A 62,768-nucleotide genomic window follows, 5' to 3' on the forward strand; every position below is an offset into this window, starting at 1 on the left:
CGGTTTTTTTTTTTTTTTTTTTTTTTTGCCGAATTCACAAAATTTGCCAAAACCTCTTCACAAGTCTACGTTAATTGTTTTGGTTCTCATGTGAGAATAGCGTCGGGTTTGCACATAAAAAGGTTTTATTATCTAATTTAGGTATTGGCGATCCAGTTTGCCAAAATGTAAAACAAATTCCAATACCATCAAACACTTAGTCAACGGAATACGGGATGCAAAATAATTGACGAAAGTAATTCCCAGAGCTGGCAACATAGCTTCTGCTTGAGTTCATGATTAATTTGTAAACAACATTTAACTTGATGTCATCCCCTGAATGGAAACTGTACCTAAACGAGTGACTGCCTAACAATTTGTATTACTTTTTTCAATATTCTTCACTCTAAACTCGACTGTCCTGACCTTGTTTCGTCTGTAAATATTAATATCCCTACATATTCTACTCGTTCTCACCTTCCCTTCAGACCACCCTTTGTATCCACGAAATATTTACAGAATTCTCCCATGATCAGATTCCAGCGGACTGCAAATAGTCTTGTCAATATCGATTTTTTTGTACCTAAAGCAAATTCCAATACCATCAAACACTTAGTCAACGGAATACGGGATGCAAAATAATTGACGAAAGAAATTCCCAGAGCTGGCAACATAGCTTCTGCTTGAGTTCATGATTAATTTGTAAACAGCATTTAACTTGATGTCATCCCCTGAATGGAAACTATACCTAAACGAGTGACTGCCTAACAATTTAACCCCCCCAAAAGTCAAAAATTTTGTTATTTATGAGACGACCCTGTTATATACATTATATTGTATATACTCATAATGTACATAACTAGTTAAATAAAAAAGTAAAAAAATCTACATGGAAAAAAAAAGAAAGAGATTTATTAAATAAAAATAAGCACGGTATTTATGAGTCCCTCGAGGATACATCAGGGAACAGACTGTTAGTATTTTCTCTTTCAAGTCGATTCAGTTCCAGAGTTCAAACGGAATACTGAATATACATTCGTTATAATGAACAGAAACGACGGTTTCCATGTGTCCACATGTTTTGATATTTGGATTGGCGAAAAAAAACATCGCTGAGTCACTTACCACATAGAAGATTGAACTACTTAGAGCTAAGGAAATACCCGGATGGATGGAAAGTTATATGATGAACTTACCTGAAAGCAAAAAGAAAAGAAAATATTAATAAGGAAACAAGAAATGAGGTACACAAATGATCAAAAGTAATCAAAACTAATAACATGTAGATATGGATTGTGTAGATGAGCATTAATTAACATACAAGAAATCTATGGAAAGGAACGGTTAGTCGGATTTTTGGAATTTAGTTAACACGTTGCAAAAAAATCTGGTGTGAACATCACACGACTTTCCTCATCCTATTGAATGATGCTTATTTGAGTGTTCTTTTACCCCAACTTTTACAATATCTCGAACCGTTTTGTCGCTATAGCTGAAAACCGCTAAAATGCCGCCAACCGTTGCACCGGTCTTAACCAAAAATTTCGTGTCGCATCCTTGTCACATTTGACAGCTACATACCAAATTTCAAGTCTCTAGCTCTTACCGTTCTCGAGATATTTTGTGTGTCGCATTCTTGTCACATTTGAAAGATACATACCAAATTTCAAGTCTCTAGCTCTTACCGTTCTCGAGATATTTTGTTTACAGACAGGAGACACAGACAGACAGACAGACAGACACACACGGACCAATGGCTGAACCTTTGTATTTAGGCTCTAGCTAGGGAGTCTAGGGACCTCAAAACGTGTTTTGGTACTAAAAACTGACCATCGAAAGTTTGACCCGATTACATTACTTTCCTTCCTATAGGTCTATAGCTATAGGATAAGGAAAGTAAAAAGTGGAATTTGCTCATTATATTTTGGACTCGGGCTTTTGAAAGTTATACAGTTTACTAGTAAATCCACTGATCCTCTTGTCAGTAAGTCTGTAATATTTGATCTCACAAAGGCACGTATCACCATATATGGGCAGTAGGCACCTATCAACACATAGGAACCATATAAGCACACATTATAAACCTAACGAGTCTGTTAACCCACAGCCTGCAATGTGCAGTGAAAACACATTAGTGCGAATTCTATGCAGTCAACTTTAATGAAAACCAAATAGACGAGGAGGAGGAGGAGATGAAAAATTGTCGAAACCTCTCTCGAGTTGCGGTAAACGAGGAGGAGGAGGGGGGGGGGAGAGACGATTATCTTCTCCAAAAATTTCACAATTTCGCGTGAAAATTGCATTCAACCCCGGGTCGCCGTAAATCAAGCATGTAATTAAATTTTCCGACAAGTCTCGTAATGAACTATGAAGCGAGGAAATAATTATAGGCGACATATTCCCAAGGCGGCCATACATATGAACTTTGCAGCGAGTAGCGCGGCGCTATTGAAAAGCGACAAAACGCAAGTGTGTAATTCCCTGATGGGACCTTTTGATGAAATTCCGCGTAACTGGTGTGAATGAGAAATCGCTTTCACAATGAACAACCTCAGATGTAATTCAGTGGTGGGTATCATTGTTTATTTAATGTATTGTTATTAGAATATTAAATTAATCAGGGAATTTAGGTCTGAGTTATGGATTAATATTGAATAAATAATAAATGTAATATTCCGTTCCATGTTTCTGAGTGGCTGTTCAAACACTTTTCTCTCTAATCTCTTATAATCCCACCAGAATGCAGATGCCCTATCCTCCCTACCAGTACACTACATGCTTCCCCTAACAAATACATGCTTTCTCAATTATACAGCAAGGTGCACCCCCCACACCACTTGCTAGAGAATGCGTACGTCTTGCATTTGATGCTTCAATGAATCAGTAAATTCCCGACCACTCGTAAAAAAAACTCGGAGGTAATCCCGTCACATAAAGAATAATTTTACTCCAACCTATACACCCAGCGCTCACCATTAACAAGCATCAAAGAAAGTTTGCAAGTCTGAAGTCCTGCATGATGTGACATACTTTCCACACGTCTTAGTACACTTTGTCAAATTCCGCGATAATTTTAATTTAATTTCAATCCTCTGCGTAAAGTTACACTTGATAAATAGCGAACTATATAATATACAGAGAGAGAGAGAGGGGGGGAGATTGAAGAGGGGAGAGCGATAGAACGACAAAAACTTGAACATATTCCGCAACAGGCAGTGTTTTCACAAATGCAATAAAAGTTCGCACAAGATATATCTCTCTATCTCTGTCTATAGGGTGTCCTAATGTGAACCTAACAAACGTTAAGGGGCGATTTAGTGAAATCCAATGAGAAAATATAAAAGAGTGTTCGCAAATCAGAATAACCTTCGTAGCTCAATTTCTCAAATCAAGAGCATTTGGTACACCCCTGTTCATCGAGAAAAAGTGTTACTTGAACCAATGTAAATCACCAGTTCAACACTTCAAGTTAAGTTCGTTGTACGTTGATTTCTAGCCACCCTGTACAATGCTAGGTGAAGAGGAGTCTGAATTTATCTAAATAGGATCAAAGACATTAACATGTAGAGTGTAAGTTGTGAAGAGACGGCATTTGCAGGAGGGGGGGGGGTAGGCCTTTGATAAATATTATTGTAACAAAAGCAAAGGGTGGTAGCTATATGCAGAGAGGGTTCTTGTAATGATAACGATGGCGTTGTAGGTGTAGAGAAAACTAGATTACACAAAAATACAAAAGAAAAACATTAAACTGAGCAACTGCAGGGAAGAATGTGGTGTAATGTGATTTTCTCGAATATAACAGTTGCTATAGGAACAAATGAGATGGTAGTTAGCGTGTGAGAACCCGACAGGAATTTAGGGGAAAGCAGAGAGAACTCTGGAGATTCCCGAGGGACAAATGAAAACTAAGGTAGGGACAGACTGCAGGGGGGAGAGGCTTTGGTCCTGACATGGGGAAAATTTCATTTTAATCTTCTCTCCTCTATATGTGAGGAAAACTACATGGACAAAAGTTTTCTTCGAGTTATCCAAGTCTGTATGACTTGGCGTGGGTTCCACCCAACCCGCCAGTCATTAATGCAATAGTCTCCAATTTTTGAAAGAAGTCAGTTTTATGTGCCTACCGACTTACACATAGACTGTATCGTGGTATGATTATGTTTTTCTTAGGTCGAGTTCTACCACCGTGGATTGTCTCAGGATTGAGTTCAATCCGAGGTTCACCTGTGTATTGGGAAATATAGGGAAATACTCGTTTCATATCAATCCCAAATTGGTAAACCCCAGCATTAAACAAAAGGTATAGTATATTTTGGCGTTTTTAAACACGTTTTTCATAAATTGGACATTAAAAGAAGCATTTTGAAGATTTGGAAAAGGCGAAAACCCTCCAACATTACCCAATCTATGTGTCTGCCTTATTTTGTCCCTCACTAAGAGTAATGTGTAATGTGTATAGGGGTATTGTTCAGCATTTTTTTCTATATTTGATGTCAATGGAGAAATATACTCGAACTGAATTTGTTGTTTGTTCAACGAAATGAGATTGTGCCCGGAATGAAATTTATCCTTCTTCGTTGGTATGATTATGTTTTTCTTAGGTCGAGTTCTACCACCGTGGATTGTCTCAGGATTGAGTTCAATCCAAGGTTCACCTGTGTATTGGGAAATACTATAGGGAAATACTCGTTTCATATCAGTCCCAAATTGGTAAACCCCAGCATTAAACAAAAGGTATAGTATATTTTGGCGTTTTTCAACACGTTTTTCAAAGATTGGACATTAAAAGACGCATTTTGAAGATTTGGAAAAGGCGAAAACCCTCCAACATTACCCAAGCTATGTGTCTGCCTTATTTTGTCCCTCACTAGAGTAAAGTGTAATGTGTATAGGGGTATTGTTCAGCATTTTTTTCTATATTTGCTGATGTCAATGGAGAAATATACTCGAACTGAATTTGTTGTTTGTTCAACGAAATGAGATTGTGCCCGGAATGAAATTTATCCTTCTTCTCTTTCTCTTCTTCTCTTCCTCCTTCTCAGTTTATCCGCACTACAAGTCTATTAAACATAAGAGCAGTCTGATGAGAGAGAGAGAGAGAGAGAGAGAGAGACTCTCCCTCCAACCCAACAACAACAAACGAACCTTTTCCCTCAGAAAGGCGAAGTTTGCCAGGTGTCAATGGAAAAAAACGAAACCATCCCACATAGGAAATATAGAAATTGATTGCATTGTTTATTTATTTTATTCACTTTCCAACTTTCCATGCTTCCTGACGAATTGAATTTGAGTTTGCCCTCCAGCAGAGAATTGACACCCCTTTGGAAAAAAATTGATACAAAATATGAAAAGTTCATCATAATAATGCACACCTCTTGATACTCGTACTACATACATTAATTCATAAATAAAATATATTATGTAGTTATCTATGTGTGAATTTCCAAAGTATGGCTAGAGGGACTCCGGCCGGCAGAATCCTAAGCTGTTTTATTTCCAATTTCCCATTCTGAACTTTTCAGCTTTCCACGCTATACCCCATGTTGAATGTATTGTGCTCCATTCCAACTATAAAACCACAATATATCCGAGTGCATGTGGTACATAGGATGGGAGGTTTTATAAAGCGGATTATTAATTTAGATACTAACAGAACGGTAAGCAGTAAGTTGTTATATCTAAAAGGTATGAAAAACTGAAAAGGGGAGAGGTCAGAAAATGAACATTTTCTATGAACCAACTTGAACTTGGCGTACAAGGACTGCCATTCATTCAAAGAATCGCCAACCTTGTTTTTCCTATGGTTTCATGTTCCATTCCAATGTCTGTATTTTTATTTCTTCGTCTATAATACACTTTTCATAATCTCGGATTAAAACTGGGTTAACGATACTAACGAAGAAACATGTGTGTGTATATGTGTGGAGTACCAATTTGCCATTGTCATAAAATCTGGTTGCTCTTTAGGGTCCCGTTTCCACATAAAATTCAGCACTACTATTCATTATTACAAGTTAGTGGCTCTTTCTCTGCAGATTTCAGTGCAGGATGGTGTGAATGAGAAATCGCTTTCACAATGAACAACCTCAGATGTAATTCAGTGGCGGGTATCATTGTTTATTTAATGTATTGTTATTAGAATATTAAATTAATTAGGGAATTTAGGTCTGAGTTATGGATTAATATTGAATAAATAATAAATGTAATATTCTGTTCCATGTTTCTGAGTGGCTGTTCAAACACTTTTCCCTCTAATCCCACCAGAATGCAGATGCCCTATCCTCCCTACCAGTACACTATATGCTTTCCCTGACAAATACATGCTTTCTCAATTATACAGCAAGGTGCACCCCCCACACCACTTGCTAGAGAATGCGTACGTCTTGCATTTGATGCTTCAACAACAAGAGCAATGTTGTGATTTTAAAATAAGAAATATTCTATATGCCGGCACCTAATCCGAAAATTTATGATCAAAATATTGTCTGCCTCCGAGATAGATTCTGTTGAAATGTTAATGCTCCTAAGTACACACCTTGTGCTACACATTTCAAATCCAGAAGGTTTAATGTTCATTTTATTGCATTCAAAGCTCCTGACACGGGGGTTATTTACGAGGAAAAGAGATAATTTAAATAAATTCATACCTGGACACTGGACATGCTACAGCTATTAGATATTATGTATAAAATCTCACACAATGAGCATTGTTTATATCACAATGAAACATCCAAAATATCTTTTTGGGCAACAAAAACCAATGCTAGTGTGAGGTTGCTTGCTGCCTACATCAGAGGAGAGAACAATAAAGATTATGCTGATATGCAAAAGACGACCATCGCCATGGTCTCAGAAATGAAATGAAATAATTTACGACAATCTCCATGCATTTGGACTTGATACTTTGCTTTTCAGGCCAAAACTGAACGCATTAACGGAATGGTCCACATATTTTTGTTTCCAAATTCAACTTTCCCTAAACACAGTTCAAGCTTGAGGTTCATATATTCGACTCCCACCCTCTTGTCACATGTTAACTAATGACTACAATATGATAGTCAGGTCTAATAAAATTGGAATAGTTGACGACTTTGACAAAAACAAATACCCCTTCTACCGATGCCATCACAATACCCTTGATAGAAAGAACAGATATTTTGTATTTTTTTATTTTCAATTTGCGTGTCTGACAAATATCATGGGAATGGAAGCATGGATTATGTCTAGCAAGGGGAGGGATATCATCAGGCCTGGGAGTGAGCTTTGGGATTTTCGACATCCAAACTTTTCCTGGAAACACAGCCCTTTGTTTTCATTCAAATGAATAAACAGTTCTAGACATCATGTTGGCACTAAATACATTTATGTAGATATTATTACAAAGAACTCTGCCACGTGAATTAGATCTGAAGATCCTCGATCTTAAATAATTATGAAAAAAACCTTGATTTGGCTAGATTCTGTCCTAACCTTCTCTGAGCCTTTGCTGGCTGGATGCAGCTTGTGAGCCCAGAGATCCTGGCTAAAGTCTATGACCTGACGAAATTGGATAAATCAAGAAGGGATACGGTTTCAAGACCTGATTCGGTTTGATATTTCCAATCCAGATTGAGAGACTTGTATGCAGATTTTTTGTGGCGGAGGATATTTTTTACTTTTTTTCAGTTGGGATCAAAATTTGCACTCTCGATAGTCTTAGATTATGCAGAAGACATAAATATTGAGAATAGTTGCATGCCTGGACTTATTTCAAACAGTTCTTCAGGAATTCATACTAAATCTTGAATTTATTTCCAAGTAAGAGAGAGTTGTGTTGGGAATCGGTTTCTGATCTCAAGTGCCAAGTGAGCGCCACGTTACCCTATTGATTGTTTTCTAAAACACATTATCATTATTATGCATGGATTAGAAATTATATTGACCGTGTGTTCATTTGCATAAGATTTGCATTATGAGCAGACATTGTCCAGGCATGCAACTATTCTCAATATTTATGTCTTCTGCATAATCTAAGACTATCGAGAGTGCAAATTTTGATCCCAACTGAAAAAAGTAAAAAATATCCTCCGCCACAAAAAATCTGCATACAAGTCTCTCAATCTGGATTGGAAATATCAAACCGAATCAGAAAAAAATACTCATGATAAAGGAATACTTAGTGATAAATTATTTTCTCAAAGAACATGAAATAAATGGAGCAAGGTTTTTTTCATAATTATTTAAGATCGAGGATCTTCAGATCTAATTCACGTGGCAGAGTTCTTTGTAATAATATCTACATAAATGTACGAGTATTGGTTTGCCGGGCAGTGGCAATACCATACCCAATCCATTTTCGATTATTTAATAATGCTGACAAGGCAATGTACGCGAAAGCGACTAAACAATGTATAAGACGACAGACGTGCATGCATGCTTAGTTAGATCTTACATAAATTTCAACGTTTGAACCGCTGCTTTATGCGTTTGAGAAAGTATTACAACGAGAGATTTAAAACAATAAATCTTGATAATATGAGAAATCATGATTGTCTTCGCAAGCACTATAGCTTCTTAATCTGAGCGCCACAATTTATGACAACACAGAGAGAAGTAACAATAGGAGACTAAGTGACCTGCTACATACCTACCTACATACTTGACCATTATCATGATATCCAAACTAAATAGCCATATAGCTACTATGTGTAGAATCATCAAGTCCTGCATCCATGCCATTGTGTCTGGGGTTCTCTTGATTTTACCAATTTTCATGCAATTATCCACAGAGAGAAGCGAGTAACAATAGGAGACCAAGTGACCTGCTACATACTACTGGGAGTATACCTACCTACATACTTGACCATTATCATGATATCCAAACTAAATAGCCATAGCTACTATGTGTAGAATCATCAAGTCCTGCATCCATGCCATTGTGTCTGGGGTTCTCTTGATTTTACCAATTTTCACGCAATTATGTACTTATTTTCCTTTTTGATAGTTCATAGTTTTGTTTATAACATGACTTGGTCTTATAACCCTTAGTCTATTTTGAAATGGACTTCTTGGATGATTTTCATGGTCTTAGTTTACATTATTTGTTAATTTCTAATGCTGAGGTCATCTACTTATTGAGTTACCATGAATGAAAATATTAGCAGTTATTTTAGAGTGTCTTTAGCAGAATGATAATGTTTTATAAATAAGATATGGTGGTGATTACGAGTATTACAATATCATTTTCACATTCAAAATATCTCGACAGAGAAAAATGTGGGGGTTTTCACTAAATTTACATGCTTATCTAACAAAAAGGCGAGGCCAGACCTCAGTTAAAAGCAACAAGTGGTAATAGGACGAAGCTGGAGTATCAGAACAGCAACAGTTGGAAGTATTATAGCCAGAATGTTATCAAATGTCCTCAAGTGAGTGCTAAATAATCTTCATTATCCGCGGCGACAAGTCTATTTGGTTTAATTTCTTCATCCTATTCCTTGGCATTCCCCATACCAGTACCAGGTTCAATATGAGTTGTTGGTTCATGAACTTCTTCTGGCACTCAAGTCCACAGCGTGGGAGCCCTAGTGGTTCATATAGACTACAGTGTCTAGGAAACACGTAAACCACTCTTAAGAAGATTTAAATGTACGCAAATAAATCACTCCGCATTCTTTTTTTCTGCTGGGACTTAAAATTAGCGTTTTATGTTTGACCGATTATTAAATTGATGACGAGTGAACAAATACGTTGAGCGAACAACATTGCGGCGGTGGGTAATATTATACCACCATGATAGGGGCACTTGGCAACAGTGTGCACATATTGCTGAGAATGGTCTACTGAGATTAGGCTAGATTGGCATTCAATCAAAGTCAGCCTGTTCAATGTGACAAAATTGCCTCATTGAAAATCTAGTACTATTGCTCGGTGACATCTTGTTTTCTCTTGTGACTCAGTTACTCCTTGCTGATTTCTACATAGTTTAATTTCCCTATCTTGTCGTTTTCAACCCGACCGGTTCTGAGAGACAATCATGGTGGTTTTGCAGTTACAATCAAGGATTGGGAAAGTTGGAGAATTTCAGATTACAAATCCCCACTCTGTTGTCCCGGCGCGGCGCGATGAAACTTTTCCCGAGATTTATTTTAAGTTTCGAACTTTCATTTCGCCTGAAGTGTCTCCAGAGATCCAGAGAGACTTTTGTGAAAACGTTAAAATCTGGAACTTCTCTGAAAGATTTCCTAAGCTCCTCGAGGAATAGAATGGAAGTGATCATCTGTTTAAGATTGCTGGCGCTTAGGATAGCTACATGCTTCATATTTTTCTGCTTCTTAATTGTGGGTTCTGCGGGCATAGTCCAAGACTAGAACGTCCATTGGTCATTGGAGAATTGTATGCCAAACAACTGCCAGAGGCTTTTATTAAAACTAGTAGGTACCAGAGGAGCAAGCGCATACAAAATAAATACTTACTCTAAGAAATAAAGAGAGAAGAAACAAAATAGAATAATGTAGATTGGTATAGAGTTTCATTGGTTTGACATCAGAATTGATTTATAGGGTTGTGTCACGTGGAACATTTAACTTGTATACAGGGATATCGGGGGGCACTTGATGAAGATTTCGCCATCAGGTGAAAAAGCAACTCGTAAATATGAAATTTCCAGAGAAATGAGAAATAAAATTTCCCCCAAATCATTTTAGTCTATTTACTGACCCTAGTAGCAATTCTGTTAACCTTGTAATATGCTTTCCATATCTAAAAGACTAGAAACCATTATACAGAGGTCTCCATTTCACTTGTGCTCCTCAACAAAAGTATCATCCTGTATAAAGTTTGCGTGTTTGCCATTTTATTATTGGTCTTTGCACGCAAACTATCTCAAGAGTCCTCTCTAGATTGTAATTCATGAAGCTTTGTGTCTACAAGTGTTCGTCAAGTCAATCAATTAGGCGCAACTCACAAGCGTATCCTAGCGTCTGTCGGAATTTCAGTAGCGGAAGTTCTGCTAATAGTTCTTTGCTTCTTGCTAATCTATGACGGACTTCATTTCAGTGCTCTTCGAGTTTCAATTTTTCTTCATTGCTTTTTCGCACGACTTTGAGCGCTTTGTATGCGTTTCCTATTGGTTTTGCTCCGAGATGCAATAGATGAGGCAAGGTAAACTGATATGCCCGCTCGTCTCAGTATCTACTGTTTCCAGAGGTTTATGCTTATTATTTGTGCGTAGGATAATCTACATAAATATGTTATTAGTCATGTCTACCAAGTACTAGACGGTAGCTACAGTAGTGTCTACCGTATTATCCTAACTTATGACTTCTCATTACGCTGCCCGTGTCCCATGTATTCTCGGTAAATCCTAGGGAGGTGCCCGCTCGTCTCAGTACTGTTTCCAAAGGTTTATGTTATGCTTATTATTTGTGCGTAGGATAATCTACATAAATATGTTATTAGTCATGTCTACCAAGTACTAGACAGTAGCTACAGTAGTGTCTACCGTATTATCCTAACTTATGACTTCTCATTACGCTGCCCGTGTCCCATGTATTCTCGGTAAATCCTAGGAATATATTGACAAATGAACAAGAACCATTCTGCTTGAGTAGTTTTGTTTCTACACACACTCTATGTAAATTTACAGTTTTTTCACCTTAAATATCACACGTGTCGTCTGTCCACTTTGTAAGAAACTTGGTTTTCAAAATTTGGCGAGCTTTTGATTAAATAGAACCTGTCGTGGAATACATGACTTTCCACCATTCGTATTAAGATGCACTGTATTTAGGATCAGACCAAGTCTTATGTCATATTACAGGAACTAAGCAGTGAGCACCCCCTCTTATACCTTCGTTACCAGAAGTGCCTCATTGTTCCTCTAATGTCTGTAATAAAGTTAATTGAAAACAATAACTTGTGTTTGTCATATTTGACATTGTTCTTTCTCTGAGTGTACAACTCCAATCATGTTGAGAACGGCTGAGCTAGTAATTTCCAGTATCCCATGTCAGTAGAATTATTATTGATGGATTCTAGCGATGCATTTGGTATATTGCTATCCTAAATTCCTATTAGTCCGCCTTGTCTCTCTATTATCTGACACTTGACTAGAACTCAGAAGTACCAGTGAACAATTTTGGAACTCTAAAAACAACAAAGATTATAAATGGATGTTTATTCTGTTCAACCTATTAAGTGTTTCTAACTTGTGAGTGGAATTTTAATGTGGTATTAGAGTGCTCGTATGCCTTGGTACATCAATGTACGTACAGGATCAATCCTGGTTATTGGTCTTTGTTCTAAAAATCTGCATGTAGAATATTTGTTTAGCTTTATTTATTAGGTACTTGTTTCACCTGTAGGTACTGGGATTGATCCATCTCAAAAGGCAAAATATATTCAACAGCAATAAATGAATTTCAATGATAGCATGCCTAGTTGGTATGTTTCTCTTAATACATAGTTCCATCACCATTTCACTATTCGTACCATTCTTCACAAGCTGTGTAGGATGGATGAGGGTTTCTATTTACTCAGATCTTGACAACGACTGTGGTTTCTATTTGCTCTATCTGTAAAATCAATATCTCAGGACATTCTAACTGTGTTGTTCTAACGTGGTCACTTGAATAATTATGTGAAGTAGCTCTTGGTATTGTTACGGAACCTGTCATGTAGGATTTCATTATCACCTTCTTTCTTAACTGAAAATCGTAGTAGAATGTAGATATTAATGATGGAAAGCAATGAATACCACAATTCAATATTATTATGATGTGAATGCACCATCCCATTGGCAGTTTTGATAATTTTGTTATTTTCGGTCATCATTTGTTCATTTTGGCACCATTGAATGAGTTTAGGTATTCTTTTGTTCTATGTGCAGTAATTATTTTACTGAGAACATGGAGATTTGAATATCAGTATTATGCTCATACTATTTCATTTATGGCGTTGATTTGTTGATCTACTGTTATCTACTTATTAGGTATTATGTTATGGATATCTTCCTATAGGTACTTAGCTATATCCACTTGTGTGAATGACAGGATGTTTTCCTGTGGGTTTAACTCCAAACAGTAGCCATTAGAATATTACCTTCACAACGTTTAACATTCCAAATATTTACTTAAAATACATACAAACCTTATTTGAACCTGTCATGTAGGATTTCATTATCACCTTCTTTCTTGACTAAAAATCGTACTAGAATGTAGATAATGATGGAAAGCAATGAATACCACAATTCAATATTATTATGATGTGAATGCACCATTCCATTGGCATTTTTGATAATTTTGTTATTTTCGGTCATCATTTGTTCATTTTGGCACCATTGAATGAGCTTAGATATTCTTTTGGTCTATGGACTATTTTACTGAGGAGAACATGGAGATTTGAATATCAGTATTATGCTCATTTACTATTTCATTTATGGAGTTGATTTGTTGATCTACTGTTATCTACTTATTAGGTATTATGCTATGGATATCTTCCTATAGGTACTTAGCTATATGACAGGATGTTTTCCTGTGAGTTTAACTCCAAACAGTAGCCATTAGAATATTACCTTCACAACGTTTAACATTCCAAATATTTACTTAAAATACATACAAACCTAATACCTTATTATTGCCTGCCTGTAACTTACGTGATTCTTCGTAAATTCCTACATGCTTATGTTGCAACGTAGTAAAATATTATAATGATACTTTTACTGATTCTTTAACACCAGCAGTTGTTAAACCGTACGCACTTGCTGCATTTCAAGTTAGTGCACATTTTTGTTACTTCCTTGTATTGTTTCCATTTGTGGTACAATATTCAATAAATGTTTGTTTGTCTCATTTTGTTTCTTTGTGAATTTTCGACTTTCGTCTCCAGTTGCAAGGGTAAAAAAAAGAAAGAAAATACATTTCCTATTTAATTTGAAAAAGTGGATGTAAGCATTAGTAATGTTGCCAGTTTCGGTATATTCTTCGTCAAATTTGTGTAAATTTTTTGCAAATGCACTTCAGCAACTGATAACTGTCATCTCTTATGTGTTATCGCAAAATCCTTCCCCATTTTCCTCGGGGAAATCCTTTGAATGTGCCCGAGACATCATTAGTAATATTTTTTCTCATTTTCTTCCCCTCCTCTTCTCTTAGTCACACATTTTCTTATCTTTATTGCCTCCATAATAACACGATAGAGTTACTTTTATTTTGCAATATTGTGCTGTGCCGGGGCTTTATTATGTTACAATCAGCCAAGCTGAACCCCAGATGGAGACCCTGCGGCGACTATCGAGGCCTCAATGCTCGCACCATCCCAGACCGATACCCAGTGCGCCACATTCAGGTCAGCCAAGCTGAACCCCAGCCGAAAAGTTTTCTCAAACCGGGAGACGCTTTTGTAGTCCTGTTCCATCCCTTGGTGTCATTTATGACTAGACAAACCGAATCATCATGTTTGCTTTTAGTGTTTTCTTCAAAATTTTAGTATAATTAGTTAGTCCTTTTTTACTTTCTTCCTCGATGTACATATTTCATTCTTCTTCTAATAGAACAGTTGCGCTTACTTCGGTGATAATTCAAAGTCATAGAGCAGGAAAAATGAGGACCAACGGAATTTTTCTTTTTCTCCTACGACTTCTAGATCCCGAGCTCCTACGACTTCTAGATCCCGAGATAAATCGATTTAAAAAATACCGGTAAATCGTGAACTTTGACGTCACGGCATACTCTAGATCCCGAGATAAATCGATTTAAAAAATACCGGTAAATCGTGAAGTTTGACGTCACGGCATACGCTCCCGTAGCCTAGATCCCGAGATAAATCGATTTAAAAAATACCGGTAAATCGTGAACTTTGACGTCACGGCATACGCTCCCGTAGGCGCGATGACGTCACATAAAATTCAAAAAATGCCGGTAAATCGTGAACTTTGACGTCACGGCATACGCTCCCGTAGGCGATGACGTCACATCAAATGTCCCGAGCTCCCTTGCAGGCAAACATTAATGTGCTTGTGCGCATACGTTTCTGCGCATTTCTTTCTGCTCCTCCGCAAGCGCGCGTCACATCAAATGTCCCGAGCAAAACTACCTCGCAGGCAACACATTAATGTGCTTCTGCTCATACGTTTCTGCGCATTTCTTTCTGCTCCTCCGCAAGCGCGCTTGCATACTGGCGCTCACATCATTCATTCATTTATTTATGTTTGGGAACTGAACAAAGTATACACCTACTCGTATGTCTGTTTGCTTACTTTATTAAGCAACAACCTCTCCCCCAACACTCCCAACCTAATATTCCCAACTTTATTGAATCATTCCAGGGCCTAATTTTAAAGATTGTTTTTTTTCCCAATTTTTCTTTTTATTTGAACAATCATTTATTTTTACCTCACTTCACAGAAAAACAAAAAGGGGGAATCGCAAACTATCAGTCTATTTGATTAGGTAATCTGTCTATTTCTTTATCTAATTTGACTAATTTTATCTTCTATTTGTGTTTCAGGTGAGTGAATGGGTTTGGTTGACAGGATCTGATAGAGAAGGGCCTCGCATTCTGGTAATATCTAAAGCTTCTATTAAAGTATGTCCGTTCCGCGTTATTCCGTTTCCAAACTTCTTCATTAATGACATCGATGTTTACTACAATATCGAGAAAACAACTTGGTACCTGTTTTATTTGTAGCAGGGTACTTTTCTAGGTATAAGAACCATGTATGTATCTAGTATTCCTGTACAATCATCATGCAGTGTTAGCATGACAAGTATATACTAACACAATGAACTCAACACATCCTAGTGACTAGTGGGTGTATTATGTATTTGTAAACACAAACCAACGAAAAAAACCTTAACTAGTTTATTTGATTAGGTAATCTGTCTATTTCTTTATCTAACTTGACTAATTTTGTCTTCTATCTTTGTTTCAGGTGAGTGAAGGGGTTTGGTTGACAGGATCTGATAGAGAAGGGCCTCGCATTCTGGTAATATCTAAAGATCCTAATATGAAAGTATGTCCGTTCCGCGTTATTCTATTTTCAAACTTCTTCATTAATGACATCGATGTTTACTACAATATCGAGAAAACAACTTGGTACCTGTTTTATTTGTAACAGGGTACTTTTCTAGGTGTAAAAACCATGTATGTATCTAATAGTATTCCTGTACAATCATCATGCAGTGTTAGCATGACAAGTATACTAACACAATGAACTCAACACATCCTAGTGACTAGTGGGTGTATTATGTATTTGTAAACAGAAACCAACGAAAAAAACCTTAACAAAACTTTTAGTAAGCTCTCATAGGAAACTAGAACACCATCGCCTCACTAGACAATCTAAGACACGCTGTCAGAACAGAAACAAGTGAGAAGTTCTGCTATTGTCCAGCAAACACTTGAAACAATGCTCCATGTTGCAGGTTTTGACAGTGACAGTGAAGGTGTAATGAGCTTCAATGAAAGCCCCAATGTCATTCTACATCAAGTCATCTTCATCAAGTCTCTTGATGATGGCTCTGTTCCTATGTGTACATCAAGACAACTAGCTTGGTCTTGGTTCTCAGGATCTGCGCTAGGAGTTTCGGTCTAGGAGTATCTCGAAACTCTTGACGTTAATTTAAACAGGATCGGCATTTTCTACTATTCGCCTCTTTGTGGCATCGCCTCGTCAGTGTATTTTCTAATTCCTGTTTGTTCCCATTCACTTGGATCTTTAGGGGTTTCGGTCGAGGAGTATCTCGAAACTTTTGAAGTTAATTCAAACAGGATCGGCATTTTCTATATTCGCCTCTTTGTGGCATCGCCTCGTCAGTGTATTTTCTAATTCCTGTTTGTTCCCATTCACTTGGATCTTTCTACTACCATGTTATTTCATCTCATTGAATACTGTGCTAAATCTCTATCACCGAGCCTGTTGGTTCTTGCTTCAACGTCTAATTAGTCCTTGTTGCTCAAGACATTAATACACACTTGAGTTCTTGTGTCTATCATCTTCTTGAATACTGTGCTAAATCTCTATCAACGAGCCTGTTGGTTCTTGCTTCAACGTCTAATTAGTCCTTGTTGCTCAAGACATTAATACACACTTGAGTTCTTGTGTCTATCATCTTTCCTTACTCCTCAGCCCTCAGCACCTGGATCCTAGTACCAATGTTTTACTTTGCTTTTCAGACGAATGTTTACAAACAGGAGGAGATTGAGGTGATCTAATTACACATTCGTATAATTCTCAGAGACTTTTGACTAGTTTGTTGAAGTGCAGTTGTAGTAACTTTTGTTTATTTCTTTCGTCGTATTAGAAATCTATTATTGCCTGCCTGTAACTTACGTGATTCTTCGTAAATTCCTACATGCTTATGTTGCAACGTAGTAAAATATTATAATGATAATCATTATCGTCCACAGTCCTATGTTTAGTAAGCACTCCATGTGTTTATCCTTATCCTGTTTAGGTTATTTTAATCCTTCAACTGGGATCTTTACCTGATTCTTACTTGTGTTTAAAACCATCTTGTAACAAGATAATTACTGTAGGTACATTTCTCTTATCCGTACATCCGTACATACATACATACGTACAGACCATGGGCTAAAAATCACTTTTTTGACATCAGGGGATCCCAAAACGACTGTAGGTACATTTCTCTTAAAAACGCCTGATTTGCCGAAGTTCTTCATCTCGGAAGAAGTTGTAACTCATTCTGCTGATACACACATACATTATATTATTTCTGAATGAATACACTGCACTGTGGTATTAGAAGAAAGGAATCGGCAGTATGGTGAAGTTATAGTACATATTTACATATATGTACATTGTCAAGAGCTCTGAGCTCAATACTGGCAGCATATTGTGCTAAATCTTGTCAGGTAGGTAATTATAATATGTACCTACCCGGGGAATTCATATTAATTTGCTTATTATGCATTACCTGACGGTCAGGAACGTATTTCTCTTAAAAACGCCTGATTTGCCGAAGTTCTTCATCTCGGAAGAAGTTGTAACTCATTCTGCTATACACACATACATTATGTTATTTCTGAATGAATACACTGCACTGTGGTATTAGAAGAAAGGAATCGGCAGTATGGTGAAGTTATAGTACATATTTACATAGAAATACATTGTCAAGAGCTCTGAGCTCAATACTGGCAGCATATTGTGCTACATCTTGTCAGGTAGGTAATTATAATATGTACCTACCCGGGGAATTCATATTAATTTGCTTATTATGCATTACCTGACGGTCAGGAACGAAGCTAAGGAAATCCTTACTGACTTCCCCGTCATCATTTGCAACATGAGATAATAAGGCGCGGCGGTTTTTCCCATTTCTGTGAAACTGAAAACTATCGAAACACTACAACATCATTACGTATTCACTATAAGTATTTGAGATTTTGAGCATATTTTTCGCAGAATAGGTGTGTATCTGTTTTATACGAATGTGTTCCCTACTACCTTAATCAATTCCTGGCACCTAGTAAAAACCAGAAGCACATTCCAGTTGAACATTGCGATTAGAAAATGTTCTATGTTTATATTTCTAATTTCATAGATGACATGATGCATTATTTTGTTGCATATTGCAAGCATTATGTCGAGTTTTACTGAATGAAACGAAGCTATCGAAACACAACAACATCATTTAATCATTAGGTATTCACTATAAGTATTTGAGATTTTGAGCATATTTTTCGCAGAATAGGTGTGTATCTGTTTAATGCGAATGTGTTCCCTACTACCTACATCAATTCCTGGCACCTAGTAAAAACCAGAAGCACATTCCAGTTGAACATTGCGATTAGAAAATGTTCTAGGTATGTTTATATTTCTAATTTCATAGATGACATGATGCATTATTTTGTTGCATATTGCAAGCATTATGTCGAGTTTTACTGAATGAAACAACTTGAAGCATTTGCTAGGGGGAAGGAGGGGTTAAGTTATTCAGTCAGTATGTTTCTACTTAACTTAAATGCTTGAGAAGTGCAGACTCCTAGGAAAATAATGTTCAGCCATTGTTGAATTTAACTGCGCTCTAATCCCAGGCAGGATCAATAAATTTGAAATTTAAACAAAAAATGTTCCACTTTGGTATTTTTCAGTCTCTCAAGCTCAAGTTAGTGATTAATGATTTAAGTCACAAATTTGTAAGAAAAAGTTACATCATTTCTTCAATTTTTTTCTTCTTTTTTGAAAAAGTTCCATTTTGGTAACTTTCAGTCTCTCGAGCTCAAGTTAGTGATTAATGATTTAAGTCACAAATTTGTAAGAAAAAGTTACATCATTTCTTCAATTTTTTTCTTCTTCTTTTTTGAAAAACCATAGTTCATTTTTTTAATCCAATTAGCTTGTCAGTTTTTTGCATAATTCTCATCGTCTTATCTCTCAAAGATGTTTCGGTTTTCATCTAATTATGTTCAAGTAAGAATATTCATTGAAGAGAACTTTTTTTCTCGACTTGATAATTTGATTTTCCAAGTAAAATTTCGTGTTTCTAATTTTCGAGTGAACGCTTTACTGAGATCCTAATGAAATTCTCAATTTTTACACTAATGACGTCATGGTTTTCATTAGTTTATTTCTATAGTTCAAAATCTATTAGGATTTTCTGAAAGCAGAGTGTTAAACAAATTCACATAAGAGAAGTAGATGATCATTTTAAACAATGCAGATATATCGCACAACTTTCACATCACAATGATTCTAGAATCTTGATTCAAAAGATTACAAGTGTAGAGACTTGTTGATCAATTCATTTCATCTCTGGGTTCTACTTTTTCTTTCAACAACAAAGACATTTCATGTTGAGGATCGTCTTCATTAGAAACTTTTGCTCGTTTCAAACTCGGATGTCAATTTAAACAGAATGAGAAAAGGTTCATTTGTTTGCATGGGATTATTCCAAAGTTGAAGGTCCGAACCTAACTTCACAGGAACCTTGTTAACTAGGAACAAAACATTTACAATTACACTTATTTGTAGCCTGAAATTTGAAGCTCTTATGACACAACTTTCACATCACAATGATTCTAGAATCTTGATTCAAAAGATTACAAGTGTAGAGACTTGTTGATCAATTCATTTCATCTCTGGGTTCTACTTTTTCTTTCAACAACAAAGACATTTCATGTTGAGGATCGTCTTCATTAGAAACTTTTGCTCGTTTCAAACTCGGATGTCAATTTAAACAGAATGAGAAAAGGTTCATTTGTTTGCATGGGATTATTCCAAAGTTGAAGGTCGGAACCTAACTTCACAGGAACCTTGTTAACTAGGAACAAAACATTTACAATTACACTTATTTGTAGCCTGAAATTTGAAGCTCTTATGAATTTCCAAATAATTGCGTGAACAAAGATCTGAGTGAGAAGGGATTATCAGTAGTTGATGTTCATATTCGAGGCAACTGGAAATTGTTGTCTAAAAATGCCGACTCCCCTTGAGTGGGAAAAGGTAAAGAAGAAGAAGAAGATGAATTTCCAAATAAACTGGGAACCTATTAATGAACTGTGTATTTTCCTGTAAAGTACTTTGAACCAATTGGCCCTTTTTAGCAAAACCGAGTATGGGTGGAATATCTAATATATACTGCACTCCACATTAATTTCTTTGATTAAATGCTCTCAACGTAATTTGTATAATAGGTGTGCCTCTGCCCCCTCACCTAATGCCTTTGAAATTTCAAATGTTTATGGGGACATTTCAATTCCTAGAAATATGTTTTAATACTGGAGTAATATAGTGATCAAAAAGTTTTGGAATTTTAATGGAAATCATAATGGCACCTTCATATTTGAATACAACTCTTCTGATCAAACAAAACTACATGTAGAACTTCCACATATATTTCATATTACTGTGGTTTACTTGATGTCCTCAGCATACCAATGTAATGGTCTGGCAGTACCTATAGTATACCACTTATGAGTACAATGAATACATACTGCATAGTGAAAACTTATCAATAACATTGGCTAAGAACATGACAACTTGTAGATTGATAAGAATGCAAGAGAACATTTCTTTGTAAACAAAAAGGTGTTTTTATTTATTTATTTTCAGGGTTGTAACTAAGATTATTTCTAGTCGAAGGTGTAGGAATGACAAATTGTCACCACATGACAAATGCATAAATTCAAAGACAAAAAATACACATTTTCACCTTTTCTAGAAGTAGATCTGAAATTACTAACTCACATAATATACCAAGTTATTTTTTTTCTCTTTGGAGGAGTACCTACCATTTGCCAAGTGTGTGTTTTTTTTTTTTTTTTTTTTTTTTTTTAAGGGGAAGAAACAAACTACCAATAACTACCATAAAATCACGAAGTGAATATAAATCAACCACTTTTTTTTTACATTTAGGTAGGTATGTCGTGTTATAAATTTCACAAATTTGATCATCATTGATTTAAATATTGTGGTGGACACTGGACAATAGGTATGTAGGCTACCGCAGAATGGTAGATTGGTAGGGTAGGACAATACATTTTTCATCCTAATTCTATTAATAGTTTTGTATTTTAATATAAAAAAAGATTTCATTATAAGTAGGTACAACTACAGTGAAATATCTTGAGATGTTGTTTTTAATATAAAGTAAATAATGAGTGTAATATGAACGCGCTAGAAAGCGTAATGTTTCCTCATTTATAAATTCAAAGAGAAAATCCTTGTCTCTTCTTCTTCATTGCGCATTTCTTTTTGCTCTTAAGCTTTCCTTCTTGTGTTTATTATTCAACATTTTCACTTTCTTTCCTGTTGTTCGATTTGCTTTTTATTCAATTTTATTATTGACAATCTTGAAATTCAATCTAGAGTTATTCATTCATTAAATCATTAGGCATTAGGTACATCTCTCAGACTGTTCTAGTCCCATCTATTCTATCTGTGTTACTCAAGCAACACAAGCAACTTTTGGAGAAAATAACGAAATAAATTACTTAACTGGTGATATAAAAGCGTTATTTCAGGCAGGGCATGCGAAAGTCCTGCCATTAGCCAGGTATCTGCTGGCCAGGTATACTGAAGATCACTGCAGTTCACATAACAAGAGCATTCTCAGTAAAGCCATTGTCACTCATATGAGAACTATGTCTAATAGTCATAATATAATACTAGAAGTGGATATCGCGGTCACAATGGTATATGACAATGGACAAAAACTTTTGCCGCACCTTGGATATTGTGTACGATAGCCCCCATTTGACTATATTTTGTGCACATTTACCAACCCCTATTCTCAACCGGTTCAGGCATATCCAGATTGGGAAGGACAGAATTGATCCCTTCCTTGTTTGAACATCGTTTTCCAATCTGAATCGTTCTGCTCACATTTCTCAACATATGTTATAATGTTATATGGTCGGAAGTCGGAACACTATCAGAAAGATTTGAGTATCATTATTATTATCAAGTAGTTTGATCACCACCTCCCAATTTTTCTTTTTATTTGAACAATCATTTATTTTTACCTCACTTCACAGAAAAACAAAAAGGGGGAATCGCAAACTATATTACATAGTTACGAATAGCTAACAATGAGTAATCTTTTACGGTCATGAGTTCTGGCATCTCCACTAATTCATCCTGAATTCCGGGGAATAACGGTGACATGCAAGTTTAAAGGGACAAATTGAAGAACACAGATCTAAGGAAAAGCTCACTCAAGTGACCAATTGCAATCTTGAATTCCCTTTTGAAGTATTGGCATGAATATTTTCTCACTACTGTGTGTTTTGGGATCAAAAGTAATCTTTAGGATTCTAGTTCCTAGGGATACTTGAGTCTAATCTCGGATTTTCTTCACTTCTACATAAAGGTCACTGGGATGTCTTTACCTCGACCTTCTTCCTGAGCAACAAATTTGTATCTCTTGTCCACCTTAACAAAACTTTTAGTAAGCTCTCATAGGAAACTAGAACACCATCGCCTCACTAGACAATCTAAGACACGCTGTCAGAACAGAAACAAGTGAGAAGTTCTGCTATTGTCCAGCAAACACTTGAAACAATGCTCCATGTTCCAGGTTTTGACAGTGAAGGTGTAATGAGCTTCAATGAAAGCCCCAATGTCATTCTACATCAAGTCATCTTCATCAAGTCTCTTGATGATGGCTCTGTTCCTATGTGTACATCAAGAGAACTAGCTTGGTCTTGGTTCTCAGGATCTGCGCCAGGGGTTTCGGTCTAGGAGTATCTCGAAACTCTTGTGAAGTTAATTCAAACAGAATCGGCATTTTCTACTATTCGCCTCTTTGTGGCATCGCCTCGTCAGTGTATTTTCTAATTCCTGTTTGTTCCCATTCACTTGGATCTTTCTACTCCCATGTTATTTCATCTCATTGAATACTGTGCTAAATCTCTATCACCGAGCATGTTGGTTCTTGCTTGCTTCAACGTCTAATTAGTCCTTGTTGCTCAAGACATTAATACACACTTGAGTTCTTGTGTCTATCATCTTTCCTTACTCCTCAGCACCTGGATCCTAGTACCAATGTTTTACTTTGCTTTTCAGACGAATGTTTACAAACAGGAGAAGATTGAGGTGATCTAATTAGATATTCGTATAATTCTCAGAGACTTTTGACTAGTTTGTTGAAGTGCAGTTGTAGTAACTTTTGTTTATTTCTTTCGTCGTATTAGAAATCTTTCCAAATAAACTGGGAACCTATTAATGAAATAATGAAGCTGTGTATTTTCCTGTAAAGTACTTTGAACCAATTGGCCCTTTTTAGCAAAACCGAGTATGGGTGGAATATCTAATACTGCACTCCACATTAATTTCTTTGATTAAATACTCTCAACGTAATTTGTATAATAGGTTTGCCTCTGCCCCCTCACCTAATGCCTTTGAAATTTCAAATGTTTATGAGGACATTTCAATTCCTAGAAATATGTTTTAATATTGGAGTAATATAGTGATCAAAAAGTTTTGGAATTTCATGGAAATCATAATGGCACCTTCATATTTGAATACAACTCTTCTGATCAAACAAAACTACATGTAGAACTTCCACATATATTTCATATTTCTTCATCATGCAAACAGTTTATTTTTTCTGTTAATGCATTTCAAAATGTATATCATTGAGTATATTTAAGTATCCTATTTATTATTTCTTCTACTATTTATTAATGAGGAATACTCTCCTTACAATCTCTTTCCTCTTTTCTTCAAACTGCAGGAAAATAATGGTTAATTTATTAAATAATAGGATAATATGGTTGTTGATATTTGAGGAGGGTATAATTTGAAGACCTCTATTAGTGTGTTTGAATGTTTTAATGAATAGATCTGTTGCTAGAAGGCATAGGATAAGTTGAATCGAAATTTCATGCAAACAGTTTATTTTTTCCGTTGATGCATTTCAAAATGAATATCATTGAGTATATTTAAGTACCCTATTTATTATTTCTTCTACTATTTATTAATGAGGAATACTCTCGTTACAATTTCTTTCCTCTTTTCTTCAAACTGCAGGAAAATAATGGTTAATTTATTAAATAATGGGATAATATGTTGTTGATATTTAAGGAGGGTATAATTTGAAGACCTCTATTAGTGTGTTTGAATGTTTTAATGAATAGATCTGTTGCTAGAAGGCATAGGATAAGTTGAATGTTTTGAGTACCTGTCAGACTAAGTGGTCTTCGTTTTGTGTTTGATAATCTGCCCTTACACGCAAGATGCAACTTGACTTGTGATGGGTTTAGTGTCACAACATATGGAATGCATCATGATTCCTGTTAACCCTCTCTTGTAGTATAGTCTAGTAAACTATACTTCTTGTAGGAGATAAGAAAAACAACACTAATGCCAGAACAGAAAGGGTTAACAGCAGATTATATTTGATAATGTCCAGGTCAATATCAGAGTACATGATAAGTTAATTGTTATAATTAAGTAGCTTGAAGCTAAAAGTGTCACAACATATGGAATTCATCATGATTCCTGTTAACCCTCTCTTGTAGTATAGTCTAGTAAACTATACTTCTTGTAGGAGGTAAGAGAAACAACACTAATGCCAGAACAGAAAGAGTTAACAGCAGATTATATTTGATAATGTCCAGGTCAATATCAGAGTACATGATAAGTTAATTGTTATAATTAAGTAGCTTGAAGCTAAAGAATCCAATAAGAAAACCTGGAATTACACGAACATGCCCCAATATACATAGAAAACTCCTTACATCACGGAAGTCTTTAAATATGAAACAACATGCTATAGAATTATGAAAATATCAGCCGAAGAATCCAATAAGAAAACCTGGAATTATACGAACATGCCCCAATATACATAGAAAACTCCTTACATCACGGAAGTCTTTAAATATGAAACAACATGCTATAGAATTATGAAAATATTTTGTTTTTTAACAAAAGTAAATTCCAAGTTGGATCTCTCAAATTAGTCTTGTCTTATCTGGTGTAGTTTTCTACTTATCTGCTGCTCCAGGGCTTGTCCTCAATTTTCAATTAATAGTCTTCTTGAGGTTTTTTACTGTGGTTCGAGGGCATGTGCCATCAGCAGTAGCCATATCCTGAAGGAAGACGAAGGAAAAGATGTCATGCCCTATGTCCCCTATGACCATGATATACTTCTATTCAGAATGGTGTGACCTCACTTAACATGATGGTCAGAGATCTTAAGTTGAAACTGTGGTTTACTTGATGTCCTCAGCATACCAATGTAATGGTCTGGCAGTACCTAGTATACCACTTATGAGTACAATGAATACATACTGCATAGTGAAATGTGAAAACTTATCAATAACATTGGCTAAGAACATGACAACTTGTAGATTGATAAGAATGCAAGAGAACATTTCTTTGTAAACAAAAACTGTGCAAACTCTTCAACTAAAAACTTTAGTTTTTTACGTGCAGTTTTAAAGGGTTTTGTCTTATCTGGTGTAGTTTTCTACTTATCTGCTGCTCCAGGGCTTGTCCTCAATTTTCAATTAATAGTCTCCTTGAGGTTTTTACTGTGGTTTACTTGATGTCCTCAGCATACCAATGTAATGGTCTGGCAGTACCTTACCACTTATGAGTACAATGAATACATACTGCATAGTGAAGTGTGAAAACTTATCAATAACATTGGCTAAGAACATGACAACTTGTAGATTGATAAGAATGCAAGAGAACATTTCTTTGTAAACAAAAAATTAGTGTTCATAAATTTTAATTTATTTGGAAATTGTTTTCTGGTTAAAGTTCAAGGTGTAGGTGTTTAGATATTTGCTGGTATAGGCTGTTTGCTGCTAAGTGTTATGTATGTTAGTGTTCATAAATTTTAATTCATTTGGAAATTGTTTTCTGGTTAAAGTTCAAGGTGTAGGTGTTTAGATATTTGCTGGTATAGGCTGTTTGCTGCTAAGTGTTATGTATGTTTGCCCTAGCAGGTACTCTTCGCAATAGGAAGAGTCTTGCCCACTGTTGGTTCCCATGTTGATGATGATTATACAAATGAGAGGAAAAAATTAAACATAATGGGGGCCAATAAATTTTAATAGACTCATTGATCAAATACCTGAAACTCCTTTTCGACCACGGATCCCCAAGTAGAAAATAAGCAATTTCCTTTTTTCCACTTTCCTATTTTAACTTTAATAAAATAAAATGTCCTGTCTATTTTTGTTGGCACGGATCCCCAAGTAGAAACAAGTTTGGTGAAAATCAATTAATTCCGAGGCAACATTATTATGATTGTTCCTGGTGAAAATGACTGCCTCAACGATCTACCAGTGAAATTTATCACAATATGCAATAAAAAAGAAATGAAAAATGGACAGCCTGTGAGGTAAGTAGAAACAAGTTTGGTGAAAATCAATTAATTCCGAGGCAACATTATTATGATTGTTCTTGGTGAAAATGACTGCCTCAACGATCTACCAGTGAAATTTATCACAATATGCAATAAAAAAGAAATGAAAAATGGACAGCCTGTGAGGCAGGCTAAGCTTGAGATCGCTGCTATTATTATTTTGATCAAACCTCTTGCTTCCTCTAAATTTTGACCCCAGCAATGCAATATGAAATTCTACATCTCGTAGAATTAAAGTAGGAGAAAAGGAAAAATATGTTTTTATAAACAAAAAGTTCTATGTTTTTAATATTTTCTGTCAATATTTCCAATTTCTAATCCATCATCAGTTGCATCAAGTGTTATGTACAAATCTACTTGTTGTATGTTCTCACGCTCTAGTATGCTATGTACTTGATTTTATATGTATCAATACTCTTACCAGTATTGATATCAATGTTCAATTGTTCATATTGTGATCAATTTATTCATTCGATGATAGACTGGTTCTGTTTGTTCTATTATTACCCAAGATAGCTGTGATAAATTTGAAAATGTTCAATTTTATTGTTCATATTGTGATCAATTTATTCATTCGATGATAGACTGGTTCTGTTTGTTCTATTATTACCCAAGATAGCTGTGATAAATTTGATGTTTTTATTTATTTATTTTCAGGGGTGTAACTAAGATTATTTCTAGTCAAAGGTGTAGGAATGACAAATTGTCACCACATGACAAATGCATAAATTCAAAGCCAAAAAAAATACACATTTTCACCTTTTCTAGAAGTAGATCTGAAATTACTAACTTACATAATATACCAAGTTATTTTTTTCTCTTTGGAGGAGTACTTACCATTTGCCAAGTGTGTGTGTGTTTTTTTTTTTTTTTTTTTTTTTTGATTGATACATATGTGTCCACAACTGTAATGGGAAATATTCACGTATCACACCAAATTTCAGTAGTTGAAAATATTGCTCTGTCAAAAAATTATCTTTAATCAAACATATTTCAGGATTCCAATGGTAGTTATAGGATTGCAATAACTACCATAAAATCACGAAGTGAATATAAATCAACCACTTTTTACTTTCTATTACTACAGTATAGCGAGCTATACTAGTAATGAAAGTATTGCAATCGGTCCAAATTTTCAAAATCGGGAAATGGGTGGAAATATCCCTATTAATAGTTTTCGATGTCAAAACGTATTTTTCAATTTGTGTCCAGAATTTTATTTTTACTTTTTTCCTCCCATTTCTATTTCTATTAAATAAAATATTGCTCTGACATTTTTTAAATGCAATGACAATGTGTCATAAAGGCCCGGAGTTCATTTATTTTAAATTTTTAGTACCTACCTATAGTGTCGTCTATAAAGTATGATGGATACATGTAATGGTACTCACCACTCACATACTCAAACTCAACTGTAAATATGCAAAACATTTGATATGTGTGATTTTTTTTTCGCTCTCCCCATTTTATTGCCAGACCCATTTTTATTTACTTCAAATCCTATAAAAATATTAAAATCCTATCGTCACATTTAACGTACCGAAAACACAAAGGTTATTATTTTTAATATCTATTAATGCATTTTGACGTCCTCCTCTACCTCTCTCTCTCCCTCCCCTTCCACCCCCTGGACCAAAAAGATATGAACACTACGTGCAAAGCATCAGTAATATTCCCCCTACCTTATCCTTCCTAAATTTTCCTCTACATGCGTGAAATCCCCCCAAATCCTACCCTTCCTCCCCACACACTCCCTCTTCCCTCCTATTGTTCAGTTAATGGAACGTCCGATTATTCTCTAGTACGATAGGTATATGTCTCTCATATACTGGTTATGGGTATGCCCCCTCTTCCCTTGTTATAGTTATGAAAGCTTCCCCCCTTTCATTTTGTTATTTTTCTGGAACTTCTCTGAAAGATTTCCTAAGCTCCTCGAGGAATAGAATGGAAGTGATCATCTGTTTAAGATTGCTGGCGCTTAGGATAGCTACATGCTTCATATTTTTCTGCTTCTTAATTGTGGGTTCTGCGGGCATAGTCCTAGACTAGAACGTCCATTGGTCATTGGAGAATTGTATGCCAAACAACTGCCTGAGGCTTTTATTAAAACTAGTACCAGAGGAGGAAGCGCATACAAAATAAATACTTACTCTAAGAAATAAAGAGAGAAGAAACAAAATAGAATAATGTAGATTGGTATAGAGTTTCATTGGGGTCTAATGACATCGGATGCTGATATATTCAACTGACTCAGGACTAACTAACAGCTTCAGTGTCTTGTGTGGTAAACTACCAACTGCATCCATGACTGATAGTGGTCCTAAAGCTATTGTGAGATCTCTGAGGAAGTCTTTTCATTCCAACATTGCAAATCTCTTCTGATGTCAATAACATTTTTGGGTTTTAATTATTTTTTCGTACACAAGTTCGCAATATTTCTGAAATACGTATATGTTTTCACATGAACATTTATATTTGACATTGTTCTCTCTCTGAGTGTACAACTCCAATCATGTTGAGAACGGTTGAGCTAGTAATTTCCAGTATCCCATGTCAGTAAAATTATTATTGATGGATTCTAGCGATGCATTTGGTATATTGCTATCCTAAATTCCTATTAGTCCGCCTTGTCTCTCTATTATCTGACACTTGACTAGAACTCAGAAGTACCAGTGAACAATTTTGGAACTCTAAAAACAACAAAGATTATAAATGGATGTTTATTCTGTTCAACCTATTGAGTGTTTCTAACTTGTGAGTGGAATTTTAATGTGGTATTAGAGTGCTCGTATGCCTTGGACATCAATGTACGTACAGGATCAATCCTGGTTATTGGTCTTTGTTCTAAAAATCTGCATGTACAATATTTATTTATCTTTATTTATTAGGTACTTGTTTCACCTGTAGTTACTGGGATTGATCCATCTCAAAAGACAAAATATATTCAACAACAATAAATGAATTTCAATGACAGCATGCCTAGTTGGTATGTTTCTCTTAATACATAGTTCCATCACCATTTACATTAGGCATTAGGTACATCTCTCAGACTGTTCTAGTTCCATCTATTCTATCTGTGTTACTCAAGCAACACAAGCAACTTTTGGAGAAAATAACGAAATAAATTACTTTACTGGTGATATAAAAGCGTTATTTCAGGCAGGGCATGCGAAAGTCCTGCCGTTGGCCAGGTATACTGAAGATCACTGCAGTTCACATAACAAGAGCATTCTCAGTAAAGCCATTGTCACCCATATGAGAATTATGTCTAATAGTAATAATATAATACTAGAAGTGGATATCGCGGTCACAATGGTATATGACAATGGACAAAAACTTTTGCCGCACCTTGGATATTGTGTACGCTACTCCAGTTCAGTCTTATCTCTGCAACATTTCAAATCATTCTTATTATAGCACTTACAGGGTGTTTCATACTTTCATCAGTAAATGGTTTCTTCTAATAAAATTGAGCCCAAGGACAAGGTAAACCTAGACGCCTAGACCTTTAACAAATGGACTGAAGGCATGTGAAGTTTTTCAATCTTCCACAATCTACTCGACCTAAAATTTCGAAACTGAGGGGTCAGGAGTCAGGATACTAACCAAATCGATCATAATTATGTGCAGAAATTCGGGAGATTGTGGGGCAAAAATCTAAAATGAAAGCTAAAACAGCTTTGGTTCTTTCTAAAATGATAGCTAAAACAGCTTTGGTTCCTTCTAAAATGAAAGGAACCAAATGAACCGTTTTAGGCAGAGAAGACTGGAATTTCTTGGTAATGACATTAAACACACCCTATAGTTCGAAATCTATTAGGATTTTCTGAAAGCAGAGTGTTAAACAAATTCACATGAGAGAAGTAGATGATCATTTTAAACAATGCAGATATATCGCACAACCAGTGGCGTAGCGTCCATATAAGGCGTGTATGGCGGCCATACACTCGAAATTTCACTCAAATACCCTTAAATATTGACTTTAAATGTAAGAGACTGCTGGACAATCGTTTTTTAAACTTCTCTATTGCAGACAATGTCCTCATGATCTTTTGTGAACAACTTGATGTTTTTTTTTCAGGTAGGTATGTCGTGTTATAAATTTCACAAATTTGATCATCATTGATTTAAAAGATTTAAATATTGTGGTGGACACTGGACAATAGACCGCAGAATGGTAGATTGGTAGGGTAGGACAATACATTTTTCATCCTAATTGTATTAATAGTTTTCGATGTCAAAACGTATTTTTCAATTTGTGTCCAGAATTTTATTATTACTTTTTTCCTCCCATTTCTAATTCTATTAAATAAAATAGTAAAATATTGCTCTGACATTTTTTAAATGCAATGACAATGTGTCATAAAGGCCCGGAGTTCATTTATTTTAAATTTTTAGTACCTACCATTCCACTGCGTCGGGATAAGATACAGTAAGAACACTATGCAGGGCACCTTACAACGCTACATGTATGAAAGGGTATTACTTGCCCTATATTGTCGTCTATAAAGTATGATGGTTACATGTAGGTACTCACCACTCACATACTCAAACTCAACTGTAAATATGCAAAACATTTGATATGTGTGATTTTTTTTCGCTCTCCCCATTTTATTGCCAGACCCATTTTTATTTACTTCAAATCCTATAAAAATACTAAAATCCTATCGTCACATTTAACGTACCGAAAACACAAAGGTTATTATTTTTAATATCTATTAATGCATTTTGACGTCCTCCTCTACCTCTCTCTCTCCCTCCCCTTCCACCCCCTGGACCAAAAAGATATGAACACTACGTGCAAAGCATCAGTAATATTCCCCCTACCTTATCCTTCCTAAATTTTCCTCTACATGCGTGAAATCCCCCCAAATCCTACCCTTCCTCCCCACACACTCCCTCTTCCCTCCTATTGTTCAGTTAATGGAACGTCCGATTATTCTCTAGTACGATAGGTATATGTCTCTCATATACTGGTTATGGGTATGCCCCCTCTTCCCTTGTTATAGTTATGAAAGCTTCCCCCCTTTCATTTTGTTATTTTGTACGAGCTTTTTGTTTCGCAAATTTGTGCAGGTATTAGTTGTCGGTTTTATTCAGGTATTCACATGTATTAATTGGTTACATAATAAAAACTACAGGGAAATCAACATTTATTTTAGTCTCATCTAGGATTGGGGATATTTCCTTTCAAGGTTTGGGCAGATGAGGAAATATGCCATGGTTTGGATGGTGCCATAGGTAATAGTTGTCGGTTTTATTCAGGTATTCACATGTATTAATTGGTTACATAATAAAAACTACAGGGAAATCAACATTTTTTATTTTAGTCTCATCTAGGATTGGGGATATTTCCTTTCAAGGTTTGGGCAGATGAGGAAATATGCCATGGTTTGGATGGTGCCATATTCGCATTTGTCATCCTTTGATAGCTCCCATATGACTATATTTTGTGCACAGCGCATTTACCAACCCCTATTCTCAACCGGTTCAGGCATATCCAGATTGGGAAGGACAGAATTGATCCCTTCCTTGTTTGAACATCGTTTTCCAATCTGAGTCGTTCTGCTCACATTTTTCTACATTTCACATGTTATAATGTTATATGGTCGGAAGTCGGAACACTATCAGAAAGATTTGAGTATCATTATTATTATCAAGTAGTTTGATCACCACCTCCCGTATTGTATTGCCTAGTCTAGATTCCACATTCAATATGTGTGCAACTGTCCAGCTTGTGAAAGTTCACCTATTAGATTTCCAGCTGCATTTATTTTTTTTTATTAATAAGTGCAGTGCAAGCATTTTTTTCTTCTTCTGGAGTTATCATTGTTTAGAAATTGTTGGCCTCTATCTTGGTGTCACTGTTAGCTGCACTATCTCTCGTACCACACATTGCTTCATCCAATATCTTCTCTGTTTGTGTAGGATGATCTGATTCTGTTTCTAGTGGTGATTTCTACAATTCTAGCTGGGAAATTTCCAATTTTATGTTCCCTGATGTCCATCAGTTTTATATCGTCCACAAAAACTTATTAACTCAAATACCAAAAGGCATTCAAATTGATTTTTTCGTCCAGGATAATCTTTTACTAGCATCATTTAGGTGTAAAATATTTCTTTACAAATCCATGTCGACTTGGAGACTTTGCAAGGGTTTGAATTTTTGCTTACGTCTAATGTTAGAATTTCTGTTGATGTATGTGTAGTTGTGAACCTCTTACTACTTTTTCCATAGTTTTCCTTGTTGTTTCTTCAGTTCTGTTCAGTCCAAGTAACGAATTCTACATTTCACTTGAGTTAACCGGAAAAGAATTTCACATTTGTGTAAACGTTTTGCACATCTGGTCCTTACTAACAAGATCACTGGTAGGTAAGTAAGGTTTTCGCTTAGATCCATGCAATGTATTAGAAAGATAAGTTCGAGCAGATAACGAGTGCTAACAGAACCACTAAGGAGTCTTTTGTTTATCTCATCTGTCCTAATGGTGTGTGTAATAAATGGTGAGGAATCTTCTCCATAACTCATGCTCATATTAAATAGAATAGCCATTCCTTGGCCTCAGCCTCAGCCGGTGCAGCACTTTCAAAGGACTACCTATTGGTTTTAAAGAGAAACTTTAGTATCTAATGATGTACCTTCCAGAGGTTTGGTCTTGAGTCGGGATCAAAGGGCTGGAGAATATCTTCGGCAGCATTTGAGCATAACTGTAGTAAGAGGGCATGTGCAAAGAGAAACTTTAGTATCTAATGATGTACCTTTCCAGAGGTTTGGTCTTGAGTCGGGATCAAAGGGCTGGAGAATATCTTCGGCAGCATTTGAGCATAACTGTAGTAAGAGGGCATGTGCCATCAGCAGTAGCCACATCCTGAAGGAGGACGAAGGAAAAGATGTTATGCCCTATGTCCCCTATGACCATGATATACTTCTATTCAGAATGGTGTGACCTCACTTAACATGATGGTCAGAGATCTTAAGTTGAAGTTCCATTTGTTCATGACATGAACATTGTAATGCTGAGAGTTATAAGCACAGAAGTAGTTTTGTTTTTCACCGTGCGAGTATCATCTAACACCCCAGCAACCAGCATACAGAGTCCAGTTACACTCCTTATCTCTATCCAGTATTGTATGAAAACAACACGTAGTGAACTCGAGTTGTGGATTTTTCGAAAATCTTGAAAGCTCTCTCAGTGGATGTGGTGATATTTTGGAAAGACATGTAATACTCTGGTGTAATGTAATGCTTTCCTCTGACTGTCATGGCACGTCCTTTAAAATGAAAACGAAATGAACAGACAGTCGAAATATATATTCATTACAATATCTTGACTTACAAATTCTCCGGGCAACTTAAGAATCGTCAGATAGCATTGTAGCATATTTCTTCTCCTGATTCAGAAGACTTGCAGCAATTTACGATAAAAACCTCATCCAAGATCCGAAGGAGCTTGGGATATCCAGTTACACTGATATACAGAGGCAGTACCTTACCTCTGTACATATCTATCGTTTGTATTATTTTTTTATTTTCAATGGCATTTTTTACATCTGTTTCGTTTGATCCCAAAGTCTTGACATTCGCGTTTGTTTACACCAAGTGTTTTTTTAGCAGGGGAGTATCAGTTTCAGCCATATATGTATCTCTTGTCCTTGTCTCTCTCTATCTCGGTAACATGGTCTGTCCCTCTCCATCTCATTCTCTCTCCCCTGTGCAGGAAATAACAAAAGAAAATGTAGAAAGGTGTCACTTACACAACTTCTTGCCACAGCTCTTATTAGACGAAATGGAAAATAAGAGAAATGCCTTACATCTCCCCCAACTCTCATTGAGAGGCAGAATACAAAGTAAAGATATCCAACAATATAAATATAAAATCATTATTGACTGTAGATTTAATCCTGTAAAAGCTATCGCAGGACCTAGCAAATTTTGTCCCGTTTGAATAAGGAGGAACTTGAACAGTATGATTACAAAGATCAATCTGGAATCGAATCTGAAATCTGAATGAGATTCCTTGCCTCGTTTATTATAATTCTTTTAGCAGGAAGTAAACGCAGGTCCAACATTTGCAAGCTCGCGGACCCATAAGGTGAGCTGTAAAGAAATGGAACCATACAGCATGGAGTTTCTCATGAGTACTGTATAGCAGTACATCATCTGAATATTATAAACGTCCGCTGTGTATAATATACGTCCGTTATCCACTAATTATACACATTAAGTTATTTGCAAGCTCGCGGACCCATAAGGTGAGCTGTAAAGAAATGGAACCAGACAGCATGGAGTTTCTCATGAGTAGGTACTGTATAGCAGTACATCATCTGAATATTATAAACGTCCGCTGTGTATAATATACGTCCGTTATCCACTAATTATACACATTAAGTATAACGTATAATGCCCTCCTGTATGGGACCGAGTGCAAATCCCCAAATCAAAATCCCATCTCATCACCTGAGTAATCTAATTTATGTTGCACACATAATTGAAACCATCAAGTACACACACTTGTGTAGAGCGGTAATTACACAATATTCCAAGCTGGAGTTTTATTCTCCCGGTGAATTACATGAATGGTTAAACATTACATATGATATACGGCCCAGGTATAGGTATCAGGGATTGTGTATTCGCTCACACTTATTCACTTGATAAAAAACTATTAGAATCATAAAATACAATTAATTAACAATATATGTGGGGTTTAGTTCCGTGTACTGACTCTTCAGTTACATGCTACTAGTATCTAGGTATGTATAAATAACGTACCTACGTTCATTAATGTTACCTCAGGTTTGTTTTGTTTTAATTGAATATCAGAAGATTCGGAAGTGGTAAACAAAGAACCGTCTACTGTTTGGGTTATATTGTCTCCAAGTTATCATCATTTTAAGTTTCTAAAGAACCGTCTACTGTTTGGGTTATGTTGTCTCCAAGTTATCATCATTTTAAGTTTCATGAAGTAATTAGACCTTCATGTTTATTACACGTCATTTGGCCTTTGCTGTTGGTACAGTATAGGTATCAGGGATTGTGTATTCGCTCACACTTATTCACTACTTGATAAAAAACTATTAGAATCATAAAATACAATTAATTAACAATATACTGTGGGGTTTAGTTCCGTGTACTGACTCTTCAGTTACATGCTACTAGTAGATATCTAGGTATGTATAAATAACGTACCTACGTTCATTAATGTTACCTCAGGTTTGTTTTGTTTTAATTGAATATCAGAAGATTCGGAAGTGGTAAACAAAGAACCGTCTACTGTTTGGGTTATATTGTCTCCAAGTTATCATCATTTTAAGTTTCATGAAGTAATTAGACCTTCATGTTTATTACACGTCATTTGGCCTTTGCTGTTGGTACAGGATTTGGGAATATGCAAGACGGAATAAAGGGGGATTGAAGAGGATTCCGATGTAATGACCTGCCGGTTCCTTTGAGTTGGAGTGTAATTTTATATCATTGCATCGAACCAAACCCATACACCAAACCAATAGACAAAACCGTAGTAGTCGCACAGCGTCGATATGAGGATGCTACCGGCCAACCATTAATGGTGGATAATGCAGACTTGGTGTTTTTTCACCACTGATCACGAACAAAGGATAATCCACTGAACATTTGACCAAGTTCTTAGTATCATGCTTGACAGTTCTCGAAGCAATTTGATTTCACCAAACAAAATATTTGAAGATATTGTTCCTATATAGTTTATAACCAGGATCTAACTTGACCCCCAAATTTCAATACCAGAACTCCACTAATTTCATTCCTAGATGAAAGTTCCTAAAGTCGCCTCTGATCACGTATTCAAATTAAGCATGAGTGAGTAAACTCTGTTACCTATCATTCGCCTATCTGTAACTGTTTATAACCAGGATCTAACTTGACCCCCAAATTTCAATACCAGAACTCCACTAATTTCATTCCTAGAAGAAAGTTCCTAAAGTCGCCTCTGATCACGTATTCAAATTAAGCATGAGTGAGTAAACTCTGTTACCTATCATTCGCCTATCTGTAACTACGGTGGTGGCGGTGTGGTGCAAACTTTCAAATGTCACTCCTCGAAAGTTTTTTTCTGTTCTGGTTGCAAAGTTTAGTTCCTAATGTTCATTGTAAATTACAAAGTTGAGAAGAGGCGGGTCTCGCGTTACAAATCTTAACAGTAGTGAGCTGCCATGGTTTTTTAATTGTAATTTGTTTAAGTGCATACTCACTGCAGTTGATAATTTTATTTATTCTATGTGCATTGTGACGTAGCTGCATACATTGTGATCATGTTAGTGAATGTTCATAAAATGTTAGACAATTACTGCAATGTTATAAAATAGCATAGTGAATGTTATGCAATCATGTTCTGAACAAGTTCTCCTCAATTTCCTTATTATTAGGCATTTCTACCTGTGGTGTATTTCACAGCTTCTTTTTTTCATATACCTACCAATACTCTGTTTTCTCTCGCTTTTCTTTCTTCTATTTCCCCCTCCTATATTTTACCTATATTTTGTTGTGGTCGCTTTGTATTTTTTTCTTCTTTCTTTCATTTTCCCCTTTTGTGAACAACTTGATGTTTTTTTCAATGTGGTAAGAGACTGCTGGACAATCGTTTTTTAAACTTCTCTGTTGCAGACAATGTCCTCATGATCTTTTGTGAACAACTTGATGTTTTTTTCAATGTAGTAAGAGACTGCTGGACAATCGTTTTTTAAACTGTACATTGTGATCATGTTAGTGAATATTCATAAAATGTTAGACAATTACTGCAATGTTATAAAATAGCATAGTGAATGTTATGCAATCATGTTCTGAACAAGTTCTCCTCAATTTCCTTAATATTAGGCATTTCTACCTGTGGTGTATTTCACAGCTTCTTTTTTTCATATACCTACCAATACTCTGTTTTCTCCCGCTTTTCTTTCTTCTATGTCCCCCTCCTATATTTTACCTATATTTTGTTGTGGTCGCTTTGTATTTTTTTTTTTTTTTCTTTCATTTTCCCCTTTTGTGAACAACTTGATGTTTTTTTCAATGTAGTAAGAAACTGCTGGACAATCGTTTTTTGAACTTCTCTATTGCAGACAATGTCCTCATGATCTCCCAACTAATATCTCCTGTTACGTTTGTTTTGTTTCACAGTGGGTTGAGGAGAGTTTCACCAACTTCGAGAAGGGTATCAACTGGCGTTCCTACGTGGTGTGTGATGTCGCCTATCATAATGTGAACAACTGGCTATGGACACCGTTCATAGAACGAGGCAATGCTAACCGTATCTACATCGAGATCAAGTTTACCATACGGGATTGTGCCCTGTTCCCTGGCAATGCTCTGTCCTGTAAGGAGACGTTCTCATTGCTGTACTATGAGTTTGATGCCGCCACCCGTGAACCTCCGCCCTGGGAACCTGAGAGCTACAAGCTCATTGGTAAGTACATTACTTCTTATTATGCTGTAGAAAATTAGGGCACTTGGTTTTTCTCAACCAAGATGAGAGTGACCAGGATCGCCTCAGAAAATAACATCCTCTGATACAAATTTATTGAATAATTGAACAGGATCTCTAATGTTCTTTCTCTTGTATTCGTTGCTTTTAGTTGCATTCAGTTCTTATTTAATCATTTATTTGATGTAAATTAACCCCTCTTCATCATCATTTTTTCTTTCTTGTTCTAAAAGCTTTTTGATATGAAGAGCTTTCCTTTTTATCACTGAAATATGATTTTAATTTGAAGTGAAGCCTCGACTCTTGCTGGGTCATCCTAACCCTATCTTGTTACGGAGCAACAACTCTTCTCTGTTTATTAAGCTTGACTTCTCTCCCATTCAGATTTAATGACGTAGAAAATTTAAAATTTTAAAATCCAAGGGAACAAAAGATTTTTTTTAATGGTAACATGATGTAAATTAACCCCTCTTCATCATCATTTTTTCTTTCTTTTTCTAAAAACTTTTTGATATGAAGAGCTTTCCTTTTTATCACTGAAATATGATTTTAATTTGAAGTGAAGCCTCGACTCTTGCTGGGTCATCCTAACCCTATCTTGTTACGGAGCAACAACTCTTCTCTGTTTATTAAGCTTGACTTCTCTCCCATTCAGATTTAATGACGTAGAAAATTTAAAATTTTAAAATCCAAGGGAACAAAAGATTTTTTTTAATGGTAACATTTTACGCTAATAATCTATCTGTTTTAACTTTTTCGAACAAAAAATTCAAAGTCATTAAAGAAGGAAAAAAAAAGTTGAAACTTGTCTAAGCAGAGGCTTCGAGGGAAGGGGACGCCTAGAGATTCTTTTGAAAATCGCCCCCCCCCTTTTTGAAAAGAGTCAACTTTCTGGGGATGAAAGGGGGCAAGTTGAAAATTTTCGTCTACATAATTGAAGGAGTCAGAAGTCTTGTATTTTGTTTGAAAAGAGTCAACTTTCTGGGGATGAAAGGGGGCAAGTTGAAAATTTTCGTCTACATAATTGAAGGAGTCAGAAGTCTTGTATTTCAAGCCGAAGTAAATAAGTAGTTGTCGGTGGCTCTTGACACAATAACACGTCAACATACCCAACTGTAGAACTTGTCACGGATTTTAAGTGTTATTTCTTTAATTATCTATCATACATTGGTGCAAATTTTTGATTTTTTTTTTCTGTGTAGGGGACGATTTGAATGATCAAACTTACCATTTTTTATTCAAACTTGAAGTGTTTTGTTCAGACATATTATGAAGTTATCATCCCTTCCTAATCTTCTTACACTAGGTGATCTCTCACGAGCCGTTTCTCTGATCTCCTAGTAACGACTTTAAGTTTTCACGAAAAGGAACGCAACTTTTTAATGAACACTTTTTTATATCTCAATTGTACGAAATGAACAGACAGTCGAAATATATATTCATTACAATATCTTGACTTACAAATTCTCCGGGCAACTTAAGAATCGTCAGATAGCATTGTAGCATATTTCTTCTCCTTATTCAGAAGACTTGCAGCAATTTACGATAAAAACCTCATCCAAGATCCGAAGGAGCTTGGGATATCCAGTTACACTGATATACAGAGGCAGTACCTTACCTCTGTACATATCTATCGTTTGTATTATTTTTTTATTTTCAATGGCATTTTTTACATCTGTTTCGTTTGATCCCAAAGTCTTGACGTTCGCGTTTGTTTACACCAAGTGTTTTTTAAACGAAGGAGCTTGGGATATCCAGTTACACTGATATACAGAGGCAGTACCTTCACTCTGTACATACCTATCGTTTGTATTATTTTTTTTATTTTCAATGGCATTTTTTACATCTGTTTCGTTTGATCCCAAAGTCTTGACGTTCGCGTTTGTTTACACCAAGTGTTTTTTAGCAGGGGAGTATCAGTTTCAGCCATATATGTATATATTATCTTGTCCTTGTCTCTCTCCATCTCGTTAACATGGTCTGTCTCCCTCCATCTCATTCTCTCTCCCCTGTGCAGGAAATAACAAAAGAAAATGTAGAAAGGTGTCACTTACACAACTTCTTGCCACAGCTCTTATTAGACGAAATGGAAAATAAGAGAAATGCATTACATCTCCCCCAACTCTCATTGAGAGGCAGAATACAAAGTAAAAAAGATATCCAACAATACAAATATAAAATCATTATTGACTGTAGATTTAATCCTGTAAAAGCTATCGCAGGACCTAGCAAATTTTGTCCCGTTTGAATAAGGAGGACTCATCACAGACCTACATACAAGCGACTATTAGGGCAATTATTTATGCTGAATCTAAAAACGAGAAAAAACTGTGACAATTCATAGGGTGTCAAGGGATAATGGAACCTTTTGTCGGATTGTTTTACAAACCGCGCTCTGGTCATGGTAAATGACTTTCAGATCTATTTGTCAGCACACTAGCGTCTTCACAAGATCTTGTCAATTAAGAAGAAGGATGGCACTAGTAATGCACCGTGCAACAAATTAGTTTTTATCTAATAGGAAGAGTTCAAGATTTTTTTTGTCTTTCCTGGTTTTTTACTTCGCAACTTTTTTACTATGGGGTGATGGTGTTAAGAATTCATTTTGTATCTCGAGATCTAACTATCTATCAGTTGGAAAACTTCACATTTTTTTGCATTCAAAACAATTAAACTACTAATTTATTCCTTGATCTTCTTTCTATTCCAGGTCGAATCGCAGCCGGTGAAGGCAGATTCAATACACATATCACACATTGGTGCAAATTTTTGATTTTTTTTCTGTGTAGGGGACGATTTGAATGATCAAACTTAACATTTTTTATTCAAACTTGAAGTGTTTTGTTCAGACATATGAAGTTATCATCCCTTCTTAATCTTCTTACACTAGGTGATCTTTCACGAGCCGTTTCTCTGATCTCCTAGTAACGACTTTAAGTTTTCACGAAAAGGAACGCAACTTTTTAATGAACACTTTTTTATATCTCCTTTCTTCTCAAAGTTAATATTGGAAATGGAAACTTTGGCTCTTCTGATGTTCTGTGTATCCTTCTCAAATATTTAGCTGCGTTGTGCGATATCTTTCCATGTGGATATATTCCTTTGCTTCCCCGCTGGACTTCAGTAGAAGATTAGGAAATACTATCAAGAGGTTTTAACAAAGGGTGATCGGTGTGATGCGGTAGAAGATTCTATGTTGCCATTTTGAATTTTTTTCCAGCTAGCTTTTCCATTTTTTTTTTTTTTTCCATTTACAAAATTTTGAAAAATATTTCGCTGGTAAAAAATAAAATATACATACAAGATGTTATGGGTTGAATAGACTTTAATAGCACACAACTCCATAAGGTGAACTGGTCAAGACTTCCATCCAGCGATAACCCCTAGAATAGAACAGATAATCGACGCCAATGGCCAAGTAGATAATAGAACAGATAATCGACGACAATGGCCAAGTAGATAATAGAACAGATAATTGACGACAATGGCCAAGTAGATAATAGAAATGAAAACCGAGAGGAAATTTCATGCTACGAGAGGAAAGTTAAGTGAAAGAGGAAAAGGAGAGAAAATTAAGCTCCGGAATTCAGAATTTAGATAACAAAAGATAACGCTATAAAGTCCTTGGAATAAACAAGGGCTGGAGCGGGGGGGGTCCAAGGTAAAGTCGAGAGGGGGGAGAGAAAAGAAAGATACTTTCCCAGGTTTTTCTCTTTTTTTTCAATCAGGAGAGAGAGAGAGAGAGAGAGAGAGAGAGAGCAAACATAAAATGTCTTATCTGATAAGAGGAGTAGGGTTTGGGATTGTGCTGCTGGATTGGGTCCAAGGTAAAGTCGAGAGGGGGAAGAGAAAAGAAAGATACTTTCCCAGGTTTTTCTCTTTTTTTTCAATCAGGAGAGAGAGAGAGAGAGCAAACATAAAATGTCTTATCTGATAAGAGGAGTAGGGTTTGGGACTGTTCTGCTGGATTATTGATTTTAACCTCATAGAGTCCTGTGTGTCCTAACATTCAGATACTTGGTGTGAGGGCTAAGGATTATTAGATTTCATTCAATACAAACACCGAAGTCAACATTAATACTGAAGTCAAATCAATACCAGTCACTAAGAAAGGCGTGTACTTTGCGTTCAGGGATCAGGGCGCCTGTATATCTCTACTCGCCATCAAGGTAAGTAACAAACATTTGCTGAAACCACTTGAAACCATTGGTGAGGAATTGGGTAAAGTTAGTGGAAACAATGATGCCAAGTTTTATTTGAATTGGAATTTCTTTGGTAGTCTATTGTGGTAACCCTGCCTCCATCTTCCACAATTCTACGTAAACAAACACCCCCTGCGGTCCTATACTAGTGTCTTAGGCATTCCGAGGTGATGCTCCTCAGCCTCACAATGATTAGGAAACCAGAGACTTGTCCAAATGGTGACCAAATTGAGTGAGTTAATAAAAAAATAATATAATAAAAAAGTGGAAAAAAAAGAAGAATCAAATAGATAACTCTTCAGAAAGGAAGAGAAAAAGGCATAAAAATATAAAAGCAGATGAAACTGTAAACAAAGGAAACCAGAGGGAGAGCACTATGTTGAAATATCTACTGGTAGTGGTGTCTGGAAGTGTTTGGCCAAATGCTTGAGAAGAGATATAAGGAGAGATAATAATAAAAAGGCTATTCCCCCCTCCATTAGAAAGCTGTGTAAATCACGTCTTGCTCTAGCAGATAATGGAACCACGCCCCCCTTGAACAACAACTTTTTTTTATCTATTTATTATGTAATTACGTTTTTTCTTTCTCCATCTCGAAAAGGGATTGTTGAGAAAACTGAAAAGTTTCTGTACTTGAAAAGTTTTCTTAATGCCCATATGAAATGTTCTGAACTTTGACTTTATTTTTTATTGATATGATGTGAATGTACATCAACAATCTGCACCTAAAAGATTTTTTGGTGGATTCAAAGGGATATAACTTTTGTAACTTCTCAAAGCTGTGAGTATGTTCATAATGGAGCTTCTTTCTCCATCTCGAAAAGGAATTGTTGAGAAAACTGAAAAGTTTCTGTACTTGAAAAGTTTTCTCAATGCCCATATAAAATGTTCTGACTTTCAATTTATTTTTTATTGATAATGTGAATGTACATCAACAATATTTTAGCTAAATCTGCACCTAAAAGATTTTTTGGTGGATTCAAAGGGATATAACTTTTGTAACTTCTCAAAGCTGTGAGTATGTTCATAATGGAGCTCTCACAACTGTATAGTAGACTGAGTCTGTAGATACGTAGATAGACATCTAGTCCAATCCAAACACCTAACATAAAACTGTCAACCACCTATATGATTGATTACACTAGCATCCCCTCTCAACACAAAACACACCAACTGCATTCTCTGAACCCTAGCATAGGAGATACAAATGATGTATCACAGCATATCTTGTTGTTCCATCATACAGATCGAAAGTGAATATCTCATCACCCCCTTGTAACAAGTCAACACAGAGGTTTATATCAAGTTATTAAACAATGGAATGATTTGATATCTGATAGGATGCCCAATGCTCTATGTCCACTAGCAGCTTTATTAAACAATCATTAGTTCTTATTTATAGGTTTGTGATTTCATTATTGTTTTATTTCATAGAGGGGATATGAATGATATTGCTCAAATGATAACAAATCGGTTTTTTATTGGGAATGTCATATGTAGTTCATGTTACACTGTTACATGCAGTAAAGAACTTGTTCAAGATGCTTTGATATACAAAATCTTCCATTTCTGCTGAAAGCAGATGAAGAGAGGGAAGAAGAGAATTGCATTTGATACTTTTCTTTTTCTTGTTGATAATTGTGTTGACATTGAAAGCTTTTAGTTAGCTCCTGAATAATGAATTATACATGTGTGTACTACATACATTAAGTTACCACCAATTTATTCAAACCTATATATACCCCAAGAGAAATAGTGCATGTTTATAGGAAAAGAAAAATGGCTTCGCACAGTAGATGAACATTATCTTGAGAATCATGATAATGATTATCATGAGGAATAGATAAAATGTACAATCACTATGAGTGAGCACTTAAACTTTCCAAATGATCGTCAAAAGTGACTTTACATTTCTCTTCTCGCTCATTTGAATAAAAATCAAATTTCATTTTATTTCTTATTTACAGGAGATTTTTTGTTGAAAATTTTTATATTTATTTCCATATTTAGGTTTAATGGATACTGGAGTATCGCAACAGTAACAGCAGTTCACTTCTGCGTGCCCATAATGAGACCATTTTATAGTGGAGCTGTAACTTGCTGTAGTCATATTGGTTATTACCTTGCCCTCAACTTCACGTGTTTTCAGTTTATATGCTAATGTGTCTAATAATAATAGTTGGGGCATAATCAGTTAGTTTTATTAACTAGAAGGGGTTTGATTTGGTTTTCAAATTGACAACTTGTTGAATGTGTTCTGTGTTCAGAAATGCAATCAAGTTCAGTCAAGGTATACCATTGACATATTAGCAGTTTATACACCAAAAGATATAGTGGTTCAGTGAATAAACTCAGTCAGAAGATAATGGGAGCTCAAAATCTGGTCATATTGGTTATTACCTTGCCTTCAACTTCACGTGTTTTCAGTTTATATGCTAATGTGTCTAATAATAATAGTTGGGGCATAATCAGTTAGTTTTATTAACTAGAAGGGGTTTGATTTGGTTTTCAAATTGACAACTTGTTGAATGTGTTCTGTGTTCAGAAATGCAATCAAGTTCAGTCAAGGTATACCAAACACCCATTGACATATTAGCAGTTTATACACCAAAAGATATAGTGGTTCAGTGAATAAACTCAGTCAGAAGATAATGGGAGCTCAAAATCTGATCTTTGATTGAAGATGTAATATTGTTATCTTAGAATTCTCAGACATTTCAGTCAATTACTTTCCCAGAATTCTCAGACAAGACCTTTTCAGATCATATACATATCTCCTGCTCTTTGCTCTACACTATTTATACCTTTCTAACATACGTCACTGAAATTCTGAGTCATCCATTGAGTTGACTGAAAACAAATGGTCAGAACGTGAGTATGTGTGTGTGTGTGTGTGTGTGTGTGTGTGTGTGTGTGTGTGTGTACTCTGAAATGAGACTTGCTCCCCATGGCCCGAGTCTGATAATAATGCTAGTCAGCAAGACTGTGGGGGAGAGAAGAAAGAGACGTTAGTGAAATTGAAATAGACAAACATAAATAACACACGAAGAAGTTTGGACCCTAGAACTGAATAAATTCAATGAAAAGACTAGCAGAAGATACGAAGGATGCAGCCTAGATTTCAGTTATTCCAACTGATAAACCTATGATGATGGATTGTATCGTTTTCTGGAATCTATCTGCATGAGAAGCAAAATGATATAAATTTCAAAACAAAATTAAATAATAAAAATTGCAGGGAATGGAGAAAATGAAACACATCTAGAGTAAGTTAATAAACAATGCAGTAGAGAGATAGGAGCAATCAGCTCCAGCAGTCTGTAGGTAACGCCAAAATGCTCCATAACTCTCTTTGCCAAACTAATTTCCAAGGAACTTTTATTTGACGCTCCTCAATATAATTTGTGCCCCATTTTATTGAAGTCTCATGATAGTCATCTCATGTTACAGTGTTGTCAAGTTGCCCCTGTTTATTCCAACGTTGCCAGAAGCCTGGGAGACGACACGAAATTTATAGTGAACAATTCATTACATTGGTAAGTTTTTCTTCCTTCAATTCACAATTTTCATGTTCCAACGCAATCGCTCTACGGTTTTATGTTGTTCAAATAATTTCATACATGCTTTTTTCTCTTCATTTAAGTATTTGTTTTTTTATTCCTCTACATTGGCAATAAAGATGGTTGTTTTTATTATGAGCTATGTTAGAAATAACTATCTGTACATTATATTTAGCTGCAAATAAACTTGCTTATTTAAAAAAACTATTTTTGCTTTTGTAACTAATAAAATAAAGAATATTGCAAGGAGAGGTTGAGGGTGTACACTGTACTGTTATAGTACAGGTAACTTGTATCAGGATACAAATGTGAGTGTGTGTGTGTGTGTGTGTGTACTCTGAAATGAGACTTGCTCCCCATGGCCCGAGTCTGATAATAATGCTAGTCAGCAAGACTGTGGTAATGTGAGGTGACGTTTATGTAATGAGGAATTCACACCTCCTGAACCTCCTCCCACATTTATCAGAGACATTAGGGGTTTCCTTTATGAGGGATAAGATAGGTGTATGTTCTGTGTGTGAGGTTGCAGTTTTGTTTGAAGTTTCAATATTCACAGAGCCTGGGCCGAAGTAATGAGGAGAGGGAAGATGTTGTACTGTACAAAGCTCACACCTTATGCCCGACAAGGGTAGGAAAGCATTATTATTAGAGGCATTGAGATTAATGCATATGCTAGGGGCTACGTTCACCCCGAAGTTTTCCAGATGTCCCGTACAAGAGGAGAACTTTTTTTTTCGAGTGAACCCCGACATTTCTAATGCCACAGACTACACGGTGTATTCCTAGAAACCAATACAGTAAACCATACTGGACTTGTGCTCAACATGAACAACGTAAGTTATCTCTTGTAACCAATACCTCACAGCAACAATAGCGTTCAGAATTTTATCGCACCAGGAAAATCACTACTGAGCTATAAATTTGAGCGCCACAAAATCGTGCTAAACGGGCAAAGGGGCAGTCCAATGAAATAGGATGCAATGGTGATCACCTGGATCCATCTCTAATAGATTGACTCCGGCATCTGTGCATTATCTTGAATTTTATAAATCGATACCCAGCAAGGGCTAATCACTTTCCCAAGGAAAAAAAGTTTGTAAAGTTTTTACGTTAATGAAATCAGTAATCCCATCACATCAGATCAGGTGGTGTTGGTCTTCATACAGAAAAAGAAAAACTTTCTTCTTAAATTTACTTTCTTAAAAAGTAAGCTGTGCTGATGAAAATCCAATAATATGAAATGAAAACTTAACAGAAAGAATGGGAAGGAGGGAAAATAATATGAACACTTAAAGAAAGCCTCCCATTTCCTATAGGTACCGATGTAGTGGTATATTTGTGTATTATTTCGCGAAGAAAAACAAGAGAAAGAAGTGAACTAAGTTGAAGTAAAAATGAAAAACAGTCTAGAAATAAAGTTGAAATAAATGATTCATTCTACAATAATTGAGAAAAGAGAAGAATGGCTGCTGATAGGTAAATAAATACATTTTCTGGAAAACTAATATGAACACTTAAAGAAAGCCTCACATTTCCTATAGGTACAGATGTAGTGGTATATTTGTGTATTATTTCGCAAAGGAAAACAAGAGAAAGAAGTGAAATAAGTATAAGTTGAAGTAAAAATGAAAAACAGTCTAAAAAATAAATGATTCATTCTATAATTGAGAAAAGAGAAAAATGGCTGCTGATAGGTAAATAAAGACATTTTCTGGACAAAGAATATAAGAGAATGAATCAAAGACAAAAGAGTTAAAATTGAAACTCATCAACTCATGATGAAATTTGAACATAATAGAACAGATTGGAATAGAATAGAACTTACTCGTATGACAAACAGGAAAGTAAAGTACCTACCTTTGGATTACTACGAACGGACAGAAGGATATTATTCGTTGTTAAATTTTACTGATATTCGACGCTTTAGAAACGAGATTTTACAATTTTCTGGACAAAGAATATAAGAGAATGAATCAAAGATAAAAGAGTTAAAATTGAAACTCATCAACTCATGATAAAATTTGAGCATAATAGAACAGTTTGGAATAGAATAGAACTTACTCGTATGACAAACAGGAAAGTAAAGTACCTTTGGATTACTACGAACGGACAGAAGGATATTATTCGTTGTTAAATTTTACTGATATTCGACGCTTTAGAAACGAGATTTTACAAACTCATCAACTCATGATAAAATTTGAACATAATAGAACAGATTGGAATAGAATAGAACTTACTCGTATGACAAACAGGAAAGTAAAGTACCTTTGAATTACTACGAACGGACAGAAGGATATTATTCATTGTTAAATTTTACTGATATTCGACGCTTTAGAAACGAGATTTTACAAAGATTGGATACCTTACTGGATTATATATTGAATTCTCAGCTACAGTAATAAAACTAGCAAGTTTCATTTCCACAGAACTTCTGCGGGTGGGAGGAACGGATGATATTGGAAGTACAAATCTGAAGCGAGAAGATGATTACAAATCACATCAGATCAGGTGGTGTTTGTGTTCATACAGAAAAAGAAAAGCTTTCTTCTTAAATTTACTTTCTTAAAAAGTAAGCTGTGCTGATGAAAATCCAATAATATGAAATGAAAACTTAACAGAAAGAATGGGAAGGAGGAAAACTAATATGAACACTTAAAGAAAGCCTCACATTTCCTATAGGTACAGATGTAGTGGTATATTTGTGTATTATTTCGCAAAGGAAAACAAGAGAAAGAAGTGAAATAAGTATAAGTTGAAGTAAAAATGAAAAACAGTCTAAAAAATAAATGATTCATTCTATAATTGAGAAAAGAGAAAAATGGCTGCTGATAGGTAAATAAAGACATTTTCTGGACAAAGAATATAAGAGAATGAATCAAAGACAAAAGAGTTAAAATTGAAACTCATCAACTCATGATGAAATTTGAACATAATAGAACAGATTGGAATAGAATAGAACTTACTCGTATGACAAACAGGAAAGTAAAGTACCTACCTTTGGATTACTACGAACGGACAGAAGGATATTATTCGTTGTTAAATTTTACTGATATTCGACGCTTTAGAAACGAGATTTTACAAAGATTGGATACCTTACTGGATTATATACTGAATTCTCAACTACAGTAATAAAACTAGCAAGTTTCATTTCCACAGAACTTCTGCGGGTCGGAGGAACGGATGATATTGGAAGTACAAATCTGAAGCGAGAAGATGATTACAAATCATTGTAATGATTACAAATAAGAAATACAGAGAGCTAACTGTTCTCGTTACATAGAATGCCGGAGTCAATCTATTAGAGATGGATCCAGGTGATCACCATTGCATCCTATTTCATTGGACTGCCCCTTTGCCCGTTTAGCACGATCTTGTGGCGCTCAAATTTATAGCTCAGTAGTGATTTTTCTGGTGCGATAAAATTCTGAACACTATTGTTGCTGTGAGGTATTGGTTACAAGAGATAAGTTACGTTGTTTATGTTGAGCACAAGTCCAGTATGGTTTACTGTATTGGTTTCTAGGAATACACGGAAATACAGAGAGCTAACTGTTCTCGTTACATAGAATGTCGGATTCAGTCTATTAGAGATGGATCCAGGTGATCACCATTGCATCCCATTTCATTGGACTGCCCCTTTGCCCGTTTAGCACGATTTTGTGGCGCTCAAATTTATAGCTCAGTAGTGATTTTTCTGGTGCGATAAAATTCTGAACGCTATTGTTGCTATGAGGTATTGGTTACAAGAGATAAGTTACGTTGTTTATGTTGAGCACAAGTCCAGTATGGTTTACTGTATTGGTTTCTAGGAATACACCATGTAGTCTGTGGCGTTGGAAATGTCGGGGCTCACTCGAAAAGAAAGTTCTCCTCTTGTACGGGACATCTGGAAAACTTCGGGGTGAACGTAGCCCCTAGTATATGCATTAATCTCAATGCCTCTAATAATAATGCTTTCCTACCCTTGCCGGGTATAAGGTGTGAGCTTTGTACAGTACAACATCTTCCCTCTCCTCATTACTTCGGCCCAGGCTCTGTGAATATTGAAACTTCAAACAAAACTGCAACCACACACACACACACATACAGAACATACACCTATCTTATCCCTCATAAAGGAAACCCCTAATGTCTCTGATAAATGTGGGAGGAGGTTCAGGAGGTGTGAATTCCTCATTACATAAACGTCACCTCACATTACCACAGTCCTGCTGACTAGCATTATTATCAGACTCGGGCCATGGGGAGCAAGTCTCATTTCAGAGTACACACACACACACACACACACTCACATTCACACACACATACTCACGTTCTGACCATTTGTTTTCAGTCAACTCAATGGATGACTCAGAATTTCAGTGACGTATGCTAGAAAGGTATAAATAATAGTGTAGAGCAGAGAGCAGGAGATATGTATATGATCTGAAAAGATCTTGTCTGAGAATTCTGGGAAAGTAATTGACTGAAATGTCTGAGAATTCTAAGATAACAATATTACATCCTCAATCAAAGAGGGATGAAAGTCAAAAGATAGGTGAGAAACACCCACCCTACGCGAAGCCGAAAAAGAGACTATTGATTTCACCCCTGTTATATCCGCCACTATAGAGCAGCAGGGTTAACACCCTAGGGATTAACCCAAATCTCCTCCCCTGGCCTGAGGCTTGCCTTTACATTTCGGAGCCTTATTTATTTGATTGTGTTACCCCTGCTGAAAAAGTTCATTTCTCTTGCCTTTGCCTTTGTGACAATAGAAAGTTTCTCTGTATTTACAACTCATGTTATTTCTTGTTACTTGCTTTATTTCATAAGCTGCTGTGCTCTTGTATGTATTGTAAGCTTTTTCTATTCTTCTCACAGATGTAATTCAAATTCTTAAAATAGCTTTTTATTTGTATTATTTTCAAATGGTTAAATTCTTCTCATTTGAAGAACGATGATATTGTTTTATTTCTGATATTGGGTCACCTTATCAGTCTGACATTCATAAGAAGGTTTATTGGATTCTGACTTAAGTGTCTTTTCATTATCTCTCTCGTCGCGTCGTCCTGATGAAGATATTCAGTTCTTTCTTCGGCAGATACTCCAATTCAGTATTCAGTCCAGTTACTTTCTCACCTAAAGTTCGCTTTTCTTTATTTTACATTGTGAAATTCCATTACAAAAAGGTAGAACTGACTCAAACGTATTCTTATCTTAGTGATTCTATTTTGTCACGTCCGAAATGTTGTCCAGACGCCAAATTAATTAACACATTATCTCGAGCGTTGTGCACATAGCTTCGGTTGAATGATGATCGGTGAGGGAGTAAACACTATGGCCATACGTCAGCCTGACTTTTCATTACTAACTTTTACACACCTAATTATTCAATGTAATGAAATTCTACCCCTCTCCCCTCTATAACACCCCCCCACACACCTCTTCCTGGTGACAGATGTTTATGGTGGCCTTTTATGTCTTACGGGTCTAGGTGGCAAGGTGGCCCAACGTCAGAAAACTCGCCGAAATCTTCATTTTTTTCACCCAATTTGGTATGATCCTTCTGATGGTCCATGCCAATATTGGTGCTTTCCTGAAGAAATGCACCCTTTTTTTACATCTCTCCCGATCTTATCACAAAGGTTTTTTTTTTTTTTTTTTTTTTTTTTTTTTTTTCTTTGTTTTTTACCAGTTTTTTACAAAGGTTTTTTTTTTTTTTTTTTTTTTTTTTTTTTACTCCTATTGCGTTCTCAGAACGGCTAGCTTCCTCCTATCCTGTCTTCCTTCTATCTTCTACTTCGGAACGACAAGACCGTTGGCAGTTTCTGTTCCCTCTACCAAACTTCTTCAAAAATCTAATTTCAGCCCAAGTTCTATGTATACAACCGACACTCCTACCATTTGGATTTAACTACCCCATATACAAGTTACAAAGAAAAATGTAAATCAGTGTTGAGTATCCAATAGTTCATGTTACACTGTCACATGCAGTAAAGAACTTGTTCAAGATGCTTTGATATACAAAATCTTCCATTTCTGCTGAAAGCAGATGAAGAGAGGGAAGAAGAGCGTTGCATTTGATACTTTTCTTTTTCTTGTTGATAATTGTGTTGACATTGAAAGCTTTTAGTTAGCTCCTGAATAATGAATTATACATGTGTGTACTACATACATTAAGTTACCACCAATTTATTCAAACCTATATACTCCCCAAGAGAAATAGTCCATGTTTATAGGAAAAGAAAAATGGCTTCGCACAGTAGATGAACATTATCTTGAGAATCATGATAATGATTATCATGAGGAATAGATAAAATGTACAATCACTATGAGTGAGCACTTAAACTTTCCAAATGATCGTCAAAAGTGACTTTATATTTCTCTTCTCGCTCATTTGAATAAAAATCAAATTTCATTTTATTTCTCATTTACAGGAGATTTTTTGTTGAAAATTTTTATATTTATTTCCATATTTAGGTTTAATGGATACTGGAGTATCGCAACAGTAACAGCAGTTCACTTCTGCGTGCCCATAATGAGACCATTTTATAGTGGAGCTGTAGTCATATTGGTTATTACCTTGCCTTCAACTTCACGTGTTTTCAGTTTATATGCTAATGTGTCTAATAATAATAGTTGGGGCATAATCAGTTAGTTTTATTAACTAGAAGGGGTTTGATTTGGTTTTCAAATTGACAACTTGTTGAATGTGTTCTGAATTAGAAATTTGTGATGTTTCAGCATTTTGTTTAATTATTTAGTTTTAATTCTTCATTGCGGGACTCTCTCAATATAATGGACTTTGTTAATGTCCTTAGCTATGTTGTTTAGTTTATCACCGCAGATCATTGTTTGGTACAATGAGGCTATGAAGATAAGGACTGAAGAGTCCAGTAGATGGAACTATATTAGAAGACTGGTATTTTTATTGATTTCTTGTGGCAAGTGGGTTTCAAAGTCTTCAAAATTCTCGAAATAGTTTACAACTTTGTTAGGGAAAATCTGTTCCTCTCCTTCTATAAACACTGCTCTGTCAAGAAGTTTGGCCAAACTTCCTTATACAATCATCCTCCGAAGTGAATTTTGTCCGAATCTGAACAGGCAAAGAATACCAAGATAAAAAATGGAATTCATAGGAGTTACAAAGAAAAAAGCCATTTCATTCAAATAAAAGAAAACTTATGGAAAAATCACCATAAATATAAATATTGGGTGGATGTTAATTCAAATCTCTCAAACTGAAATCAGAAATAGAACTGCTCTGGGGGTAAAAAAGTTTGATAAATTGCTGAATGACATTCAAATAAAAGAGAACTTATGGAAAAATCACCATAAACATTGGGTGGATGTTAATTCAAATCTCTCAAACTGAAATCAGAAATAGAACTGCTCTGGGGGTAAAAAAGTTTGATAAATTGCTGAATGGTTCAGTTTTGCATGCTTTCTGAAGAATATCAAGTAGTTTTCTGAGGTTCTTGTCTAATAGAAAAGTTTACAAAGTGTTTCCAATTGTAAAATGGATTTTTTTCTTTTCAATCCACAAAGTTTTCTCGTCTACTGTTATGCAAGCTAATGCATATTGATAATAATGCACAGCATTGGAAGTAGTTCTACAATGTAATAGAAAAATGAGTATCTTTACCCTGATAATGCTTCCTGAGTTTATTTGACATCTAGTCCAATCCAAACACCTAACATAAAACTGTCAACCACCTATATGATATATGATTGATTACACTAGCATCCCCTCTCAACACAAAACACACCAACTACATTCTCTGAACCCTAGCATAGGAGATACATATGATGTATCACAGCATATCTTGTTGTTCCATCATACAGATCGAAAGTGAATATCTCATCACCCCCTTGTAACAAGTCAACACAGAGGGAGCACTAGCATCCCCTCTCAACACAAAACACACCAACTGCATTCTCTGAACCCTAGCATAGGAGATACATATGATGTATCACAGCATATCTTGTTGTTCCATCATACAGATTGAAAGTGAATATCTCATCACCCCCTTGTAACAAGTCAACACAGAGGTTTATATCAAGTTATTAAACAATGGAATGATTTGATATCTGACTGCAAAATTACCACGTGACACCACTGTGTAACACCAGATGTTGCATGTTTCATCTCTTTACGAATCATAGAGAATGCACAGAAAGTTATTTAAAAAAGCTAAGGGAAATTAGACACAGATCACAGAAAGTCAAGGGGAAACACAGGAAATATTTATTCATTTTCTTTGCTAGATTGAAGACCTGGAAATTCAGGAAACAGAGAAACAGATAAATACAAGCTTACACTTACACCTCGATATTATTTCATACACCATGTCTACATAGGTGGTACCTACTCGTATATTAAGCTGATATTTTCTGCATCCCTTTACCAAGTCAATACATTAGAAACATGTTCATTATTATTTGTATTTAATAGAGTACTATTTAATAGAGTATTCTAACATAAGCAATATTCGAGTTAGATTTAAATTAACAAGTCTTGCCTATCTCCTTCTTTAATATGTTTGTCTCGTGGAAAACACAAGATGGACTGAGAATCAATCAATAGACCAAAGACAAACCAATACTATACAAGCTTACACTTACACCTCGATATTATTTCATACACCATGTCTACATAGGTGGTACTCGTATAGGTATTGCTGATATTTTCTGCATCCCTTTACCAAGTCAATACATTAGAAACATGTTCATTATTATTTGTATTTAATAGAGTATTCTAACATAAGCAATATTCGAGTTAGATTTAAATTAACAAGTCTTGCCTATCTCTTTGCCTATCTCCTTCTTTAATATGTTTGTCTCGTGGAAAACACAAGATGGACTGAGAATCAATCAATAGACCAAAGACAAACCAATACAGATCAGAAAGTTAACAGAGGGACCGTTATAAAAAATATTCTGAGGAATGATAGTGAAAAAGACAATATGATAGTAAAAAAGACAATATAAATTCAACTCATTAGCGCTATGGTAGAGAAATCTAAAGAAACATAGGTCTTTATATCTAAAATGAATCTGAGGAATATTATCTGAAGACAGGAAGTGAATTCTGAATTGATGTGATCATTTCAATCAGAACTCAATCTCGAGTGATGGAGTTTCAGTTTTAATTACAATCACAAACAGCTCAGGTGTTCACTGGGATTATGGAAGAAAATATGTTTGTTTCTTTCCATGAGTGATGGAGTTTCAGTTTTAATTACAATCACAAACAGCTCAGGTGTTCACTGGGATTATGGAAGAAAATATGTTTGTTTCTTTCCATACCATCGCTATTTCTAAAGTTTATCTTTAGACTCCAGGTCGGAGAATAATATGTACAGGAATACAAAACTCCTCTGATAGGGATACTACGAGTATATTCGCATTTGGGATGTTTTTGAAGACAGAAGTGGGAAAAATGGCGAATTTTGCTTATTAGGACTCCTCTGATAGGGATACTACGAGTATATTCGCATTTGGGATGTTTTTGAAGACAGAAGTGGGAAAAATGGCGAATTTTGCTTATTACATGTAATAGACAAGATAACATGGATCTATTCGATAGCATCTACTGATGGAAATTTTGCCATTGTTTCGTGTAAAAGTAGCCAAACTGGGTGTAGGTAAATAAAATGAAATGCTTCAAACATTGGCTATAGCGGTAAAAGAGTTGAACAGTTTTACGAATTCTGAGGAAATTATTCCAAAAACATCGATAGCATCTACTGATGGAAATTTTACCATTGTTTCGTGTAAAAGTAGCCAAACTGGGTGTAAATAAAATGAAATGCTTCAAACATTGGCTATAGCGGTAAAAGAGTTGAACAGTTTTACGAATTCTGAGGAAATTATTCCAAAAACTATACCCGTATGATCACAGAAAAGAAGAATTCCTAATGGTTCCATTATCTATAGTACAGGTGACATTGAATGTCTTCATTTGGTTCTCATTTCCCGGTATTCCCACTATGTATCCTACTGTACCTAATAGTATAATCACTTCATTTGGAACAATATAAATAAACATTTACGACCCTTTTCGGCAAGAGTGGAATTAGAAATTTGTGATGTTTCAGCATTTTGTTTAATTATTTAGTTTTAACTCTTCATTGCGGGACTCTCTCAATATAATAGACTTTGTTAATGTCCTTAGCTATGTTGTTTAGTTTATCACCGCAGATCATTGTTTGGTACAATGAGGCTATGAAGATAAGGACTGAAGAGTCCAGTAGATGGAACTATATTAGAAGACTGGTATTTTTATTGATTTCTTGTGGCAAGTGGATTTCAAAGTCTTCAAAATTCTTGAAATAGTTTACAACTTTGTTAGGGAAAATCTGTTCCTCTCCTTCTACAAACACTGCTCTGTCAAGAAGTTTGGCCAAACTTCCTTATACCTACAATCATTGTCCGAAGTGAATTTTGTCCGAATCTGAACAGGCAAAGAATACCAAGATAAAAAATGGAATTCATAGGAGTTACAAAGAAAAAAGCCATTTCATTCAAATAAAAGAAAACTTATGGAAAAATCACCATAAATATAAATATTGGGTGGATGTTAATTCAAATCTCTCAAACTGAAATCAGAAATAGAACTGCTCTGGGGGTAAAAAAGTTTGATAAATTGCTGAATGGTTCAGTTTTGATGTTTTCTGAAGAATATCAAGTAGTTTTCTGAGGTTCTTGTCTAATAGAAAAGTTTACAAAGTGTTTCCAATTGTAAAATGGATTTTTTTCTTTTCAATCCACAAAGTTTTCTCGTCTACTGTTATGCAAGCTAATGCATATTGATAATAATGCACAGCATTGGAAGTAGTTCTACAATGTAATAGAAAAATGAGTATCTTTACCCTGATAATGCTTCCTGAGTTTATTTTACATTATCTCTGTACCTACTACCTACTAGTATCTCGTTACACTATAAGTCATCGTGGCATCTCCACCAATATTCAATTCAAATGTACTTGAGTCTGGTGCATTTAACATCTCCACTGATTCACAAAAGAGTATTTGGTTAACATAACATCTCCACTAATAAATATTCAGTTCAAACGTACCTAATACTGAAGTTTGGTGCATTTAACATCTCCGATGGCAGGTGCCTTAGGTAAAATATTTTTCCTTATATATACTTTTATCAGTGTACTAACTGTACTATTGACTTTTGAAGACACTGCTGGTCTGTCAGTCAATATTCTTAAACTATAGTAATAGACCCTTAAAGGTTAAAGCTTCAGCATTGGAGGTCCCTTATAGAGGTTACATACTTATTGTTTCCGTCATGACCATCAGGTAATAAATAATTAAGTAGTACATCCATTACCCTTTCCTAAATCTTAGAAATCAACTATCTAAATAATAAAGCAAGCTAAGCTCCGTTCACACTCACCATTGCACGTCTGCTTCTCCACGTCCGCTTCAAAGCCGGGTTTACACTTGCAACCACCGGACGGCAGATACCACTTGCCATCGCCCTTGCACAGGTAGGTAGGTGTTCCCACCTCCTCTGCATTCTCTACACACCGACCTGTGGCTTGCTCTATGAACGTGACTTCACGCCCGGTGGGGGTGGTAGGGAAATGAGCGAAGTTGATAGTGGTCTCTGGACATGCATGGCAGGTGCCTTAGTGAAATATTTTTCCTTAAATACACTTTTATCAGTGTACTAACTGTACTATTGACTTTTGAAGACACTGCTGGTCTGTCAGTCAATATTCTTAAACTATCGTAATAGACCCTTAAAGGTTAAAGCTTCAGCATTGGAGGTCACTTATAGAGGTTACATATTGTTTCCGTCATGACCATCAGGTAATAAATAATAAAGTAGTACATCCATTACCCTTTCCTAAATCTTATAAATCAACTATCTAAATAATAAAGCAAGCTAAGCTCCGTTCACACTCACCATTGCACGTCTGCTTCTCCACGTCCGCTTCAAAGCCGGGTTTACACTTGCAACCACCGGACGGCAGATACCACTTCCCATCGCCCTTGCACAGGTAGGTAGGTGTTCCCACCTCCTCTGCATTCTCTACACATCGACCTGTGGCTTGCTCTATGAACGTGACTTCACGCCCGGTGGGGGTGGTAGGGAAATGAGCGAAGTTGATAGTGGTCTCTGGACATGTGATGTAGTAGACCTGTGTGGGGGGGGAGAGAAGAAAGAGACGTTAGTGAAATTGAAATAGACATACATAAATAACACACGAAAAAGTTTGGACCCTAGAACTGAATAAATTCAATGAAAAGACTATAGCAGAAGATACGAAGAATGCAGCCTAGAGAGAAGAAAGAGACGTTAGTGAAATTGAAATAGACATAGATAAATAACACACGAAAAAGTTTGGACCCTAGAACTGAATAAATTCAATGAAAAGACTATAGCAGAAGATACGAAGAATGCAGCCTAGATTTCAGTTATTCCAACTGATAAACCTATGATGATGGATTGTATCGTTTTCTGGAATCTATCTGCATGAGAAGCAAAATGATATAAATTTCAAAACAAAATTAAATAATAAAAATTGCAGGGAATGGAGAAAATGAAACACATCTAGAGTAAGTTAATAAACAATGCAGTAGAGAGATAGGAGCAATCAGCTCCAGCAGTCTGTAGGTAACGCCAATATGCTCCATAACTCTCTTTGCCAAACCAATTTCCAAGGAACTTTTATTTGACGCTCCTCAATATAAAATATAATTTGTGCCCCATTTTATTGAAGTCTCATGATAGTCATCTCATGTTACAGTGTTGTCAAGATGTCAAGTTGCCACTGTTTATTCCAACGTTGCCAGAAGCCTGGGAGACGACACGAAATTTATAGTGAACAATTCATTACATTGGTAAGTTTTTTTTCCTTCAATTCACAATTTTCATGTTCCAACGCAATCGCTCTACGGTTTTGTGTTGTTCAAATAATTTCATACATGCTTTTTTTCTCTTCATTTAAGTATTTGTTTTTTTATTTCTCTACATTGGCAATAAAAATGGTTGTTTTTATTATGAGCTATATTAGAAATAACTATCTGTACATTAAATTTAGCTGCAAATAAACTTGCTTATTTAAAAAAACTATTTTTGCTTTAATGTAACTAATAAAATAAAGAATATTGCAAGGAGAGGTTGAGGGTGTACACTGTACTGTTATAGTACAGGTAACTTGTATCAGGATACATGTATTTAGCACAGGGAATGCGTATGTTTACTGTTTTTAGATTCCATATGGAGCCTGAACTATTAATGTAAAACCCAACACAAGACCCCTGCAGTTTGTTTGGCCAATTCTTCTACGTAGGAATGGCTAATTTGTTCCAGGGTTACCAGGGAGAATATAAAACCAAGACATAATGGTGTAATTATTATGGTGGCTAAAACAAGACAAAACCTTGGCAGTGGAAAAGGTAGCCCTTGGGTACAAGTCGACAGGAACTCAAATTTGAATTAAATAACAATTCAAATTCAAATTAAAAAAATTAAATAACAATTCAAAATCAAATGGAAACCAAGATTGAACCTATGTGGTTAAAAAATCAATAAAGGAATCTAAGAATATTAAAAAGGTCAGAATTGAATAATTTCTACAACTGCCTCATCAGATTTTGAGCTCCCATTATCTTCTGACTGAGTTTATTCACTGAACCACTATATCTTTTGGTGTATAAACTCTCTACAACTGCCTCATCAGATTTTGAGCTCCCATTATCTTCTGACTGAGTTTATTCACTGAACCACTATATCTTTTGGTGTATAAACTGAATACAAATAAAAAGCTATTTTAAGAATTTGAATTACATCTGTGAGAAGAATAGAAAAAGCTTACAATACACGAGCACAGCAGCTTATGAAATAAAGCAAGTAACAAGGAATAACATGAGTTGTAAATACAGAGAAACTTTCTATTGTCATAAAGGCAAAGGCAAGAGAAATGAACTTTTTCAGTAGGGGTAACACAATCAAATAAATAAGGCTCCGAAATGTAAAGGCAAGCCTCAGGCCAGGGGAGGAGATTTGGGTTAATCCCTAGGGTGTTTGGGAACTTGGGCTGAAATTAGATTTTTGAAGAAGTTTGGTAGAGGAAACAGAAACTGCCAACGGTCTTGTCGTTCCGAAGTACAAGATAGAAGGAAGACAGGATAGGAGGAAGCTAGCCGTTCTGAGAACGCAATAGGAGTAAAAAAAAAACTTGTGATAAGATCGGAAGAGATAGTAAAAAAAAGGGTGCATTTCTTCAGGAAAGCACCAAAATTGGCATGGATCATCAGAAGGATCATACCAAATTGGGTGAAAAAAATGCAGATTTCGGCGAGTTTTCTGACGTTGGTTGGGCCACCTACTAAGAGACCCGTAAGACATAAAAGGCCACCATAAACATCTGTCACCAGGAAGAGGGGTGGGGGGGATGTTATAGAGGGGAGAGGGGGAGGGGTAGAATTTCATTACATTGAATAATTAGGTGTGTAAAAGTTAGTAATGAAAAGTCAGGCTGACGTATGGCCACAGTGTTTACTCCCTCACCGATCATCATTCAACCGAAGCTATGTGCACAACGCTCGAGATAATGTGTTAATTAATTTGGCGTCTGGACAACATTTCGGACGTGACAAAATAGAATCACTAAGATAAGAATACGTTTGAGTCAGTTCTACCTTTTTGTAATGGAATTTCACAATGTAAAATAAAGAAAAGCGAACTTTAGGTGAGAAAGTAACTGGACTGAATACTGAATTGGAGTATCTGCCGAAGAAAGAACTGAATATCTTCATCAGGACGACGCGACGAGAGAGATAATGAAAAGACACATCAGTCAGAATCCAATAAACCTTCTTATGAATGTCAGACTGATAAGGTGACCCAATATCAGAAATAAAACAATATCATCGTTCTTCAAATGAGAAGAATTTAACCATTTGAAAAGAATACAAATAAAAAGCTATTTTAAGAATTTGAATTACATCTGTGAGAAGAATAGAAAAAGCTTACAATACATAACTTGATATAAACCTCTGTGTTGACTTGTTACAAGGGGGTGATGAGATATTCACTTTCGATCTGTATGATGGAACAACAAGATATGCTGTGATACATCATTTGTATCTCCTATGCTAGGGTTCAGAGAATGCAGTTGGTGTGTTTTGTGTTGAGAGGGGATGCTAGTGCTCGTGTAATCAATCATATAGGTGGTTGACAGTTTTATGTTAGGTGTTTGGATTGGACTAGATGTCTATCTACAGACTCAGTCTACTATACAGTTGTGAGAGCTCCATTATGAACATACTCACAGCTTTGAGAAGTTACAAAAGTTATATCCCTTTGAATCCACCAAAAAATCTTTTAGGTGCAGATTTAGCTAAAATATTGTTGATGTACATTCACATTATCAATAAAAAATAAATTGAAAGTCAGAACATTTTATATGGGCATTGAGAAAACTTTTCAAGTACAGAAACTTTTCAGTTTTCTCAACAATCCCTTTTCGAGATGGAGAAAGAAAAAACGTAATTACATAATAAATAGATAAAAAAAAGTTGTTGTTCAAGGGGGGCGTGGTTCCATTATCTGCTAGAGCAAGACGTGATTTACACAGCTTTCTAATGGAGGGGGGAATAGCCTTTTTATTATTATCTCTCCTTATATCTCTTCTCAAGCATTTGGCCAAACACTTCCAGACACCACTACCAGTAGATATTTCAACATAGTGCTCTCCTTCTGGTTTCCTTTGTTTACAGTTTCATCTGCTTTTATATTTTTATGCCTTTTTCTCTTCCTTTCTGAAAAGTTATCTATTTGATTCTTCTTTTTTCCACTTTTTTATTATTTTATTTTTTTATTAACTCACTCAATTTGGTCACCATTTGGACAAGTCTCTAGTTTCCTAATCATTGTGAGGCTGAGGAGCATCACCTCGAAATGCCTAAGACACTAGTATAGGACCGCAGGCGGTGTTTGTTTACGTGGAATTGTGGAAGATGGAGGCAGGGTTACCACAATAGACTACCAATTCATTGTTTCCACTAACTTTACCCAATTCCTCACCAATGGTGAAACCAATGGCAAATGTTTGTTACTTACCTTGATGGCGAGTAGAGATATACAGGCGCCCTGATCCCTGAACGCAAAGTACACGCCTTTCTTAGTGACTGGTATTGATTTGACTTCAGTATTAATGTTGACTTCGGTGTTTGTATTGAATCTGCCTTCACCGGCTGCGATTCGACCTGGAATAGAAAGAAGATCAAGGAATAAATTAGTAGTTTAATTGTTTTGAATGAAAAAAAATGTGAAGTTCCAGCTGATAGATAGTTAGATCTCGAGATTCAAAATGAATTCTTAACACCATCACCCCAAAGTAAAAAAGTTGCGAAGTAAAAAACCAGGAAAGACAAAAAAATCTTGAATTCTTCCTATTAGATAAAAACTAATTTGTTGCACGGTGCATTACTAGTGCCATCCTTCTTCTTAATTGACAAGATCTTGTGAAGACGCTAGTGTGCTGACAAATAGATCTGAAAGTCATTTACCATGACCAGAGCGCGGTTTGTAAAACAATCCGACAAAAGGTTCCATTATCCCTTGGAACCCCCAGACACCCTATGAATTGTCACAGTTTTTTCTCGTTTTTAGATTCAGCATAAATAATTGCCCTAGTCGCTTGTATGTAGGTCTGTGATGAAATTCATCAATCAGTTTTAATTAATAAAATAATAAAACTTGCTGCTGTCATCCGAATGTTTTCTTATTTAATGTTTCGC

General features: G+C 35.7%; 1 protein-coding gene across 1 annotated transcript; it reads left to right on the forward strand.

Moving 5' to 3' along the window:
* Nucleotides 1-37,952: 37,952 nt before the first annotated feature.
* Nucleotides 37,953-42,432, forward strand: LOC113470469. The gene is made up of 3 exons (XM_026828936.1): nt 37,953-38,233; nt 40,962-40,986; nt 42,300-42,432. The coding sequence occupies exons 1-3, from the start codon at nt 38,069-38,071 to the stop codon at nt 42,422-42,424; spliced, it is 315 nt and encodes a 104-aa protein (XP_026684737.1). The 5' UTR covers nt 37,953-38,068; the 3' UTR covers nt 42,425-42,432.
* The last annotated feature ends 20,336 nt before the right edge of the window (nt 42,433-62,768 follow it).

Source organism: Diaphorina citri, unplaced genomic scaffold, assembly GCF_000475195.1.
Source record: "Diaphorina citri unplaced genomic scaffold, Diaci psyllid genome assembly version 1.1 scaffold1609, whole genome shotgun sequence".
Taxonomy (NCBI): domain Eukaryota; kingdom Metazoa; phylum Arthropoda; class Insecta; order Hemiptera; family Psyllidae; genus Diaphorina; species Diaphorina citri.

Bases quoted from the DNA above. Each gene is read 5' to 3' on its own strand.
- LOC113470469 (XM_026828936.1), top strand. From the start codon at position 38,069: ATGCTAACCGTATCTACATCGAGATCAAGTTTACCATACGGGATTGTG. The intron at 38,234-40,961 runs GTAAGTACATTA...TTTCTATTCCAG, and splicing joins TGAGAGCTACAAGCTCATTG to GTCGAATCGCAGCCGGTGAA. The intron at 40,987-42,299 runs ATTCAATACACA...TTATTAGATTTC, and splicing joins ATCGCAGCCGGTGAAGGCAG to ATTCAATACAAACACCGAAG.